General features: G+C 38.8%; 2 protein-coding genes across 7 annotated transcripts; both read right to left on the minus strand.

Moving 5' to 3' along the window:
- Nucleotides 1-1,139: 1,139 nt before the first annotated feature.
- nlgn3b (neuroligin 3b) lies at nucleotides 1,140-13,557 on the minus strand (the record flags this gene model as incomplete). Of its 6 annotated transcripts, XM_081366602.1 has the most annotated exons (7): nucleotides 1,140-2,019; nucleotides 3,211-3,878; nucleotides 4,073-4,197; nucleotides 7,929-8,114; nucleotides 10,608-10,763; nucleotides 11,451-11,504; nucleotides 13,092-13,557. In XM_081366602.1, the coding sequence occupies 7 exons, from the start codon at nucleotides 13,555-13,557 to the stop codon at nucleotides 1,140-1,142; spliced, it is 2,535 nt and encodes an 844-aa protein (XP_081222728.1). The 6 variants fall into 6 exon arrangements, with proteins under 6 accessions (XP_081222728.1, XP_081222733.1, XP_081222732.1 ...); XM_081366607.1 differs by lacking the exon at nucleotides 11,451-11,504 and having other exon boundaries at nucleotides 13,095-13,500; XM_081366606.1 differs by lacking the exon at nucleotides 11,451-11,504 and having other exon boundaries at nucleotides 13,092-13,500.
- Nucleotides 13,558-21,350: 7,793 nt separating this feature from the next.
- gria3a (glutamate receptor, ionotropic, AMPA 3a) lies at nucleotides 21,351-60,692 on the minus strand (the record flags this gene model as incomplete). Its single annotated transcript, XM_081366744.1, has 16 exons — nucleotides 21,351-22,762; nucleotides 24,059-24,306; nucleotides 30,603-30,717; nucleotides 31,560-31,807; nucleotides 38,694-38,892; nucleotides 40,270-40,643; nucleotides 41,919-42,125; nucleotides 44,504-44,611; nucleotides 46,864-46,968; nucleotides 47,246-47,413; nucleotides 47,731-47,892; nucleotides 47,994-48,047; nucleotides 49,339-49,526; nucleotides 53,710-53,949; nucleotides 60,212-60,370; nucleotides 60,605-60,692. The coding sequence occupies 15 exons, from the start codon at nucleotides 60,690-60,692 to the stop codon at nucleotides 24,061-24,063; spliced, it is 2,661 nt and encodes an 886-aa protein (XP_081222870.1). The 3' UTR covers nucleotides 21,351-22,762; nucleotides 24,059-24,060.
- Between the last annotated feature and the right edge of the window lie 256 nt (nucleotides 60,693-60,948).

Raw genomic sequence — 60,948 nt, forward strand, 5'->3', positions numbered from 1 at the left:
AGGAACTCAATGCTTTCAAATTGAGTTCGAACATTTTCACAAAACATATCAAACAAACTCAGATACAATACAGATTTAAGATGATTGAAAAGCATTTTCACAAAATGATAACATTTAGCAAGACACAAATTATCTAAAGATGCTTAACTTGAAAATTACACACCCGCTCTCTCTCACTCACGAATAATCTTCACACACGCCGTGTACCTTAAAATACTCGACGTTATGTGTTCGTGTAACCTACAGCTAAATGAATCGATTACACCAAAAGTAAAATAGCCATCACAATTCACCCGTTCATAGAGAGAGAGAGAGAGAGAGAGAGAGAGAGAGAGAGAGAGAGAGAGAGAGAGGTGGTATAAAATAGTACATTTTTTTGCGATTATAAAGAAAGAAAAAAATGTTTAGGATTTAAAATCATTCTGGGCTTCAAATCTTTGCTATGGATATAATCTGATCTTAAAAACGATTAGAAATAATTTTTTTCTGACACATTCAAAAAAGCTGTCTGTACATTGACGTTAATATATGTTATACTGTACAATAGCCATTAATATGTTTGTTATTACAGGTTATTATTATTACATATCTTAGAATAAGTGCTTGCTTGGTTCATAATGGTGAACCACTGATGGGACTCCAGCGCCCCCTACTGTTCTTGCGGATCAAACCACCTGCGGGGTTTTTAGAGTCTTGCAGCGCCACCTAGAGGCAGCAGCGGTACTACAGCTCACCCTCCAGGTAATCTGCTCGTTCTTTCTTATTCCACATAGAAGTTTCTTAACTGCTCATATAACGTGAATATTGTCTGTATAGACATAGGTCAGACGTGAAGCAGTGCGTTCATACTGAGCCGTACTAGTGTGCTGCAGACAGTGACACTTCCTTCTGGCTTATATTGTTCGTTTCCTTCTGGTTTATATGATTGTTTCTGATGTTTCTGTTTCATTAGTGCCCTAAATCAGAGGTGATTGTGCTCATGTTATTATTAGTTTCACCTGCTATTGTACTTTTGAATACTGCTAAACAGTTTGCACCGGATTGATCTGGTTTTACAGTAATCAGTCGTTATGATTGTGTTGTAAGGATTTGTTGAGATGTGAGTGCTGTGTGTTGCCGTGTGGAGTTTCTGTTGCATGTTATACACGTGTTGTTGAGTGTGGGTGGGGCAGGCTGGTGGAGTTGTATCCATGTGTGAAGGTGTTGTAAGGGTGCATGCTGGGATACCCCATCAAAGAATTAGGTGACATGGTAATGGTGTTGGGCGTCATGGTAACACTATTGGGTGTCAAGCTAACTGTGTTGGGTGTCATAGTGCCGCTATTTGGAGTCATGGCGACAGAACTGGGCGTCATGAGTGGAATGTCATCCGGTGAGCGGCGGAGTGTGAGGGCGTAATCCCGTGGAGATGACGCCGGGGTCAAACGTAGGGGGTCGCACAGTGACCCCTCCTCTGGGTTACCCCCAGAGATGGAGGTGGGTGTGTAGCTGAGGTCATTGGGCGGGGTCTGGCGCTGAGGTGCGGACTGAGGGGGCGTGTCCTGCCGACTGCGTTTGTCCTTGCGGTAGTAGAGCGCAGCAAAGGCCAGGACGTTGAGGAAGAGGAGCGACGCTCCCACAGCGATCGTGACACTCAGCTCCGTGGAGTAATCGCGCGGATTGGCAATGACCAGCGGTCCACTGCGTGCTGTGGACTGGGGGGGCTGTTTACCAGGGGTACGAGCCTTGTTGCCTGGCCGCGGCGTAGCACTGTGAGAGCTGTGTGTGGTCAGAAGAGGTGGAACCCGCGTGGTGGTGGACGTGTAGTGGAACATGTCATGCAGGTTGTACAGGTGAGGTACCAGGTGCTTCCAGAAGGCCACTTTGGTAGCTCGATAATGATCCCGAACACGAGGCTTCAGCCCAATATGCAGATACAGCTGGTCGTGAGGACCGTACTTGGCCCATGTCACTTCTTCAAAACGGTTTGCCTTCGTGTGGATGAACTTCGTGTCCTGAGGAACTGGCTTGTTTGGATCCCTAAACAAACAGATACACAAAAATACAGTTAATTAATTACATCTGAACTATATAAACTATATAAATATTATAAAATTTAATCCTGAATTGTTTTAATTGTTTTAGTACATTTTAAAATTAATTTATATTTTATCATGCCATATTCAGTAATATTCAATCATTTCTGAAAATTTATATCAAACTGTAACAGCAAACTTAGAACAAATGGTGCATTAAATAGAGCAAAAGTGACAGACATAATTTTACAAAAGATTTCTACAAAAATATTAAGCAGCACTACTGTTTTTAACATTGATAATAAGAAATATTTCTTGAGCTGCAAATCAGCATATTAGAATGATTTTTGAAGGATCATGTGACACATGACTGAAGTAATGATGTTGAAAATTCAGCTTTGCCTTCGCAGGAATCAATTATTTTAAAATATATTAAAATATAAAGTTATTTAAAACTGTAATAATATTTCACAATATTACTGTTTTCACTGGTGACAAGACTCAAAATATCTTACTGACCCCAAACTTTTGAACAGTATTTAGTGAATAAATATGTACATGTAGGCTATTATTTGAAACACAGATCAAACATATACAAGATTTATCAACACAAACAAATTGTGAATAACAACATATGAAACTATCCCTGTTGTGAGCTGATGTATGTGTACAGTATGTATCTACAGGTGCACTGTTTTAATGCCACTTTCTTTCCACCAGAAGGCACTGTTTCATCGATTTAAATGCTGATGCCCTGTTTTACATTGTAATTTACTTATAGCATTGCTCCTCCCACAGTTTCTAGCTATGCTCCCTGTGACCTACTTCAAGGTCACAGGGACTGTTTACATGTTTACCAGTCACACTTGTTTTACCATTCCCTGGTGGCTGGGAAAGATGGAAGATGGGGGCCTGTTGTATTGTGGCAATGTGCTATGGTGTAAATACTATTATATAATGCCTTTTCACTGCATGTTTTCACGCACTGGACTGTGAACAATTTTTTTTTTTTTTTTTTTTATGATTGCATAATTGATTACAGAGTGGCATGTATTTGCAAAAAAAAAAAAAAAAAATCTTTGACTCTCTTTGTTGTTGTTGTATTGTCAATGATAATATTTCACTTTGTGTTGCTTAATTGTGCATATTTCTTTGATTGGTTGTTTGTGCTATTTTAGAGAGTGTTCTGTTTTACCCGGTCTTTGCAAAGTTGGTCCAGTAGGTCATAACGACGGCACTCAGCATGATATCATTTCGGGAGAAGTTGCAGGGAAAGAGTTCAGTGGGACCAATAAGCGGAATGCCGAACACATAGGGGAGCTCATCACCGTGTGCCGAGTCCGCCCATGGAGGCTTCATAGGGCTCTGGCAGTGATGGTAGAATGCATAGAAGAAGGTCGGAGAACCGTAACGTGCATGCAGGTCGGCCGTCACCACAGCTGGCTCCACCCACTGGTGATCCGTAAACATGGCCACGAGGGTTTTGCGGCGGGTCTCGGGATTGTCTCGATCGGCCCAGTCAGTGTACATAAACTTTATGGTCTCTCTGAGAGTGTCCTTCCCTTCTGGATAACCGTAGAGACCGTCCACAAAATCAGATACTGTGAAGTCAAAATCCGAGCCAGAAACTCCGCCCTCTTCTGGTTCCACCACACCCTCTACGAAGCGGAAGCCCTCGCCCTGGTTGACGCCCAACATGATGTCATAGTTAAGGAACTCCCCCTGCTCCATGAGCACTTCAGGGTCATCCGGGATGAGGTCACCATCAATGACCGGGCCGAAGGCCACATGGAAGCGCGCTGGCTGAATTTCCTGCTCCACCAGTTCCTTGTAGCTACGCTTCTGCATGCAGAGGACCAGGTCCTGCGTAAAAAACACAACCATTATATCTGCCTCCTCACCTACACAACTGCTAAAAATTGCTAGTCATTAAAATGTAGAAGTTAAAAATAAATGATTACACTGGCAACCAATCAAATTTCACAACTGCATTGTCACCCCCTCCTTAATTACTCAACAATCATCAATCAGCAATCAAATTAAAACAATCATCTTACTTGTGTGTCAAGGACATTACAGCCGACACGCTCTGCGAGGAGACGTGTGTATTTCACAGGCTGATAGTTCACTGACCAACTGGACAGCGCTGAGCCGCTCTGAATGATTGCTCTGTGGAACAAACCTGGAGAGAGAACAGGGAATGTCAGAAGAAAATAAAACCGTAAATGCCATGCCAATATTCCAGATCAGTAATTATATTAGTATCCTCAAAGGGCAGTGTTGCAGTATCTTTCATCTGTCATGAAAGACGGGGTCCATCCACATACTGGGCTTACTCTGTGTATCCTCACATCCTTCAACCACATTACTATATTTTTTTTTTATCCACTCTCAATTATTAAATGAGATGCTTTTATACAGTATCAGTACATGCTGGGCAGGTTATTTCTTCTTACATGTGCCAAATAATCTGTTTGGTCCATTGCTAGAAATGAACTTTTTTATTAAGGGGCAGTTGATCTTCAGGGTCATTTTTGCTTTTATGGTGCCATTTTTTCCAACATTCTGTCTGTTTCTTAAGTTTGATGCTTCATATTCAACTGCACTCACAGTTTTGTAATCAGTTAGATTATATAATATTAGTTGGCTAACTCCCATCTGGTCGGGGGTGGGCTTTTTTTTATCATTTAATATTTCACATTCAACTATCTCCTCTGAGACAGCGATTACAGATATTGGACAGCTAACATGTCTATAGAGACACTAATCCCAAACTTGATAGGCCTAGAATACAATATCATGACAGTCAAATATCATCAGATGTTCACTGCAAAGCACGAGCCATGAGTCATCACTATTGTGGCCTTCAGCAAAACACTTTTAACCCCTGATTCCTCCAGCAGGACTGTTGCTGGGATGAGCTTGTGCCTTGACTCTATGGTTGCACTGTGCGAAAGTCGTGTAAACAAGTTTCACCAACCTTGATCATGTGACTAAAACATTTCTGTTCTAATCAATTCTACCACATCATTTCAACCAAGACAAGCCTTCCATAATTAGCACATGCATTTCTGACTCATGCAAATGACTCTACAAGGAAACAGTGAAGAGAAACTACTTCAACAGCTACATCCTACTGGGATGCTCTGCTTGGTGTAAAACATGCCAATCACCCACCAGATGGGAGCTGAATTTTCCTGAATTTTGGGGATTGAAGCTCAAGTCAGCTATTATCAGAATCAGAAAGAGCTATATTGCCAAGTCTGCTTGCACACACAAGGAATAAACCCTGGTATTGTACACTTAATAACGTATCAAGCAGAATAAAAAAGTCTTAGATCAGGGGTTTTCATTTTCATTTAGCAAATGACTATAAATATGATGTAGAGTATAAAGACCCATTTGTACTGCATTCAAAAAATTAGATGTGATAACATGCTGTTCTTAAAAAGAAATCATTTTAATATATTTTATATTATTATAAATAATATATTTATTATATAGTTTTTTTTATTATTGTTTTTAAAACCTTTATTGTGTCACAGTAAAATCAAAGCTAATTTAAATATTATGTGGAAATATTTACCAGTATTAAGTAAGACAGAATATCTTTTTCTACTCACTATTAGAATAATTTCATGTGCATAAACCTTAAACTGTGTTAAAAAACAAAACAAAAAAACAAAAAAAACATTATAATATCTAATCTTTGGTATCCTAGTTTAAAAAACCCTGTTTTAGATGGTACTGCAACTTATGTTAGCAAGCATAGTACGGGAGTATAAAAAAATATCAAATAAATTAGACTCTTGTTTGATAGAGTGGATGAATGAATAAGTGTCACAAAATGCTCACATCAGATAATAAACCAAAAATGAAATAAATAAATAAAAAGAAGAAGAGTTTTTTTTTCCTGAAATTTCCTCTATCGCTGTCATGTAGAAAATATTATTTGACTCAATCCAACGCTCTGGCATACAAAATGAAACGGAATCTACATGCAGATTTAATCCTTTTTATCCTTTATCCTCTTCTGTAGCAGAGACTTTCTAGTGAACAGTAAAATTGATTTTTGATTGTTTGAAGTCATACTGCATATTTCACTCGGTCTGGAACAGTCAGAATAATTTAAAGAGAGCTTAAGTCTTAATGACTTAGTATCAGTGTATTTCAGAGAAGCAACAAAACCGTAGAAACCACAGTTAAATGTATGGAGGGTAGAGAGAACGGGATGTAGCTTAAGTCCAATCATTTTGAACATCTCCATAAATGATATAGCAACAGTAGCGGTGCAGTCTGCCACCCCTGACCTCACTCTATACACACTGAAAAATAATGTCTGCTCAGCGGGGATGACCTGTTCTGCGGTCCCCACAAAAAAAAAGGACACTTACTTCTGGAGCAGTAACTGCAAAAATTGTTAGTGACAGTTTTTTGGACAAAAACAGAGATGTGGTTTTCCGTAAGAAAGCAGGATTTCTAGGAAACAGATACCAGTTTTGGTGGAGGTGTCCTAAAATACACAACCAGCTAGAAGTGCAGCTGGGTTTTATTCTGGCTGTAAATGCATTCAGTGAGAAAAGAGCTAGGTAACACTTTATTTTACAGTGTCCTTATATGTTACATGTACTTGCCATAGTAATAACAGTTATTGTGCTATTTTATGAATAAATTATTCATAATTACATGCAATTAGCCCTCAACCAACCTCTCATCCTAACGCCTAACCATAGTAAGTACATGTAGTTAATTATTATTACTTAGTACATAAATATATAATTACACTGTAACAATGACACCTTAAAATAAAGTGTAGCCAAATTATACAGTATGTACAAAATCAGGGTTTGCTAAACTATATGTATCAGCAAATTCATATGTAAACTATCATTAGGCTATGAAATAGGGGGATCAAAACTGACAAAAAGAGGGAGGGAGAATACAAAACAGTGAGCGAAAGAGATGAAAAGGAAGAGGAGTTATCAGTACTGTACACTGAAGCAAAACGATGATGTAGGATCAATATCCCTGCAGGTGTGTGCGATTGACTCTGATCTCTGTAAAACACTCTTCGCACACACGCCTTGCAGTGACAGACACACCTACACACACTTGAGGCCCACAACAGAGGGATAAGGCTGATGAGGCAGGAGACAAGTTACCATGGTTACAGCAGAGATTACCGTGGTAACGGAAACTCGAATGTGACAGTGGTCATGGTTGCAGAGGCAGCTGTCTCAGCAGTTACGGACTGCAGAAATACACTATGTACTAGGTAACTGATTACCATAAGGCCTTACAGAGGGTATCATTAAATAAGCATAATTATAGAAAATGACTTTATTACCAGGAATCCAATGAGGAGATTTTAAAAGGACATATTTTTGTCCATTATCTCTGTTTTCCAAACAATTAATTGATTTTTAAATGTAATTTAATAATATTTTGATATTGTTTTTATCAAAGCGTACTCACTGTCAGGTTCCTCTGTTTCAACGTATGTTCATGAATGATGTTGATCTGAATATATAAACATTTGGAACAGTAGCGAGGAGAATTTCATAGCATCTGTGAGTGACATTATATGTTTATATGGTCACACTTTAGTTTAGGATCCAATTCTCACAAATAACTAACTATAAGCTACGACTTTTGCCTCAATAAACTCCTAATTACTGCATATTAATGGTTAGTAAGGTAGTTGTTAAGTTTAGGTGTTGGGTAGGATTAAGGGATGTAGAATATGGTCATGCAGAATAAGGAATTAATATGTGCTTTATAAGTTCTAATATCGTAGTAATATGCATGCTAATAAGCAACTAGTTAATAGTGAGAATTGGACCCTAAACCAAAGTGTTACCATTTATATGTTGCATTAAACATTCATATTATTTGAGGTGTCTGATCTCTGACCTTCAGAATGGTGTGAAAGAGTGAGCAAACTGACACAGGATGCTCCGATTCCTGAGCCAAATACGGTCACGCGGCCTGGATCACCACCGAAATATCCAATATTCTTATTGATCCAGCGGAGAGCCTGAATCTGATCCAAGAGACCATAATTCCCTTTAGCGGCCTGGTCACCCGTGCTTAAAAACCCTGGTACAGAAATAAAGAGAGAGGACAGAAAGATTTGAAAAATAATACTCCTGAGAGTGAAATCTTTTTCTTTTATTTTTGTGTTTTTTGGCAGCTGAAAACAGGACGAATTTACTGAAGCTTAGAGAAACAGAAACAGATGTCTCACTGAGATTATGGGTATAATTTTTTGTAATCATGCATAAAATAAATCCTTAAACCCTGAATATTGCTGCACAACCTGGAAATGGCCAGAAACGTTATGAAAAAACCTGCAGGTCTCCACCAAGGAGGTCTATATCAAATGCCTGCTACCGACTGTGCGATTTCAGCAATCGTATAAGATCACACTGTACGACATGGATCTGATAAACTTGGGTACGACATGAACGTAGACTGTACGATGATGACACCTATTGAATCATAGGCAATGACGCAAGTTAGTATGGAAGAATAAAAGGTCATCAGCATGACCTATTGGTAAACAAATAGAGCAAGATGAACCGCGCTTTGGCAATTGTGGTTTTTATGTGCGCTAAAAAAAAGGAGGAAGCGAAAGAGGAGAATATGGACGGTCATGGCTAGGGAAAAGAGGCCAACTTGCCAATTTTGCAAATGGAGCTTGAGGTAAGTAGTTTGTCGCGTTGATCAATACGCCATTTCATGTTGAATTCTTTGGGCTAGGCAGTAGATGTGGGTCTTAGTAGCAAACACACTCACTGTGAGATGATCATGTTAAATTTTGGACACTGTCATAAAATTATCGCAGGCTATCATTAGTCGCAAGACCGCGACAACAGACACCTTTGATCCTCTCTCACTGTATGACGTAGGACCACCGTTTAGGAGCCACGACCACATAAATCGCCACGATTGGTCATCTTTTGTCTGGGGCAGCCTAAAATTGTACTATGTGTACCGGACATAAAGAAAGCCATCCATAAGATTCTCATTCATTCATTGGCAGTTGTTCAGCTTTACTCTAGCTATACTTTGCTTTAAAAACAATCAGGTTGTGTAGTTATGACATCTACTAGCAGGGGCTAACTGGGTCATGCTAAGCAGCTAAGATTGGTTGTGTTCTTTAGGAGCTGCATACAGCCTTACCAGTGATATTTAGGACATCTTTGTCCAAGATGTACAAAAGAGCTTTGATAAGTTTATCTAACTGGTCACTATCTGTTGTACTGTAACTGTTGTAAAGTCTGGATTTGGATACATGATCTCTGCCTATTAAAGGGTTAGTTCACCCAAAAATGAAAATTCTGTCAGTAATTACTCACCCTCATGTTGTTCCAACCCCGTAAGACCTTCGTTCATCTTCGGAACACAAATTAAGATATTTTTGATTAAATCTGAGAGCTGGATCACTTCTCCATAGGCTTCTAAGGCATTGTAACTTGCTGGCCCAGAAAATGTATTAAAGACATCGTTAATATAGTCCAAGTGACTACAGTGGCTCAATATTAAGTTTACAAAGCAACGAGAATACTTTTTGTGCGCAAAAAACAACAAAAATAACGACTTTATTCCACTATTCATTTGCTTCTCTCTGGGCCTCGAGTTAGTTCACGTAGTATAATTGTGCAGCGCTTCTGTGTTGCACGTCACACACATCACACACGACCAGCGTCGGCCAATAGTGAGCCTACGTGTGACGTATAATACTGTAGTCACTTGGACTATATTAACGATGTCTTTAATACATTTTCTGGGCCAGCAAGTTATAATGCCTTAGAAGCCTATGGAGGAGTGATCCAGCTTTCAGATTTAATCAAAAATATCTTAATTTGTGTTCCGAAGATGAACGAAGGTCGGAACAACATGAGGGTGAGTAATTACTGACAGAATTTTCATTTTTGGGTGAACTATCCCTTTAAAGACAGTCTTTGAGATAGTGACTGAGTACTCTTTTGAGTACATTTCTTTCATTCAGAGGTTTTATTGCAGCCGACAGGTTATCCGTGATGGTAAATGTAAGACGATGATGCCAGTTTGCTTTCAGAGATGACTGCTGTTTTATAGGGTTCAGCTGTGCTGTCTTATCAGAGCATTCTTCAGAGCTTCTTCATTCCTAAAGATGGGAGCATTCTGCACTCTAACTCTCTTCTCTTTCTTTCATTGTAGGTAATATTCTGTCTGATAACATCTGAGTAGGAAATGTGCGTTGTTTTGATGCTTTTCTCGCTGAGATTTAACAAAATCAGAGCTCTTTAGAAAAGAAGCACACTAACAGCACTCTCTCTGAATGAGGCTGTAATGGACAGATCTGCTCCCCAAAGCATTTATAAAACATTACTGAGGTCTTCTAAAGACTTGGATGCTTTTTTAATGGCTGACATGTTTAATTTGGAATTTTATCTTGTGCATGTGGATCTTGCCTTAAAAAAACATGAACATGTTTTTGTTAATATTCGTTATTAGTTATTAATATTAATATTAGTTTGGCCACTTATTAAATACAGATTTTACCAAATTTCAAAGCTTAAAATCCTTTTCCTATATGGTACATACCTAATATTCCCACCCTGTAGTTGAGGGTTATGACGATGACATTGCCGTAGCTGGCCAGCACACTACCGTCCATGATGTTCCCCGTGCCCTCCATGTACGAGCCACCATGTATAAACAACATCACAGGACGGGGGTCATCTCGAGAATCCCTCAGACCTGCACACACACACACACACACACACACACACACACACACACACACACACACACACACACACACACACAGAGAGAGAAGTGTGCACAAAAAAACATGAGGCTCTCTGTGTTCTGAAGTGTTTTTCACAGCTGCTCAAAATTTCCACAGAGATCTTGTGACTAAAGTGACTAAAATAACAATGTAAACAGCCAAGATCTGCCTCAGAGACTTCCTTTAAATTACTCAATTTCTTTTTGAGTTTCATTTATTATAATGATTATAGTCATTTTATGGTGAAGTGTTGACTTCAAATGCAGTGTTCACAAATAACGGTAGGCAAGTGAATAATGTCTATTCATTAGATGCATTTGTAAATGATTGGTTTGAATTACTGTTCAAACGTCATAACGGGAAAGTGGCAAAGTGTAGTAATACGGATTATGGATTTGAAATACTATAGAAACAGTGTAAAATAATTGCACATGTAGAAGTGGTCGAAAATATGATATCTATAACCACCCAAAGCCACAGCAAAACACGGGCCAAACACACTGGACCACCTTATAAAATCATCCTGAAAATGATGCAACATTGTGTAAATATCATCCAGATTATTCTCTCCTGCATTAAGCACGATGGGATAAAAATAAATAGGAAAAAACATTAAAAATTGATTCAACTGAAAGAATGATGAAAACGGGACATACCATCATCCTCTGAACGCTCTGTGTCAGCTGACATGTCGCCTGTTCTCTTTGTACCTAGAGAGAGAGAGAGAAAGAGATGATAAATTGGAAGAGCAGATAGAAACTAGACCGCAGAGAAACGTGTGTTTGTGTGTGTTGCGGTTTCTGTGTACGTGTGTAAGTGGGGAATGTATAAAAGCTCAGTGGACTCCTCTCTAAATTACTGTGTGAAACCAAACAGGGGTTCACTTTCCCGAACCCTGCAATAATAAAGCTTTCAACGTTTTACCAGGAGAAATCTGCTATTTCCTCCAAATGAGGCCAAAACAGTGCTCTAAACGTTCACTCCAGTGGACTTAAAGACGGCAAGGAAAGCACAGAGTGGATTCTGGCCATAGGCACTGAGCTGGATATCAGAGAAGCTTCTGATGTAGCTTAGAAAGGCTGAGGAAGACAGGAACTAAGATGATCCGTGGAGGATTGTAGTGCTTTTAAGCTAACATAACAGAGCTGAAGTGGAATATTTTCTTTTCATTTTTGACATCCAAGATTACAATAAAAATTCTATCTCGGTGCATTATATGCGTCGCAGTGTTGGGGAAGCTTTGAAACTGTAGCTTACAAGGCTTTATCTACAGTAGTTAAACCACAGTCAAGCTATACCGATCAAATATTTTTAAAGGATATTAATACTTTTATTTAGTAAGGATGAATTCAATTGATCATAAGTGACAGTTAAGACAGTTAAGACAGTTAAGTTAAATATTTCAAATAAATGCTGCTCTGCTTTTAAATTTGTTTAAAAAATTCAGAACAAACACACACACAAAAACTATATCACGGTTTTCACAAAAACTGTTTTCAACATTGATAATTATAAGAAATGTTTCTTGAGCAGCAAATCCGCCTATTAGAATGATTTCTTAAGGATCATCATGTGACACTGAACACTGGAGTAATGATGCTGAAAATTCAGCTTTGCTATCACAGGAATAAAATACATTTTAAAATATTATTATTTTAATAATATTTCACAATATTACTAATCTTACTGTATTTTTGATCAGATAAATGCAACATTTATGAGCGTTAGAGCCTTTCAATTTTTTTTTAGTTACCGACCCCATACTTTTGAACAGGGTGTAATTTTTAGTAACAAGTTACAAACAAAAATTAGCTAAACACATTAAAACAGGCAGTATATTATATATATATATATATATATATATATATATATATATATATATATATATATATATATATATATATATATATATATATATACATGTATATATATCATTTTTATTTCATGCAAAAAAACCCCAAAAAAACGTAAACTTAAACAGAAAAATGTACACTGAATACAATAATAAAAATAGAATACATCCTATGTTTGTTTAAATGCAGCTTTTACATAAATAGTCTGCAATAAAAATAAGATCTAAAATGCAGCACAGGAACTTAAAAGGCTGATTATTTTTATTTTTTAAGATCTGTTCAGTTACATGAACCATCTGAATAAACTGATTCTCTTCAAGGGATATAACAATAAAATATAAAAATATTATCAGATAAAATGTAAAAACCAAGAACCAGAACCAGTAATGTTCTGTATATGAAATAAGGAATGTGTGTGTGCATTTTGCGTTTGTAGGTACTCACCACTTTTTGTGGGTACGTATATGTTCAGGTACAGACAGTCCTCACTCTGCTCCTGCAGGTACGTCGCGACCGTGTCAAGGTTGTAGGTGGCCCAGACGGGCATCATGATGTCGGGCACCGCATTGCGAATGTTCTGTGGGCAGACAGGAGGAAAGCGGGTGGCGTTCCGTACAACGGACCAGGCCGATGGAGCATCGGGCGGCATGAAGCGCTTCTCTCCTACAGGCGGGGAAGCGTACGGCACACCCAGATACTGATCCACAGGGCCCAGACCCTCCGTTGCCACAGCAACCCGCATCCCCCTTAGTCTGCCAAGTGCTGTGTTTACTGTGGGCTGGTAGGTCAGTGCTGTTGCCATGGAGACTGACCACATCAACCACACAAGCAGCCAACACAGAGCAAAGTTCAGAGGTCGGCAGAGCAGGTGGGGAAGCGGCAGGTAAGTTGCTGACTGTGTGTGCCACATGGTCCCTCTTAACAGCACACACACACGTTCACACTGAAAAATCTCTGTCTGTAGCTTAATGACACTCTCCGCTTTGACACAATCACACTCTAGCACTCAATAACAAACGCCACACACTCAGGAAGATCCAGTGGGAATCTCCGCAGCCAGGTGTGCGCCACCAAATGCTCCATATTGGTTGATGATTTCAGCAGGTGAAGCTGTTCATTTTTCCAGCACGCAAATCCTTTCAGCACAAACCTGAAATACACACAAACAGGATGTAAGAGACAGAACCTCTCATCACACCGCTCAGAATATGAACCATATTAATAATCCCTCAGAAAATACAGTGGCCTCAAAAAGGGACACTTAATGCCAAACTTAAAATGCATGAATGTCATTGCATTAGATAGCCAAATATCAAACCATATGGCATTTATTTTAAAGAAAGAACACTTTTCAAGCGTAAAAAAGAGTTCAAATGAACTTTGGAATGCAAAAACAATAGTTCTGTCATGGCAGCTCTAGGAGTGAGTGGCATGGTAATGAATGTGACAATGTTAATGTGTTTGGTCTTGGCGGAATACAGTAGATCTGCTACAGTGCTGCCGCTGCAGAGCAAGTACAAGACATGCTACTGCCAATTCATACACGACACACGCTGCTGTGAGCAAGTAAGACAAACTGCTTCTGTAAACTGCTACAGCAGACGCTGACCAAGTATTTGAAGGTTGAGCAGCAAGCACATTGGCTACTGATACTGCAGGAACCAATCAGCTGTGGCCTATAGATAATGGGCCAATATGTTTGCAAGTGGATTGAGTTAAAGACATCAGCATGCGCCATCTAGAGTTTCATGACAGAACTTTGTAGAATACACTGAGTTCAATAGTTTGGAGCCAATACGTTTTTTTTTTTTGTTCAATTCACATTACATTGACATTATTGTTACAAAAGATTTGTATTTCAAATAAATGATATTCTTTTGAAGATTCTATTCAACAAAAAATCTGTCAAAAACTGATCAAAAATATTAAGATAAAATAATAATTCTTCTGATAATTAATGATTTCTGAAGGATCATGTGACACTGAAGACTAATGTAATGCTGCTGAAAATTTAGCTCATGCCATTATAGGAATAAATTACACTTTAAACATATTAAAATAGAAAAGTTATTTTAAATTGGATTGATTGATACTTTAAAATATTAGTGGTTTTTTATGTTTTACATATTTTAAATTTAACTTCTTTCAAAAACATTTTGAAAAAATCGTATCGACCCCAAAACCTTAGATGTAGTGAACGTTATACAAATGGTGTACTTTAAAGAGAGAAAGCCAGCAGAAACACTCAATTGCAGATGCACACACAATCTCTGGTTCATATCACATTTACACATGCACAAAGGGGCAATTATAAACTCTTTAACCCTGGACCCTTGCGCAGCTCCAGCGCTGTAGCTTCAGTCTCATGAGGGATCAGACATGGACGGCAGGTGCCAGGTGGATCTCTTATGTTCTGAGGGGAGGAGCTAAAGTCTCAAAGTGCAGGGCTTGGCTTGTGTTCAGAATGCATGTTGTGCGAGTGGATCGATATGCAACGCTTCAGCCACAAACACGCAGAGCAGCTGCTTTATCTGAAATCAATGTGCGTGCATGACGCTGTGGGATGGCAGCATGTAGAGCCTATAGGCCAAAACCCACAGCATTCATTACCTGCACTGCGGTGATGAGGACTAACCACAAAACAAGAGTTCACATCTACATCCTTCCTTTTAAAAACCTGGCCAAAGATCTATGACTGCGATTCTGGCTGGGTAAAACTGACGCACCAAAGAACCATTGTGTTGTTAAGACGGCTCAATTTCTAGGATCTTATAAACATTCACTGACAACAGAATCAATATGTAACAACAATGCTAAACAAAACAAAAAATGTACATAACTGACCAAGAAAATTAAAATGCATATCCAGCCATGTCTGGTTGAGTGTCATGCTCACTTCTTGTCCAGACACATATCAACAACTACTGACTAAAAAATAAATAATCAAATGCTGTCTATATTGAGGAAAATTAGCTATTTTCTGGCTGAAGACATGTTATATTGGACAGTGGTGTGTTATATCATGTATGAAGATACATGGAGCATTTTATGAGCATTTTTTCATGGGCCACTAATTTAGAAGTTGATGAGAAGAGATAAGAGACGTACTATCTGGGATAAGTAAAACATGGCCACAGGGTCATTAATCATTAACGCACTGACCTTTAATCTGTCACAAGGAACCTTTAAAATTGCACCAACGTTTCAACATTGAATACTTTTTTGTCCAGTTTACCAAGACTTTTCTGTTGATACTAGGTAGGGGTGGGACAAAATATCAATACCGCAATATATTGTTGTCCTTCTTCATGTGATACAATAATTGATAGAGTAGCGGCAAATATCGATATTTTAATTAATAAAATAAAGCGCTCTAAGCCCTGCTCCCAGCATCGCTACTTCATGGTTCAACACATGGATGAGGGAAACGTGAACATAAGTTAACTAGTCTAAGAAAAAGAGGTTTACAAAGGGGATGGCAGACAGCAGCGTGAGTAAAATAATAGATGCCTCAGCCACGCTTTAGTCCAAAGTCTGGAAAACCCGCACTTAACATTTTCACAGGCATTTTGTTTTCATAGTTAGACGATATCGTGATGTATCATTGTCTAGCAATATATTGATTATCGCAGAATTGCTGTCTCGTGATATTATCGGTATCGTGAGGTACCCTGTGATTCCCACCCTAAAACGTGGCTGCCTATGGAGTAGAAAGGAAATCGGTGCAACCTGACTAGAGAAAAAAGGCCGCTGTCTTTCCTTTTGCACAATAGGTAGGAAAACTTCAACACCCATAATGCACTGGGCACGATGCCATCAGGCCACTCCCACCAGTCTGCTATGGATACGCTTGACCAGAGTCAAATACCGCCTTGCTTAAGTAGGAAATACTTCTTAGCAAACTTTTAGTAATAATGGTGTTGACTTGTATTGTTCCCGGGTGCAAGAATTCGAAGAGTAAATGTTTAGCGGGAGTGGGTTACTTTCGGTTTGCAGTAAAGGATCCAGTGCGTTGTTGGCAGTGGCTAAAGGCTGGATGACTACGAATACAGTGTTTAAGGCCAAACGGAGGGGGGAAAACAAAGAAACTGCCGTTTTCATGAAAGCCCTGGAGCTGTCAAAAGTCACCAAAACATTTGCAGACAAATAAACATGAATTTCTCGGTCCAGGTAACACAGAGAACGACTAAATATTGTCAATTTACATATAATACTGACATTGTAACTATAAAAAGTGGGTTGAAAAACGGCAAAGTTACACTTTAAGCAGTTAAAAAAAAAAGAAGTGACATCAGGCTCAATAATCCCCATTTCATAACTCACTGCCCCAGAAGCACTGTTTACAGATCATGCAAATACCAAATCTGTAAGCCTTCCTAAGGCTCTGACAGAAATGCACACTTTCTGGGTAAAAAACTGATTTGCAACCATTTACAGCCAGAGATGTAAACAAAAGTAAATTATCAAAAAATTCTGTATCAGAGCTTTGATCTCATAGACATTACAGAAATAAAAGTGAATATCAAGATATTCCAAATTTATAAAAAAAACGGCTTACAATTTCTATTTCAGGAACATTATATGAGCAAAACACTATAAGCAATGCAAAATAATGAACAACTTCCAGTACAGAACCTAAAATACCTGATTTCTACATGCCTGGCACTCTAGAGGCGTGAAACGACTTTCGTTCACAGTGGTGTAAAACACTGGTGTGTTGAGCAGGTGCTTATATGACCTATTTTATATAATTGCCTTTCCAGTAAATTCAACTTTAGAACTGCAAACAACACAAAATTAAAAAAATCCCATGTACACAGAAACAAACTGATCTCAACCTGACCAAAAGCAACTGCAGTGCAGACTCATCACTAGCATTATTATGCCTTAAAACAGCAACCTACAGGATCAAATAATTACAATTATTCAGTGTGCAATTAACTGGGTCATTCCCATTATGCAGCACCTCTTGAACTCGGAAAAGTATTTCGATTAAAGGTACACTAGACCTTCAGAAATATACGCTGGTCAAGTTCAGGCATCAAAACCATCAATTATAACTTGATGAATTACACAATGGCAAGAGAATTTCCCATCATGCCTGTAAAACTGAACAGTGAAATTAACTTAATGAAATTAGTTAAATTCACTCAAATATTACAGATCAAATATTACTAAGTTCGTTGTACTTAATAGAAAAAAGTCATGTGAACTCAGTAATTGATTATATTAAGCTGAAGAACTGATTTTTAAATCCCATTATTGCATTAGACTGTAAAAGTAGAATACATGTTGGAATTAAGTGTTATTTGATGTGTTGTAGCACAAGATTAATTTAGGGAGAGATGTGTTAGTGTAAGTGATTACATGTAAGATCTCCAAGCTTGTTTCATAACCACTCGCTAGCTAGCAGTTAACATGATGTTTAGTCAATCAAACTGAGCGAGTTAGCTTAGTCAATATTTAAATTATAATTAACTTTTTTGTGCAATACAAAATCAAAATTTAAGTTGTGTTTACTTAGCCTAATCTTCGAGAATATCAACTTAAAATAATGTAACTGATTACCTCAAATTTCTTTCTTTTTTTGTAACCTCTGCTGACTTATAGAAATAAGCCTAAACTAATATTTCCATCTTTTAAAATGTTGAATTTAATAAGCCATCCACTAAAGCCATCCAGCCCTTAAGTGTATACCACACGGGCTCTTTTGTGGATCTTTTACTGTTGTTCACCCCTGTCGCTGTCCATGGTGCTGATGGGATTCGCTACCTGTAGAATATCAGTATAATAAACAAACGTAGCCTACGCGCGTTCCTGTAAATATTTTTTAGCTCTGGGTTCCTCCACCCTTGTAATGTGGGTCAGTTAATCTGAATCGTGGGGGCCCATCGAGAGACTGGGAGTCCGTTTATTCCAGTGCCCATTTTCCAATAGCGAGCGGACAGGGGAGGACGGCGCGCGCCTGAATCAGGTCAGCTGTATAGGGTAGAAGTGTTTCAAAATTGGGGTCCTTGATATTTAACCCACATAACTGTGCGAGAAATGAAATGATAAAGTCTGCTTTCATTGAACTGACGAATTCAGCTCTGTTTACATGAAACTGGTGCTATTGCCTATTCAGGTTTAATGATAGGGTAAACTGCTTCTTTTCTGCATTCATTAGGAATGTGGAATGGGGAGTATGTGTGTGTTCCCCGGACTCACGGCGGGGACGGTGAAAGAGACTACCATACGAGGGATGAATACCAATAGTCTTGTCCCTCCCCCTCCTCCTCCTCCGCCTCCTCCTCCTCCTCTTCCTCCGTTGCTCCGACTGAACGGTGCAGTGGCGGGATGGCGCGCGGATAATAAACTATGCGGGGGCATTCATTATGAAAACTCTAGCGAGGTTCAGTGTTCACTGCACATCTGATAACAAGTAGCTCGTGAAACGAGCTGTGGTGTCACGACCCTTCCCTCGAATCGGCTAATGCCAGCGTTTTGTAACGTAAACATACAACATAACGCCTAGACACACACGCACACACGTGCGCGCGCTGGCAAAGCTTTAAGCAAACCAAGCCAGCAGATGGTAAAATCACTATGACAACTTGGACTCTGTACCGGCCTCGCTTCCTGGATTCATCCACACGGACGGTCGCGACACTGGTTCCTGACTGGCTCTCCCGCGTGCGCTGCCGTTACCTTTCCAACAGGTGACGAACTGCGCTTTAATTCACACGCGCGCAGCGTCACGCGCCGCCCGTGATTAATATACCAGCGGGTATTGAGCATGCACGCGGAGAACAACTCGACCCCCGAGTGTCCCTCGCGCAGACAGGCCTGGAGAACAGCTAAATAACGGTGCTGGCAGAGGTGTTTTCAAACAGATGCGAATAAGTTTATGTAGTCTGACAGCGAGTAGAACTACAAAGCCGACTGTTTACGACCATCTAATGACTATGATTAACGAGACCCCACAGCCCAGATGCAGAAAATCACGGCTTTGAGGTTATTAGAATGATAATTCCCTACCTCTCTCTATCAATTCGTCTCTCTCTCTCTCTCTCTCTCTCTCTCTCTCTCTCTCTCTCTCTCTCCTGCTATTGCAAGCTTTCATGCTGCAGATGAGAATGAAAATGTCGTTAAAATCATATCAAATCAATTGAAATAAAGAAAATGAAAACATTTCCTTTACAAAACCCACATCCTTTTATCGTAGCCATTTCCCAAACACAAGCAATGCGGCGCATTCATTAGACCGTTCATTGTTCAATCAAAACGCGTTCCACATACACTCATACACAATCCAATTCACGCCTTTTTCATAACTACCCATATTTTTTTATTCACCAGCATCGGAAAATTGCTCTTATTACTCGGGATCGTACGTTTTCACCGCTGGCTGATATTGAGAACCGACGGCGCGCATAAGATCAGCCATAAATAAGAACATTTTGGGCTCACCTGCCGAATCGCTCAGCCGGTATCGCATCCGAGTGTGCACTGTAATATTCTCATATCTCATCGTTCCCACCATCCAACATGCCCCCTTTTCCCCCGTCGAGCCGTATGAACGGCGCTCGGCTCTTCTTGCGTTTTTCTTATTTTCAATTAACGTCAATCTCCCCGGGTCTATTTTAAGCGCGCGCGCTGTGCGCGGTCGCGGACGCAAGGTCAGAAGCGCCCACTGCCACGCGCGTTGCCAGGCAACCAAAGGGACACGAGCAATCTTACAAACCGGCAGCGAAACAAACTAAATAAATAAATAAATAAGTAAATAAGGCTGATGTAGGCAGCAAAAGGTCGTCTAATCCAAACCAGACACAAAGCTTATAAATTAAAACAAACACCACTGAGTCATGGGGAAATGAGAGCGTAATGGCATTGGTGGGGTGTGGCGGGTGCATCACCATTTATTATCTGAATAAAACTCGTAAGATCAGTTTGCAGAGCTGCTGCAATGGGAATAAATACAGAACCTTCGATAATATCAGAATAATTGTGTATTTTTAACGTTTACATGTTTTCATGTGTTTTTAGAAACACATTTACTCTAAGGTAAAAAAAAAAAAGCCGAAATTTAGCTGACGCTTTTATCCACACATACAGATACAGTCCTCCTGAATGATGATGTTTCAATGGATCGAACCAACAACGCCTCTGATGATCAGCCCAGGACTTTTGCCGCTACGCCACACCAGCCTTTTTTAAGTGCAATGGTCATAAAGCTCTAAAAACAGTTTCAGTAAAGCACTTTTCCATGAACCTCTTATTACACAAACCTGTATAACTGCCAGCTGCTGCTGTGCAACATGTACTACATTTGCATGCACAGCAGCAGGCGCCTATTTGCTCAGCAGGTGGCATGCATTGCAATAGTGATGAGGCTTATTTGTAAGTGAGTTATTATCAATAAGGTCATCTCTTCATGTTACAGTAATCTAGAATGCAAAGCTTCTGACATGATCCTATGGTCTTCTTGTGGTTTAGTGGAACATGTCAGTCAGCAGTGGGAAGCTGTCAGCCCTGATAAAAGATGACATCAAATTAATATGAGGTGTTATACTTTCTCCTATCAGCCTAATGTGTACAGACAACCATAAGAAAGACAAACTGAAATTCCTTGGAGAATGTAAGCATCAATGACCAAATAATATTACATAGAGTACAAACTCATTGGTTCTGAAGCAAAAATCACACATTAGTCAGTAGAAATTTGTCTTAAATCTGTCTTTATTTACAAAATTAAATGTTTAAGTGGGATGCAGTCATGCAGCGGGACAGACTATTGTTTTCGTCAGGATGTATCTAGATCATTTCATTATTTTCTATTCATTCTTTTATTATTTTTAACCAGGAATGGAGGAGGATATGGGAAGAGGGGCATGTCAAGGGAGGCTTTACTGAGGGGAAAGCAGTTTTCATCCTTACTGTACATGCAAGTTCACTTAGAAATCATACAGAAGTCAGTTTATATAAAATCTTCAAAATAAATATGCATTTTACCATCTAAACAAATGCTAAGAATTTCAACAGAGTGGCTTTATCTGGATCTATAAAATCAAAGATCCATGTGTTTTCTTTTCTTTTTTAAATCGGTTTAACAGATATCATACCTCTGTGACAATCACAGTTCATTAAAGTATTTTTAAAATCAAAGTATACAAACTATTAAACATTTTGCTGTTGTTTCCTAAACTTGACTTGAAGAACTTATCTATGATAGTGACGAATATGATTTTTTTATGTTGTTGTTGTTGCAGATGCTATATGAATGTGTTGTCATTATTTATCTCCTATGTTTAAGAATAAAGTAATATGGCAATAACAGTTCAGCATCTTCCACCCTTGTTGGGTTTTGAGAACAGAAAACGGAAATACTGTATTCACTCTCTCTCTCACACACTCACACAGTATGAATTCAATCTCCCGCTAAAGTAAATGCACTATGAAATAAAAAATCTTAATAAACTGTAAATTGTGAAAGGAAAACAATATTGACATTAGTTCTCTGATGCCATAATGTATCTGAAATTATTATTTACATTATTCATAACGTAAGTTGATGAGGAGAGAATCACAGCACACATTTTTTAAACAAATTAATGAGCAGAATCCTTCAAAAACATTTACTACAGTTTGCATAATATGTTTGTTTGCAGAAACCCTTTTGGTGTGAGTTTTCATGGAGACAAGCTGACTGTCGCTCATTAAACACATCAGTCATCACTGATCAGGAGCTCAAACTTCTCTATGGTGTGTGTCTATCTCTTCCTCCCTCCTTCACCGTCTTTCCCTCTCATAATAAGCATACGTTTTAAATATGGTTTGAGACCCAGCACCCAGCAGGACATCTCCAGGACTTTGGTGGGATGGCCTGCATGTTTTGTTGTTTTGCCACTGGTTCAGTAAGGCACTGAGAGAGGGTGGGCGGGTGTTTGGTCCATCCGATAGTCTGTCGCGTGATTGGTTCAGGTTGTGGTCAGAGGCGAGAAGACAAATGTTCCGGTGAGATGGGTTTTGGTTGGGTGCGTGTCCACTTTCTAAAGGGAAATCACAGTCGCCTCAAAGAGACGGAGAGTCTATCCCATGCCGCATACGACATGATCAGCAAGGGACAGGCTTCCAATCTGAGAATAAGAAAAGACAGCAGCCCAACCCATTTGAGACTTGCAGGAAGACACGTTCTTTTGACAATAACACAGTTCACCGACACCAAAGGCACTGAACTAAATGCAGGAAGATTGAAGAGACGGAGCCTCTGATTCATGGCACCAACTTAAAGCCGCTGTAAGTACCACCAGACTAAAAGTGAGGTCACATTAGTGAAATATCAGCACCATTGTCTATTGTCAATATTGTATGAAGCACAGCTCACAGAGAAGTCACTTTCAATTCAAGCAAATTTGCTTGACCAAATTATGCAAAACATGTGTGGGGAAATATTTCGCTTCCGTGCAACATTCCTGATCGGACAGATTCCTATTGAAAATTCCCTGAACCATGGTAAATGTGACCGCACTTTAAGCACTGAATTAGAGAGCACCTCCTATGTGACAGGTTGAGAGGCAGAGGTTTTATGATTGGCCAAATTCTCTTACTGGCAAAATGCCACTATTTCAAATGACATAAATCACAATTTATTTTGTAGTTATTTATTTTATATATGGTTCCTTTTTAATATAAGTATCTATTTATTTTACATACATTATCGTTCAAAAGTTCAAGGCCAGTGAATTAATGGATGGATTAAAATAATTCAAAGTGACAATAAAGACATTTATTATGTTACAAAAGATTTCCCTTTCAAATAAATGTTGTTCTTTTGAACTTTCTATTCAATAAAGATTAAGTATCACTGTTTTCAATATTGATAATGTAAAGTCTTGAGCACCAAATCAGCATTTTAGAAGGGTTTCTAAAGAATGACTGATGTGACACTGAAGACTGGAGTAATTACAGCTTTGCATCACAGGAATATATTATATTTTAAACATTAAATTAGAAAACGGCTATTGTAATAAGATTTAATATTATTTACAGCATTTTTGAGAAGATAAATGCAGCCTTGGTGTGAATAGTCTTGCTGACTTCTTTAGAGTAGAAGACTTGAAGACCAACCCCAAAATTTTGAGCGGTAGTGTAACTCATTACAAAATGACACGCTCCAACTCTGCTGACTGGGCCACGCTCAGATTTTTTTTTTTTTTAATGTTTACGGAGAGACGAGTGTGATTTCCTCAGAACAACTGCTATTCTAAAAACAAATAGCTAACAGCAGCTTTAACACAGTGGAAAACTTTACTCACCTCAGAATTTAACACCAACTCTGATATCATCACTCATCAGAAGTAGACCTTTTTTAAGAAATGGTATCACTAGTAACAAACATTCAAAACATACACATAAAACATCCTTAGACGAACCATTATATTTTGACGCTCTCTGTTCCGTAGACGTTATAGCCTTCTCTGTATGTGGTGAAACTCTGTGCAGTGGATGGAGGAGCTGGTTTGAAGTTCTGGGCATTTTTGGCAAGTTTGAGTCGTTTGGTCTCCTGGTGCGACTTATAGCAGAACTCCACCAGAGCCACAGTCATAGCCAGACCCAGACCCCCCACCAGGATATAGAACACGCCGGCCACGTTACTGAGACTCAGCGCGCTGGTCTTATCCTGTGGGGGGGAGACACAGTTAGTACAAAAGTAGTATACTTGGATGCACACCAATATAATAACTAATAAAGAACTTTAAACATACGCATGCAAGCTTTCACAACCCAGCATGCACTTATTCGCACACATCAGCGCATCCTCACTTTCGATCTCAGGGGTTGCACGACTAATCGACTCATTGGTTCTGCGCCAATTCTACATACTTTGGACGGCAGGAGGATCATTTTTGTGTGTATGCTCAAATAATCTGGAAATTATTTAAAGGTGCACTATGTAGTTAAAATTCAAATGAGTCAATACACCATCAATCTTGTTTTTGTCTTTCACTATGGTAAGCCTGTTAAAACTGTTTATATTTTAGACCTAGTGAAATGCTTTCAACGCGAAATTGCGTACTTGCGTCACTCTATTCCATGCGTGTTTCGTCATATCCGTAAATAGAGAAAAGTTGCTCTGGCTACTTTGACGCATGTGGAAGTGGCATCGGTTAGTTGTCTCAACAAGCGAGAAAGGTCATCATGGAGCAACTAAATCTCTTTATTCAAAAATGTATTAAAATCAGCACAGAGCAGTTTACTTTCACAAAGCACGTAATATGCGAACGTTACATAAGTGCTCCGGACATCTGAGATGGTTCATTTTCGAGTTCAAATACAAGCCAAATTTATTGCAAAGCATTGTGAAATTAAGTGAACTTAAGTTAAGTGGCACTCAAAGCCAGACAGAAACCGATTAAGAATTAAAAAATAATAATTAATCTGTAAATTGCAACTTCTCACCTTTCTCTGCTCTCGCAAACCCCCTCCATTAATGCAGACTTAGACTTGCCGGAAACAGCAAAGACTGCTGATGTTGAGTCATATAAACAAGGTAAATAGTGATTCGCTGACTACTTTTCGCCTAGTAAAAAAGAGTAGCCGTGCAAGCCCTGTTACACACATACCATACGCAACTTGCTTGGAGGTAAAGAAGATGAACTAAATAAAAAGGGGTACTTGAGGGCTGTATTCAAAAGGGCATCAAATCATTATGAGGTGTGCCCAGAGGTCAAAGGTTAATGGATTAAAAGCTCAGGCAGCTCAAGAGAGGAAGAAGTTATTCCCTCTCTCCTCTCATACCTTCACTCTACTGGCCAGAGAGACAGTGAAACACTGCCTTCGAACAGAATGGAAACAAAACACACACACACACACAGACACACACACACACACACACTAACACACGAAGAGCCAGCTCTGAGCCTGTTGCCCCCTCTAGAGGTGAAGTTGAGTCAGTACAGAAACATGACAAATAAGCTGCCACCAGAGAGCTACAGTCGGATCCTCTGGCTTCTTCGGTCTGCCATCTTAACAGAGGAAGTAAGGAAGAGGAGAAGGAGGGGGGAAGAATATTGATGTTACTATGGCAATTCCCCTCTCTGAACTACTTCTGCAAGCTTCACAGCCTTCAAAACTCATTAACAGACACCTGCATGCGACCATCGCCACACCTCAAAACACAGACAAGCCTCAACAGGACTCGGTTCTGCTGCTGTGACCACCAGCCTGGCTGTCTACGAAACACTCTGACACACACAAACATGGTCTGCCTTCACTAGAAGCCTGTGAAAGGGCACCATAGCAACCGAGGACTGGGAGTGTAGCATTACAGTCTTGAATGCAAAGCTAGAGACCCGTTTTCCCTCGAATACGGTTACCATGGTTACAGGCCCATATAGTCAGTGGTATAGCCTCGTAACGGATCTGCTGTGCTTATGCACATGGGACATGTTTTCAGAGTTAATTAACTTTCTTATCAGACTGGATTACATTGAGAATTGGGATAAAAGAATTGCAACTAGAGTCTCCAGGCAAACACGCTTTCCTGCACGTGGTCTTTATTAAACCGATGCCACTGGCTAATACAGGGGGCGCTGTGCAGTTCCATAAACTCAATCAGGACTGGAAATAAAATGACCAGGATATGTCCCTGGTATGTACAATTCACTTGAACAGAATGTATTCATCTTCACATGCTATATGGCATTCAGTCTCCCTTCATCTGGCCAATTAGAAATACTTCCAGAATGACTGTGCTTCTATTACGTTTTCATTCTGATGATTAATATCTATGAATGTTGCCTGGAGACCATTTATAAACTAATTGGTTAATGAAACACCAACAATATTGAGAATGAGGCCATGTCACAGCAGCAGAAGAGGAAAAATTGAATGAAATACTTAATTGCTAAATCACTGTTATGAATGCTTACTACAAAATACTTATGTAACACTTAATTACTACATCATTAAGATAATGAATCTCAAACACTGGTAAGAGCTTCCTTAATATGCCATTTCTCCTTTTGTGTGTGTGTGTGGGTGGGTGGGTGGATCTGTTGTGTTGTCTCGTTAATGCTAAAGGTTTTGATATTTGCTACATTTGTAAAGAGGCTTTCAAAAGAAGGGGCCATAATGAAGTGAATCCAGCTGGAGCCAAATCCACTAAATCCATTAAAACCAGTAAGGCTTGTTATGATGTTTGTAGAATATGAATATGTTTGTTGGCAAATGAATGAGCAGACTAACCTTACTCCCAGAGTCTTTGGTCCCACATTCACCCTTATCGTACCACCACTTGTTTTTCAGCTTGTCTAAGATGCCTTGTTCACTGAGTTTCAACACTGCAAGGTTTACAGGAGTTCTTCACGAGGGGAAATAACATAAATAACATGGCACCATTATGTTATTTTATGTTATTAGAACTTAAACCTACCGAATATCTGTTAACCAAAGCGATACTGTAGGACACCTGGCCTTGTGCTGTTGATATCGTAGACAGCGAAAGAATAAGAGAGGGAGAGATGGAGAGAGAGAGAGGGAATGCAGGCAGGGCTAGCCTCAGTGTTACCTTCGACCTTTGACCTGGCAGTGCTACCTACTGTTATCGCTTTGAGTAATCGGCACTCACTGTTCCAACAGAGGCAGAGAGAGTAACCATGGTAACACAGCCAAACAGAGCATAATTACAAAGAGCATTGGGCAGATGAGTTTGGTTATTGTAATTGTGGTGTGAATGCAGCTTTTCTAACCCAGTATTCAGCAAGCCGGATCCATCGGGAGAAAAAACCCTTACTTGACTAACAGATAAACAGGACCCAGCAGTCAGAAGGGGAACCGGTCTGTGGTGGGTGAGGGCTGAAGCCAAACATCTTACAAACGAAAACACCAAGCCCTTATGAAAGTCCGCACATAAATAATAAACAGAATATTAATATTCGCGGGGCATTCGTAGATATTTGCATAACGCATCCTATGGCAAATTTTATTGGTAAAAAATCATTAGTTTAAACGAAAGCAGACAAAATAATGGAAACGAAGATGTTACTATTCCTTCTGGACATTTCCGTTTGTAAGATGTTAGTATGTCATCAGCAGGACTGCTGGGAAACTCAGTTTATTTTCCTTCTGCTAAATGATGAGAGTTGTAATCCAGCAAAGCAAATATACCATACTTACCACCGTGACACAAGCCAGCTTCGGACCTCGAATGGTTTGACACCTGACGAATAATACCTTGAAAGAATGAGAACTGTTTATGGAGAGATGGACCTAATGCTCGAGTACATTCAACTCGTACAGCATGTTTACTTATATTATAATTGAAAATCCACACTTTTATTCAATGCAACAGCACTGTACAAAAATGGTTTCTCCAATTTTATTCCAAATTTTAAATAAATTACTAAATATTGTTCCTACTGTACTTCAACAGGGTGCTCTCGTCAGAATGAAGTGGCCATGGTTGAATTCTGTTTTCAGCATACACAGGTTCGAGAGCACATGACTCTATGATGAGATTCAAAGAACTCAGAAGTGTGTCAAATCGCCAACAGCAAAAAAAAAAAAAAAAAAAAGGGTTTTCAGTAATCCATATGTGAAAAAACGGGCCCCTGATTCCTACATTCATCAATACATCCTACTGTATTGGGGTGGATTTTCACCACTGTTTTTGTACTGCACTGTACTGTATGTTTGCTCTGTAAAGCTATATGCTGTATGTGTTGGAGTTTTCTCTATATTTGCAGTGAATCAGCTGTTTTTAATTTTGCTATGTGTGCTAATAATAGTATAATATACTTGCTAGGTTTGCTGAATTACTCCATTCATGCATTTTGGATCAGACTCAGGTCAATAAATGAGAAACATGCAGTTGTGATGTCATAACAGACTAGACACCCTCCACCCAGCATGCTCAACTTATCAATGCACGGACTAGGCGGCCATCTTCCTCTGAGTTTTTAGAGCTCAGACGCCACTCATGAGAGAGAGCCAATTACTGCAGTGAACCCGCTTTTGAAGACCAATCAGGACAGAGTGGGGCTACCTTGCCCTCATGATAGGCTGAACACAGGGTGACCATTCTGCAGGCACAGGGGCTAAAGAAAAGTGGCCATAAATTAATTTAGAAGTGTGCGTGTGTGAGTATAATGAATTTGTGCTTGTTTGTGGTTTTCTGTGCATTCGTATGCAGATGAAAATGTGCGTTTAGTGAGTCTACAATACGGCACCAGATCTTTCTCCACCTTTGATTTCTAGGAGTGTTTAATTAGAATTCTCACGTTTTCCTGTGATGTTTTAGTCCCTTCAGGACTGTCTGTCCCAGTAGTATTTTTTCTTTAATCCCACCAACAAGGGAGCTACGGCTTTTCCATGGATTACACGCCAATTCAGGGAATAATCTGAGAGAGCTAGCAGCTCCAAAAGGATTTGCATACTTGTAGCAGGGAGTTGGCCAAAGGCCAAAGATCAAAGATGGCGTCTTTAAAAAAAATCTGTCATCTGACTATTTGATTGGAGATGTGAAGATACCAAAAGTCTTCACACTTCTATTTTGCCACTACCAGAAATATGACACTAACAAACAGACACTCGACATATAGTGCCCTCCAGATGTTTGGAAACACCATAGGCATAGTGATGTGGACAATATCAGCATAAATATTTGTCATTTGTGAAGACTTTGCATTGACAAGGGACAACACAAACTGGAAGGAAAAAAACATGATTTGAGAACACAGAAAAATACTACAGCTATTTTTAAATATCTAAACTGTGTTCTAATTGGTCTGTTGTGTACTAACCTTAATAGGCAATCAATTGGTAAAGCTATGAAGGCATGGTGACCCAATAATCTGCAAAAAAGAAACTCGAGTTAAGTTTATCCAGTATTTAGGCCTTACAGCTGACTGTGGCGTGCATATATTGCCATTAATATGTAATTAAGAACAAATTCATTATTTCTGGTCTTCAATGATAACTGCAAGTTACGTGCATGCATTTACACCCAAACATGTTACATTCATGTTGATATTGTCCAAAAATGCCACTTTACCTAGGACATTTCCAAATTTTTAGAGGGTATTGTAAACTACAACCTAAACACGTAATCCCAACTACGCTAAACTACAGCTCCAAAACTAGGGATCATTTACCTAGAAATGAAAATTCTGTCATCCCTTACTCTCCCTCATGTCATTCCAAACCTGCATGACTTACTTTCTTCTGCAGAACACAAAAGAAACACTTTTTATGTTCCACAGAAGAAAGAAAGTCACATGTTTGGAGCACACTAGTACAGTAAATGATGACAGAATTAAAATTTTTGGGTGAACTATCCCTTAAACATAATAATAAACATCAGATAGGCTCATCCAATTCTCTGTGCTACAGACATCCATTTTCCAGAGCAGTTTTGGTCTTGTTTGCACTGTCTATCAGATCCCCATTCTTCTCTATTTTTTCTTTCTGTTGATAGCCATTAAATCCTGGAGCCTTGGTATAGACAAACAACACTACATTTTGTGATGGTCTGATGTTATAGATCAGAGGAGAGCCTAGTCTATTCTACCTAGAACAAGCTGCTTGTTTTACCACACAAACAAACCCGGCGAAGCAGGTTATTAAGAAACTAACCATCCTAATAAGCTCCGCTCTCGGTGACCCTGACCTCGCTCTACACATCCACCCACTGAGTCTTTATTCCTCTCCTACTCTGCTTCCTTTCCTCCATTAGCCAAGTAAAGGTTCACATCTGATCACAGTTTGCCTTATTACGTAATCTCCAAAAAACATTACATTAGCAGCGCTGACAGTAACTGTGGCCGTCGCAGTGGTGTTAATGTCCTCGGATCATTAAGCTCAGTTTGCTCGTGTCCACCCCTGAGGGTCACGGTACTGTTGCCGGAGGTCATAGGTCACAGCCTTGCCGATTACTCGTAGCTAGGAAATGGTTGTTTGGGTGAGATTGAGGCTGACCTTCGAGTCCCCTCCCCCGCTGCCGCACTCTCCCTTGTCGTACCACCATTTATTTTTCAGCTTGTCCAGCAGGCCCTGCTCATTCAGCTTTAACACCGCCAGGTTTACAGCGCTTCTTCAAACGAATAAACACATAGCTCGTAAGAAAAGGGACAGGTTCGTGAGAAATCTAATGAGACTGCAGCAACTGGCAGTTGCTCTTTTGTTAGGGGTCAATACAAAGGAGAGACCAGTTAACTGGTGAAGTGGTTGGACCGTTTGATTGGTTAATTGCGTCGGCTACTGGGTACAGACAGAAGCGTGTATGCAAGTGAGGTGTGTGTAGTGCCGAGTGGAGAGAGAAAAACAGAAAGAAGTGAGAGAAAGAAAAAAAGGTTGAGTGCTTGTGAGTGATGGGAAGGATGCAAGGACAGTCCGTTGCCAGGAGGACAAGAAACAGTATATGGCATGACATGCATGGAAGCAGGCAGAAAAGTGCCAGTGCAGAGAAAAAAAAAAACAATCCAACCACACAAATATTACAGAACTGCAATCACAGCACAAAGCGAAGGACAGAGAAGATTTAAAAGGAGGAGGACAGGAGAAAAGGGTGTAGGAAATCAACAGCAACAGGCATCACACTGTAAAAATGGACTGTAAATTAACAAGTTAAATTACATTTCTGTAGAGAGAAACACGGTAAAACATTAACATGACAGACATAACTAAAAAAAAAAAAAAAAAAATTGACACACAAGACACGGTTACCTTGTCATTTAGCACAAGAGAGAGACAAGTAGAGTGATAAACAAAAAGGAATGAAAAAGAGTTTGAGGTAGAGAGATTGAGAAAAGGTAGAAGGGTGAGAGAATAAGAATGAAAAACAAAACATGAAGACAGAGAAAAGAGAGAGATGGTGGAATCAGGGTAGGTGGAATACTATAACAACAGAGGGAATTGTTATATTATTCCACCCACCTTAATGCCGACCCTTTGGGCGTGGCCACACCGTAGCCCTTGGAGTCCAGGTTCCCTCCCACCTTCATAGTGTCGCAAGGCTTTCTCTGCTCGATGTATTCGTTCATCGTGGACTCGAGCAGGAACGCAAACTTCCCCTTTGACTTGCGCACGCGAGCAACTCCATCGGGGGTGGTCTTAACGAACACGGAAGGCTCGGCGGACTTCATGTAGGACCACATCTTCTCGTAGACGGCAATCTTTGAACGCTGAAAGAGAAAAAAGAAAGGAAATTAATGGAAAGGTTAGGAAAGATAGAAATGTGTTCTATGGAGGTTCAGAGAGATATAAATGGGTTTTATGACAGGCTAAAATGTCTTCTCAGCAAGGGATGGACAGGGACTGGGACCTACACCAGCCCATCATTAGCCACCACTGATAATCCTCCACTATATTATTAGAAAATAGCTCATTTTTGTTTCATATATATCCTGTATTCCAGGAGCATTTCTAGCTTTTCATCAGTACACATGCAGAACCCTCCCATATACTATGGTCTGCCATTTAAATGCTCTTTAGATTTAAAACCAAAAAACATAATTTAAATCAAGAAACATTGATTTAAACTTGACCTACAAACATCTGGTGTATAAATGAATGTGTGAATGTGTTTTTCTTGAGTTTCAGTTGTCTTACAACATGTACATCCCACCCCAGACACATTGCCAACTAAAGACCTCAAACTCTCCTCTCAATGAGTCTTTTGTACAAGATCCTTCAGGGACTTTTGATCTTGGAGCCTCCTTCAATAATGAGACTAAACCTGACAAGAGCAAAGTATAAAATAATAGAAGAAAAGACAGAAAATTAAGAGCTCTTGAAATAATCACTGCAAAGTTCCCTCACATTCTCTAGAGGAAGAAACATCTGCCATGCTTGCCTGTCCAAAGCTTTTCCTTTCGGTGACATTAAAACAAGCCCTGTCTCTGGAGTTAAAGTACATGAATATATTAAGAAAAAAACTCAGTATTTCAACGCACAGTTATCCAACAAAATATCCTCACACTCAGAATGCACAGAATGAATGAATGAATGAATGAATGAATGAAAGAACAGATAAATTATGGTTGTACTAATACTTGTAATTCTTCTGTCCTTCTGCAAACTTAAGTTTCATAAACCAAAATATTCTGTGTCCATCTCTTGTGAGACTAGATATAAATGGCAATGTAGCGGACAGGATATCTCTGGGGTAAACACACACACACACCTAAGTTTATTAGGACAGATACACACACTCCTGCTTTTATAGGACACAGTTTTACACACATACACTCCCAAATATTGTACATGCAAGTAGGTTAACTTGACCTACACACAGTATGAGCGAATGTGCGTTTTCAGGCACAAACTGTAGAATTCAAAGGGGGAAGAGTGCAATTTCTGTGCCAATGGTGACACAAAACAAATGCAAAAATAATGACTCTTTTCAGACCTCTGACATGATAAACATATAGTCCCAATTTACACTATTAGATGAGTGATTATTCCCAAAAATGCTTCTTTAAATGATGTATTGAGAGCTAACTAGATGCAATGACTATCAGTCATTTAAAATGTACACAACCTTTCAAAAGTTTGGGGTCGGTACAATTTTTTATATAAGTCTTCCCTTATTTGATAAAAAATACAGTAAAAGTAATGTTTAAATTTTTTTTAAATAACTTACTATTTTTAAATAATTAAAATTACTGTTTTCTTTAATACATTTTTTCCTGTGATGGCAAAGCTGAATTTTCAGCATCATTACTCTTTTAGTGTCACATGATCCTTCAGATATCATTCTAATATGCTGATTCCGTGATCAAGAAACATTTCTTATTGATATTAATGTTCTTATTATCAATTGTTAATGTTGTGATGCTTAACATTTTTGTGTGGAAACTGATACTTGATTTTTTTTGTCAAGTCAAGTCTAGGGATGCAGTGATATGAACATTTTGGCCGATACCGATAGTTCTTTATATTTGAAAGCCGATGACCGATATATTGGCCGATAAATCTAAATCCAAATTTGTATAAAATTTTGAGAGCCTGATTACAAAAATAAAAGTCTCACAATTAAAAGCCATGTCCCAAGCACAATATTATGATATTCTCATTATAATTTTATGTAGCCTATATGACAGATTTTCCACTGCGCATGTTGCACTTAACTGTATTTTCTTTTTTGAAGGGATTCCAATCATATTTCAGCCAATTCAAAAGCATAATGGCGAACAGTACGCATCAGAAGTGTCTCAGCTAAAGGAAATGACACATTATTTAACAGCTTAAATATATCGGCCAAAATTTTCTTTTTGGGCCGATAACGATAACAGTAAAAATTAACATACAGTGAGGAAAATAAGTATTTGAACACCCTGCTATTTTGCAAGTTCTCCCACTTAGAAATCATGGAGGGGTCTGAAATTGTCATTGTAGGTGCATGTCCACTGTGAGAGACATAATCTAAAAAAAAAATCCAGAAATCACAATGTATGATTTTTTAACTATTTATTTGTATGATACAGCTGCAAATAAGTATTTCAAATCAAGTTTGTTTCATCTGTACAGCAGATCTAAAAGAAAATAGTAAAAGAAAATTTGTAACAATGTAAATGTCTTCAACATCACTTTTGATAAATTTAATGCATCCTAGCTAAATAAAATAGTCATATGGGCGATAATTACGATAATTTTATGGCGTTTTTGCATCCTTTTTGAAGTTTGAAAGGGTCAGACCTCACTCATTTGAATTCCATGGAAAAGAGAACCAGCACAACAAATTCTCCTTTTGTATTCCATGGAAGAAATAAAGGAATAAATGAATACATTTTGGAATGACATGAGGGTGATTATTCCTTTAAATCACTTTACTTGTGGGGTCCGTTTGGCTGCCACAATATATACACATTGTTTTTTTCTACGTAAAAGCCAAAACTCAAACCAGCATCACCATCTAATAAGTTGAATTGTCTTCATTACTTGCTAGTACAGACAGGAAACAGAATTCACTTCTATTGACATGATGTTTTTTATATTTCTGAAATAATAAGTTATGAACACAAGGTGGAGACTGTCTCCACATCACATTCAGTCCAACTCCATGTCAGCTGCTCTCCTGTCATCTCTGCTCTGATCCAGTGTGTTAGCAGATGACAACTCATGAAAGAGAGAAGAGCAGAAGGCATCTCACTTCATGTGTTCTCTCTCTAAAACTCTGACTCAAACCACTCTATAGGGGGTCTGCGACGTGACAGTGACTGTGAGTGACTGATTAAGTGAATGCATGAGTGTGTGCACATGTATATCTGCTTTCATACACACGCATTAGCGAGTAATAGTGACATTAAGGTGAAATGACAGGATGAGCTCATCAGCAGTGTTGTATCTGGGTCATCTTAAAACTGCCCTGTTCACTGTCATCTCAAAACACATGGACAGACACGAACACACACTCTGCCCCCTGGCTAACTCACTTGAAAACGGTTTATGGCAAAGATTCAGTAAAACATGTTTTCAGTCAAAGATGGTTTGTCCACATGTCTGTGGTGACATGTCTTTGTCAGATTGCCAGTAGTCTGTCATCATATTTTATTGTCAGAATTTCTTGCAGGTAAATGCACAAAAATATGTGCTTTCCTTGATATCACCTAGTTTAGTATTAAAGTTACTTAAAGGGGGGGTGAAATGCTCATTTTCACTGAATCTCCTGTTAATCTTGAGTACCTATAGAGTAGTATTGCATCCTTCATATCTCCAAAAAGTCTTTAGTTTTATTATATTTATAAAAGAAAGATAGGCTGTACCGAGTCTTTCCGGAAAAAAAACGAGCGTCTGGAGGCGGGCCGTGTGGGCGAAGCTAAAGCTGTGTAACCGAGCTAACAACACAGAGAGACATGTGAAGCAGTTACTCACCGCCTGCGACCGTGAACCTTTATCATTGTGACTGCTCGATCCTTAAGCATTAGACGATCTGCAAATCCGTCGATCTGGGCTTTGTTTATAAAACAATCATCGTCAAAATGCAGGGAACAAACAGTCTTGCACAAAAACAAACAGTCTCTGAAAAAACAAACTCCATCCACTCCCTTAGCGCTGGGTTCTTTAGGAATCTGTGCAGGGTTGTCTTGCCCTGGCAACCAAAAACACACTTCTTTGGTGATATTGACTTCCAAAAGCTGAGCAGAGCTCTTTGATGAGGTAACGTACTGCTTTCGCTCTCTTCTCTCTCTGTCTGGTCTACGAGTGCGCCCGCGCCCGCGGAGAAGTGCCCTTCGGACCCATATAAAGAAGACCCATACTCGAAAAAAACTTTCCGAAACTTGTGACAAACCGGAAGGACAATTTTTGGCACAGAAATACTCCTTCAAACGTACAATTTAATTTTTGAAACTTTGTCCATGTTTAGCATGGGAATCCAACTCTTTAACAGTGTAAAAAACTCAGTATGCATGAAATAGCATTTCACCCCCCCTTTAACACCGTGTCTACACCAGACGTGAGCGACCCGATGCAACGCGACCAAAGCAAATAGAATACGCAATAAGAACCCATAATAATCAGTGATGCTGTCTACACTGGATCCAGCGCGACACAAAAAATCCCGACAGTGAACTGATGTCCCGTTTTATTTCTGATGTACTCCATGCACTCGTGCTACTTCTGACACAAAGAACAAATAGATTTGCAACAGTCACTTTGTTGCGTCTAGAGTAGACATGCTTCAAGCTGTTGCGGTGTGGTGCGACAACTTCGCTAACTAATCGTTTTTTCCACCCTGTTTTTTTTTTGTGAACTGGCTGAACCAGCTCACCGAATCGGACTGAACTGTCTGAAACAGTGTTTGGCTCAAGTCAGCAAGTTAATCAAAACTCACTTACAGACTCTCCATCTTGAAATGAGCCAATATCCAGGAGTATATGATATTATCATATGATACCGGTTTTTGTCAACTCATACACCACTCCAGTTAGTCCAACAGTACACTGAACTGAGAACAGTCTTTCGAACATGTCCAACATGTTTCTGACTATTGGGTGCTTTAATAATAGAGTTGTGTATACGTGACATCATTGTGTGGTTATGTAAACAAACTGGTGAATCGTTTTTTTAACCAGTTTATTTAAATGAAATGTCAGAAAAAAACAGTTTGCGGAAAAGAATCGGACTTCCCATCTCTAGGTGTTAGGCAACAATCATTTATATTCTTGCTCCTCTAATGTGTAAAGTAAGCCAATAAAGTATGACATTTATAAATCGTCATCAAAGCAATATCACATACTCCCTCAATCCTACAGTATATATCAGTGTTTTTCAATCCTGTAACAAAGTCCCTTCCAATACTGCCCATTTTAAATGTCTCCTTTAATTGACAAATTCAGTTCAGCTACTATGGCTAATGAGTTGAATAATGTACATTAGGCTTTGTTTTTTTTTGGCACATCCATTTAGTTATTTAGCAAGGATCCATTGAAGGCACAGTATGTAAGTTTCACCGCTAGAGGTCGCTTATTCAAAACAATAACAAAGGTATGAATTAGCGCTTTGGGTTTAAGAAAAGAGCATTACAATTAAAATGTATTATTATTATAAAGTCATAGATTGATGCCGTGAATGAGCGTGGAATCATGGGATTTGTCATCTTCACCTCCACAGCAGAAGGAAAATAATCCGAAGGGTCTCAGGAAAAAATCCTTTTCATAGACAAGCTAATTTATTAAAGTTTTATTAACATTACTGTGGTGTGAAGCAGCGCGGGGCCGAGAGCTGTGGGAGTGGAACGAGGCCAGGGGAGCAAATGCTAATGAGAGGTACCTGTGCGAGTCACGACACACCGTTCTCGAGTCCCATGGAGGAGCTCCGGAACAGTCGCTTTTACAGTCACTTAAAATCATGTTATTTTAATTAATTCTAATGAAACAGCCGCAAGTGCTGAATTACTACACAAACAGGTCACTTTATTTGACAAACTAAAATTGTGAGGTAGCCCAACTCTATTTTACTTGGTCAAAACAATCATACTAAAAATACATTTGAGTGTGTTGAAAGTTATGTTAATGTTACTGGCTGGTATAAGACACTGCACACTGCAGTCAGCTAGATCGATATTAGAATATCACATTCATAAAAGCTGGGTTACTTACATGGCATGCAATTCATTTTAAAACATTGTATGGTGGAGAAAATGCTGTATTATTGTTACAAATAAAGCTGTTTCTGATTATGCTATGTTAGCAACTTGACAAAATAGTGTTGTCGGATTTACTTTTTGGGTACAAATATGTTACTATATGAACTATATAACAATGATTAGTTTTCTGTCTATAAAAGTATCCAAACTGTTGCTCACCTGTCTAATTTAACATAATATATTAAAGCGTCTTTTGGTGTTTCCACGGTTTCTATGGAAATCGAGGGTAACATGTCGCGGATATGACATCATTGACAGGCTACGCAATGACACAGGTCGTTACACTGGTTAAAATAGCTGATTCTCCAGATTTAAACATTGTTGGAAACATTTGGGATAGTGAAAGTACACAAGTCAACTAAATATATAATATTGTTTTAGTGTTTTTTGGATATTTTAGTCAAGGAATCTTACATTTTGTTAAGTAAGTGAAGTAAAGTGAAGTAAAAACCTTTACATTCGGACAAAAAATGTCTATTTCAAACTTTCTTTGATGAACTTTCTATTCTTCAAAGAATCCTGAATTTTTTTAAATCATGGTTTCCATAAAAATATTAAACGGCACAACTGTTTTTGACATTAATAAGAAATGTTTCTTGAGCACCAAATCAGCATATTAGAATGATTTCTGAAGAGTGAAGCTTGTGAAGCTTTGCCATTACAGGAATAAATAGCATTTTACTGTATTTTTGATCAACTAAATGCAGCCTTAGGGAGCATCAGAGACTTCTTTCGAAAACATAAAAAAAATCATACCAACCCCAAACTTTTGAATGGTAGTGTAGATGTAAATAAGATCAAGATATGGTTGGGAAATAATGGCACTGAAAACTATTTTTAATATCATCAATAACCACACCAGCTTGGCTAAAAATGGTGGTAATATTGCATTTGATAGAACATTTCTTTTGCTGTCTTACCCTGAAGAACTCTTTAGTGGAACCGGAGTCGAGCGTTCCGTAGGCGATCTCAGTCTGCTTGGCCAGGTCTTCTGCGCCCTCTATAGGCGAGACCATCCTTTCCACAGTCAGGAAAGCAGCCAGATTGGCAGTGTAGGATGAAATGATGATCAGAGTGAAGAACCACCACACACCTCCAACAATACGGCCAGACAGAGACCTGAGAGAGAGAGGGAGTGAGGGAAAGAGACAGAGAGACAATAGGAGAGCAAACAAATCCCCTGTGAAAGGTTAACAAATCATACACACATATTAAAGCTATTACTGCTGATAAACGATGCAAAGCTACGGACAAAACAATCACTCAAAGTACAATTGAAGCTTCTGTTTGGGCAGGTCTCCCTAATGAAGGGCCGGAAGAAAGATGAGGATGAGAACAGGGTCACAAAGATCACCTCAAGAATGAAAGACAAATCCAAGAGCAATTTGGTGAGTAAGATGGACAGGAAAATCAAATGACTGAATAGAAGAACGATGGAATGAGTGAAGAGGGCTGACAATCCTCCACTGAAACAGTTTATAAACACCAAACTGCTGACAGTAAAATAGAGACATGCAGCAAGAACACGGTAGCCCTCCAAGAAAGAGAGAAAGACAGTGAAAGAGAGAAAATCTGTACATTTTACAGTCAACACATGGTGAATATAAATTATTTTAGCTGTTGTCAAGCATCACTTAAAGCAATGGTTCTCAAAGCGCAAGACAGTTCTCAAATATTGTTTACTTACAGTATATGTTTGAAACATGACAATGAGTAAATAACTGAATTTTCATTTTTTGGTGAACTAACCTTTTATCATTGCACCTGTAAAGCAGTATCATTTGTTTATTATTTCATTTATTTCTGGATATCATAAAAGACATTTCCTGTTTTATTGAATATATTTTTTCCAACTTTTTTCAGTGAAGACTGTAACTTTTCATAATTCAGCAAACATGCTGGATCATTATCCAAAACATGCAGTTTTCATTGCGTTTTTAAAAATAATTTAATATTTTATTATTAAACAGCAAGCATTTGAATAAAAACTTCATAAAGTAACTGCACATGACATTGGTTCATGTGCATTAAATTGTTTATTGTTTTTCCTCATTTTTAAGTTGATTCGTACAAAAGCATCTGTTAAATGAATATATGTCATTATAAGTGCCAAAACTTGGCAGCAATACTGATAGATTATTATATTATTGGCTGAATGTGGAGCGAAAGTTTCTTTAGTTCCAAAGAGGAGTGAAAAAAGAGAGAACCACTGATTTAACACAAGCTGTATTTCAAAAGAGGAGAAGTGGAGAAAGACAGGAACAGTTGTAGTGACAATATTGTGACTGATGAGTGTTTGAGTGAATGAATGAAGTGACACAATGATAGAATGAGTTAAGGGTTAGGAGATAAGCTTTAGCTTATTGACAAGTGAAACACCCCAAGTAAAATAACATATATGCACCATGAAATACGAGACAACCATAAAATGCAAAGATGAGGGGAGAGAGAAAGATGAGGATGGAGAGACAAGAACGGGCTAAATAATACACCAACCTTGGTGAGATATCGCATCCTTGCTGCATGAAAGCTCCAAGAGAGAACCAGAGACTGTTAAAGATGCCAAAGTCGTTGGGCGGGTCAGGTGGCGTCTGCGGATCCTTCGCCTCTTCATTCTCGTCCAGGTGCCATTCGTATGGACTGAAACGACTCACCAGGAAGAGAACCACGCTCACACCGATATATGCAAACACGATACACATCCAGATCTCATAGGCCAATGGGTCTAGGAAGGAGAAGACTCCTGGTTTGGACTTCTGTGGTTTCTTGATCATGATGGAAATGCCCAGACTCATGAAGGGCTTGGAGAAATCTATCACCTCCTCCCGGACAAGGGTTATAGTGAGAGGAGCCACAGCTATATCTGCCCTCTGGAAACATGGAACACAGTAACTCTCAGTTCATAACATGAGAAAAACAATGTCATGGTGTGATCATGGAAATGTGATTAGATAATTTAACATTTTCAAAGTCTAATGACAATAAAAATGCAGAATTGAGGAGTGAACCAGTTGTTTCAGTACCAACAACACTTTTACAAGGTTCATAACAGCAAGTAATGGAGAACCTTTGGTTCAATCTTTACATTTAACTGTATGTTGTAACTGTATGTAGCAGAATGTTACCATGTACTTCTGTCCCATAATGCCTTCTTGTCTCCATCTGCTTATGAATGCAACTCAGAACTCGATTTAAAATTCAACAATAGAACTAAATAAAAATTCATAAAAACATTGTGTGTAAGGATGCGCTCAATTCTGGCCAATACAGAGAAGCGAGGAATTATTTTCATGACATGACATTTTGTTATCGTAAACAAAAAAATTGTTTACGATAAATGCCTGAAAAATATAAATTTATATTAAATTAAATATTATATTATATATCTGCTGAAAAATATCAAATATTGTCAATATGTACATAAAAATTCCAACATTAACTGATAACCGATATGATGAAGATACACAGTGTATTATAGTATTGTGTATAAGATTATTTCAGTAAAAAAAAGACTGAAAATCCAGTTAAACACTCTTCACCTGAGATTATTAAATGATATGCATCTCATATAGTCAGGATATGTTGAATATCACACAGAAACAAAACAAAAGCATAGAGACACACACTCTTCTCATTCTTAGAGAACATATTGTGTTGTTTAACTTTAACAGCAACCAGGAACAAATTGGGCGAAGCTGTTTTTGGGGGTTTTTTTGTAAATAAATTTAAATGGATTTAGTCAAGGTGCCTCAACAACATGCCGGGAGACACTACTTTGGAGCTTTATTGTGTAAAAACACTGACCATGACCAAAGACTTGGGTGATGTCAGCAACACCAGGAGACTGTAAATAATGTAAAAATCACATTACAGTGTCAAAATAAATCATGTGACACAGGAAATAAATGTTGAGAACAACTCTGACAAGCACCAAACTCATAAAGCAAACAGCTCAGTTATATGAAAAGATTCTGCATGACACATTTTGAAACCTGCAAAGAAAAATAAACAGTGATTCTGTGACTTTTATTTTGACAGAGTGGTCAGTGATTATATATGAGGCCTCCTAAGTGTTGCTGGCTTCACACAGCCACTATCCCACCACCAAAACCTTCCCATTGCAGGATCATTTTCCCAGCACTCACCCCATATACCAACTCCCCCACCATGCCGTTCCAGGTCTTGGTCTCAGGGTCGCGTGCTCCGTATTTCCCATCAGCTACAATGGACAGTTTGTACCTAATGCCGACGTGCTTCGCGATTTCTGATGCCAAGTCTACACAGTAGCCCTCATAGCGATCATTTCCATCCATCTGCATATAATTCCTCTTGTACATTACATATGGAGCTTCCTGTTAACCAAATCAGAGGAGGTTGAGCTGGCTTACAGGCTGACAGCCCAGAAAACACAAAAAAATCATTAGTCTGCCATCATGCCGATACATCTCTCTCACACACACATTCACATTCATTCTTACTCATTCGCACAAACACATACTGAAATATAAACATGCATTTTGAGTCTTGTAACAGCAATGTGACCAACAGCCAAGCTACCAAACAAACAGCAGCTGTGAGGAAGGCTAGTTTGAATTTAAAGTGGGTTTTGGGTTTGTGGACAGTGCTATTCAGTGGAATCTAATTTCTCAAAGTGGAGAGAGAAAGACAGAGCTGACAGAAGTGAAGTTGCAGGTCCTCTCATTAGTAAACTGGAGTCATTCGTCAGTCTAAAGCAAGCAAATTTAAGGGGGTTTCACTTAAACTTACACATATGTACGTCTAAAGTGCATGCAGATGGGTGGGTTAAAGAGGGTGGCAGAGGTTTTCTCACATGTGTGCATGCTTTTACCTATTTTAATCAGGCCGGACGTTAACATGAATGATGATGAAACTCTAACATTGAAAGCAATCAAAATACTGCTTTAATAGCATCAGATCAAACTCTATTTAAAAAAATAATATTTTTTTACAAACTGGCCCATCTAAACTCATTAATATTTTCAGTCAGTTTATATGAGATTTCAATACATAGGCACATCTGTCCAATCTATGCAGAATAAAACTCTTATTAACCTAATCATCTAATTAACCTAAGATTTAGTTCTTCTTTCACTTTCTGTATCTACTTATGAGATCATCATAGGCAGAGTCAGAAAGAGGTCATTATCACTTTTAAATGTAACATAAGGCGAACCTTGTGGTACATTTAAATATGACTGCTTCTGTGACTAACTAAAATGAGTGAAATATGTTTATTTATGTAATTCTGACTGGTCTTATAAATGCTCACTTTTCTAATGAACTTAACATACCTGTATTAAAATAACTGGATTCCTCATTGACACAGTTCTGAAGTTCATTTGATGTTTTCCTCACTAGGATTTGGTTTCTGTGACCTTCAGGTTATGCATTATTCAAAAGATTAATTACCATATTCACTCTTTAATTAATATTCTTTCAGTTTCATCTCAGTCCTTGCCTCTATCCCCCCCCTGCCCTCAAGTTCTCAGAGTTCTTCATTAAGGACGTAATTATGAAACTCGTTTAAGCCCAGCTGTAATCACTCTACAGCCCCAACCGATTCACTTCCAGCATTTGGTTCAATTAACACATGTTTCTTTAAACACAATGAGTCGTCCAACGTAACATGTCCAGTAGGCAAAACATTATGACGTGCATAACCTGGCACGTGTCCTGTTTGAAATGCTCTAGATTAAGAAGTTCTGCATTTCTTGTTAACTGTTAATATATGGGATGGACAGTAAAATTCTAATTACATTTTGCTATTTTAAAATTGTATAAAACCACAGTTCACTTGAATATATTCATCATTTTGCTTTGGTTGGGAGTTACAACATTAGGGCTGCTTGGTCAGATTTTTTATTTTTAGTCAAACAAAATTGCAGCTGTATTTCATAGGATGTATCTAAACAGTGGCAGTTCATTTGTATGCATTTAATTTTGTAATATTACTGGAACGTAACATTGAATGAAAAGGCACTGAGCTGTTTCCCAACCACAACTCGTCTTCATGTGGCACTTAAATAGCCCCTAATAAATTAGAGAAATACGTAAAAGCCAATCTAAGCAAAAACTTTAATTGTATTGATTTGCTATTGAGTGGACACTGCTCACTCTCGCTCACAGTCATGTCCCTGCTCACATTCATCGTTTCTGCTGGGACGATTATGTCATTTTAGGGAGCTAAATGAATAACTGTCTGCACCTAATGGGCACTTCTGATTTGACAGCTGGAAATTCAAAACAGCTCAGCTAGAAAATGCAGAGAACATCTGAACTCTGAGGGGATGTAAAATAAAACACTTTACTTAATATTGCACATGTGTGAGAAAACCCTAAGCCAATTTTTGTTTGCATGTGTCTATGTACACTGTCATTTGCATCCAGCCCGACATCTCAGTTGTTCAGTACTTACGTTTGGTGAAGTGAAAGAAGCAGAGATAACCTATTTCTTACCAAAGCCAGTATTGTGATGTCACTGCTACAACAGGCCACTGGAATGGAACTGAAAATGCTTTGGCACTCACACGGATACAGTTGAAACACTCTATTGTGATCGACTGTTTCAACATGTAGTGAGTGAGTGCAAAGCAAAGCAAAACATAAAAACGTTCTGACCCCCCAGGATGCAATGCAACTGTGACACTAAACCTGAGAGGGCAGAAGGGTCATGGTTCGGCATATTTAAAAGCAGCTTTAGATAGTGTACCATGATAGTAGTGACCACAATGGTTCTGTTTTCCACAGATGAGGATTCGTTGGTAACCTGCTGCTCCACTATATAAACAAATTTCTCTAATTCATTCCAGTAGCCAATCTGCAAGGGACAGAAACAGAAACAGCAAAAGCATAAATAGAATCAATCAATCACTGTCAACCAATAAAAGAAATGAGTAATACAGAAAGAGAATGACTCAGTAGAAACATGATCTCATGAATGATGGAGGAGGAAAGCAAGTATGATGGTAGCTTGAGCATTCAAGTGCACGTTAAAGGGGTTGTATAGTGAGAAATACAATTTTCCTTGATCTTTTAAGATAAAATGTTTATTTGTACTATAAAAAACAGTTAAGAAAAAAAAGGAAAAAAAGAAAAGAAATGGGAAACAAATTAAACATTTCATGATGAGGGTCTAAAAGAGATGGCAATAAAAAAAAACTCTTGCTTAACTCTTTCCCTGCCAGCGTTTTTTTTTTTTTTTGCCAGCCACTGCCAGCATTTTTGATAATTTCCACAAATATTCATGCCCCCAAGAATATTTTGTTGCTTGAATATTTGAACATGCAATATCAAAAGAAAGAACAAAGCCTCTGCTTTTAAACCATTCTTTTTTATTCTAGCTTCATGTATTCTATTTTTTTTTTAAATGTGGGTAAGCAACATTTTGAACAAAAAGCTGAAAAAAATCACATTTTTGTCAAAGACTTCATGTGCATAAGCAGAGCTTCTATCATTTGTTTCTGCTTCTTTTTCGCATGTGTTTTGATCCTGAGATTTTGTACTCTTTCAGAAGATGCTTAACAGCACCCCCTACTATAAAACAGTGAAAACACGGATTGCCGGAAAGTTCAATCAATGCTGGGAATCGTCCTGTCAAATATGACGGAAAATTCCATCGATGGCGGGGAAAGATTTTGGGGAAACAAAATCAAAATGGCGGGGAAACATTAATAATGACTGTTTTTCTGTTTTTGGAGCAGAATTGTTTTTTTTACAGTATTCATTCTCATCGTCCACCCTTTCAACTTCTAGTTAACACAAGTATCTAATTAGCCAATTACATGACAGCAACTGGCATGGCAGACATGGTCAATACGATCTGCTGAAGTTCGAACTGAGCATCAGATGGGGGGAAGAAAGATGATTTAAGTGACTTTGAACGTGGCATGGTTGTTGGTGTCAGACAGGCTATTCTGAGTATTTCAGAAACTGCAGATCTATTGGGATTTTCGCACACATCCATATCTAGGGATTACAGAGAATGGTCCAAAAAAGAGAAACTATCCAGTGAGCGGCAGTTCTGTGGGAGAAAATGCCTTGTTGATGCCAGAGGTCATACATTAATATATGGCTTTTCTCGTCACTCAAAACGCTTTACATATGGAAGGGAGGAATCTCCTCAACCAACACCAATGTGCAGCATCCACCTGGATGATGCAACGGAAGCCATATTGTGCCAGAATGCCCACCACACACCAGCGTATTGGTGGAGAGGAGACAGAGTGATGAAGCCAATCAGTATATATGGGCCGGGGATGATTAGGAGGCCATGATGATGGACAGAGGCCAATGGTGCTTTTTTACAGTATAGTGTCCCCAATCCCCATCACTATACTGGGGCATTAGGACCCACACAGACCACAGGTTGAGCACCCCCTGCTGGCCTCACTAACACCTCTTCCAACAGCATCCTAGTTTTTTCCAGGTACTGACCACGCTCAACCCTGCTTAGCTACAGTGGGCAACCAGTCTTGGGTTACAGGGTGATATGGCTGCAGACAACCGAGGTAAGCAGAAGAGCATCACTGAATGGACAACACGTCGAACCTTGAAGCTGATGCTGACCATGTCCATCCCTTTATGACCATAATGTACCCATCTTCTGACAGCTATTTCCAGCAGGATAACACATCATGTAACAAAGCTCATCTCAAACTGGTTTCTTGAACATGACAATGAGTTCACTATTCTCAAATGGCCTCCACAGTCACCAGATCTCAATCCATTAGAGCACCTTTGTGATGTGGTGGAACGAGAGATTTGCATAATGGATGTGCAGCTGACAAATCTCCAGCAAATGCGTGATGCTTTCATGTTAACATGAACCAAAATCTCTGAGGAATCCCAACACCTTGTTGAATCTATGCCACGATAAAATAAGGCAGTTCTGAAGGCATAAAGGGGTCCAACTCGGTACTAGCAAGGTGTACCTAATATAGTGGCTGGTAAGTGTATAAATACATATAATCTCATTTTCAGCACTGCTAAATGTTCTAAAGTGACTTGTGGCTTCACTGTGACATTAATATTGTGTGAATTTATAGAAACTGCCCTTCCAGAGCCACTAACCTTTTTGGCTCCTCCCGGTTTCATTTCATAAACATCAATGGTGTAATTTGATCGCCGTCCAAAGGAGTCGAACTGAATATTTCCCGTCATACCCTGAACCTGAACCTGCAGAAGGAAAGCACACAGGAACAGTAACACCCACAAAATAACAAGCAAAAGAAAAAGACAAGAAAAGCATGAAACAACATTATTAAAGGTAATATAGGTATCATTTAACCATACAGGTGAAAATAAACACAAACTATTTCAACAAATGTAAATGCATATCTAAACAGTAGTGAACATTCATTTAAAGTAAAAAAATGTGAATGTTGCTGTTTTTCTAACTCTTAGAAGAAGTCTCTCAGCTCTCTGTCTGAGGCCCTTTGTGGACCACTCCTACCATTTTGAGAGCTCTTTCAATGTCGATTCCCTGGCTCCATGGTACGGCCGGGTTGGCAAGGCAGTCGCCTGCACTCCCTCGACGGGAAATATCAACGCGCTGACGTCTCAAATACCGAAATGCCTCAGCGATCACCAGGATGGCATCGTGTGTCAGTGCAGATGTATACTAAACATGACAACAAACAGACAAACGGTTTGCATCCATGGAAACATCAGTATAGAAAGAGAAAAGACTAGCAGTTTTTTTGACCAAATGAGTGCTCATATTCTATTAAATAAAGGTGCAGTATGGGAGAATTTCAGCAACATAGGCAAGAAACAACAAAAAAGAGATGATTAATAAAACTACTGCATGACTGCTACATTAAACTCATCAAAATATGTTATCATAAATTACACATAAAAGCATATTCACAAGTGGCACACTCCCAAATAAACACATCACAAATGCACATAAATAAGCATAGAAATATAGAGAGAGACCTTTAGGGGAGTGTTTCTAGACTCAGGGAACTCTCTCTCATCGAGCCGCTCCCAGCGCTGGAGAAACTGCTGCACAATCGGGCTATCAGAATTTATGATTTGGAATCCGGTGATATTTGCTCCGCCTGAAAACACCTTATCCAAACTCATGTTAGAAAACCCCTGCAGAGAGCAATGGCCAATAGTCATAAGTGAAAGGTCACTCACAGAAGGTTAGGAAATAAGAGCTCTTTGCATGTGTGTGTGTGTGTGTGTTTTCTCACAAGATTAGCCAGGATGTAATGATATCCTCGACCGTTCTTTCCTGAGATCACAACCTGGAAATAAAAGAATGGAAGAGTGTCATCTAGCATTATGTCTGATAGTTTATGTGGACATGATATCAAAACCAACGAATGACAGGCGAAATTGGAAACAAAATGCAAAAGCCTTAACTGCAGAAGGGTGATTCTGTAACTATGGGCAGTCTGCAGTCCCAGCGGAGGAAGGAAAAAGTTTGCTTGCGTTTTTCTTTTTATTATTAGTAAATAATTGGGGGGGGGGGTGTACTGGGGAAAAATAATGGCGTCTTTCTTTTTATTATTAGTATAGCTGAATACTAGGGAAAAGTCACAGGCCATGAGTGACAAGGTCTTTTATTGTCATTTTGTGGGTAATAGTTTCTGCCACGTCATGGAATATTTGAAATCACAAATAAAGCCAAATATAAAAAAATACTTTATTTTAAATGAAAAATGTCAAGTGTCACAACCACAACACTTATGTTAGGGAAAATGTATATACACAGATAGATGGATAGATAGATTTAAAATGTTTTTTCACTAAACCAATCAGGTCAGTAGTGCCCATTGTTACGTAATCAGATATGAATGAACTGTCTCCATTGTCCTGCTTGAACCTGTTGGGAACTGTGGAGCTGTTACAATGCATAATCCCACACATCACAGGACTTGTGTTATTATTTATTGTTCTACAAAGTTGCAGTGCTTGAATACATTGGCAATATTGAAATTTTTAGTGCTGTGCCAGCACAACATAAAGGTATGACCCAACCACAACCACACACACACACACACAGCTATTGATTTACAAATAACAACAGACAGCCAGTCTGCTGAAAGCGCAGAGCTCTGAGCACTGATTGATCTACTTGTGGATTTCATTATCTCTGTGACCTCCTAGTGACACACGCACACACATTCTTTTCTACTCTGTTTCAATGCATATGAGTGTGTGGGGGGGAAAAAACAGGAAAATATAGACAGAGGGTAAAAAAACCGATAGAGAAAGAATACGTGAAAGAGACAAACAGAATCGGAGAATGTAACAGTACCTTTGAGAGCTGTATTTTTGGATGAGAGGAAAGGGAGTATTTTTAGTTTTCTCACTGTTCCCTTGTTATAGGACGCTGTGCCCTACTTAGACAAACACACGCACGCTTTCACACACACTATTTTTATCACCTTATTCGCTAACGACAGTTGAATTTTGGAAAGGTATTGATCGATACCACAAGACTGATAACTTTTCCTGATCTACCACTATGACAGACAGACAGTCACTGTAAACAGACTCACAGGCCGACAGATGAAATGTGTTTTTATTTACCTGCTCTAGAATACTGTTAATGCGTTCAACCTCACAGTCGATAAGGAAGCGTTTCTCCTGCCGACGATCCATTTCTTCAACAATGCGTCGGTATTCCAGCGGATCCACTATGTTCCCCACTGAACGCGCCGTCACCTGCCAATTATTCATCACTGCGGATTCCATGATGGCCTGTAGGATGGAAAACCCTGGAAGAAAAAGAGAGAATAATACATGGTGTGAAAAACACTGCTACACCGGGCCTGTGCAGATGTAGTAACAGGGCAGAATTGGGCCAGAATGATGGAGCAAGTACTGCTTCATTTCTCTTCCTGGTTTGAGAACACTCAGGAACTGCTGATGCAGTGCAAATCTGAAGGGATGAAAGGAGGGAAGGCTGAGAAAGAGAAATGGTGAATGTAATTACTGCAACTCTGCACCAATGATACTAATGCAATGGCAGAACGCACATATTTTATGCATATGCATATGTTTGTGCAGGTGTGTTTTTGGCCTTCATTCATGTATTTCTCTGATACGTTACACTATAGATCAGATCCAATGCAGATCATATATTTTACGCAACTGATCAGGTCTTCTGTAATACATCAGATCCACTGCAGCACATATTAGACCCCTGGACAGGCACCCCGCCTCAGCGAGTGAGTGTTTTGTTTGCTCTGAAATAAGCTCTGATTACCGTAAAAAAAACATTTGGGGAAAAAGTCTTTCCATCCTATATGTCTTCAAGAGAAGAAAAAAACATCACTAAGGAAAGTGGTGCAAAAAATACAGATAGATACATAGATAGATGATAGATTATTTTCTGTATTAATAGACAACATACAGTACCACAGGTATACTTAACCTGTTAAAGGATTCAAAGCAAACACAAAAGCAATAACACCCTTTATCACCTCCAACTCAAGGCCATACACACACACAGGACACAAATCAGCCCTGTTCTATTTGATCTCGTTTTTAGCCCCGCGACCACATTTATTATAGGACAACACGCGCACACATACACTCAATCACTATTTTAATTAGCATACGTCCTAGAGTGCCAGACCGCAAGGCTGTTTAGCAGTGACCAATTAATCCAGACTGACAGCTTGCAGAGAGGTGAGAATTCAAATGACATACATACACACAAGCACTTCGAATCTTTAAGTCATACATGTTATTAAGAGGAAGGGCACGTGCCATGTGATAGCAGTGCTCAGACCTACAAAGGTTTACGAGTTAATTAAACATTGCTCCTCATTAGCAATTAAGAGGGTCTTGCTAACCACTGTATGGACAAAATCTTTTACAGTCCTTCATTAAATATCTCTTAACCTCTGACAGATTCATTTTCCAAATTATATACTTGGCCTTTTGAATTATTTATTGAGCATCTCTGCCAAATATTGCGCCACCCATCTGAACATCACAACTCCATGTCTCTGAATGTTTATGTGAACCATCAAGCCAAGGCTCCAATCTCACACAGATTTTTTTTAATCGTCACTGTTTAGCATATTTAACAGATCCAAGAGCCCTGTGGTGATGTAAAGCCATTTAAAGTTTGGCACTACCAGCACAACTCCTGCTGAGTGTAGTGGATGGTTTCAAGGGTGGTAACAGATTGAGACTGTCTTCACTGTATCATGATTGAGAATGATCTGATTCCAAAGAGCATGATCTTGTGCTTCAATAGAAGAAAATCTGACCTTTTGTACAAATGAGTTCAGATGATCAATGAGGTCTCTGAATTTTGCTAGTTACTCCAAATATTCTGTGCATTAGTATGATGGGTTTAATCCATTAAGGAGGATCCCTGGAGTAAACATAACAAAGTCTCTCTCGTTATCTTAAACTGTCCCTGTAAGCACTCTCTTCAGAGTAAACAAGCTAGGAAAAAAAATGTGTGATTGTTGGCTGTAAGCCCATCAGGTGATTTGGAACACAAACAGAGAGGAAAACGGTCCTAAATTATACCAGTGATTGACTCTGCTGTCACAATACCTGATATGAGGAGTGATGTCTACTGCTCTAGCTGTAATTTGCAAGCCAAAATCTGATTTCTAATATTTGTGTGAACAAAAGCAGACATTAGACCTATACAACACATCAGGCACGTGCACAGATAGACCCTAAGTGGTGCTCAAGCACCTGCCATTTTGGCCTCTAACTAGACACTTTATATTTTATTTTATATTTTACTTTTTGTTTCAATTTGGCCCGTGGCATCAATACACAGCATGTGTACCCGACAACATTTTCTTAATAATTCTGTAAGACCACACAAGCGCCTCCCCCTCTCCAACATCCCTCGTCACAGTCACCACAGCGCTCTGCAGAACAGGCGAGCAGCATCCACGTCTCCCGGATCTGCTTCATTGGTGACAGCCAGGTAACGATCGTGTCTGCGCTATTTGTTTGTCACCACTATTTAAACATCTCAATACAGCCAGCCTAACTTAGCCATTAGCCCTCCATTAAAGGGGTCATGACATGAGAAATCAAATATGCCTTGATCTTTTGACATATAAGAGGTCTTTGTACCAATAAAGCATCCTCCAAGTTTCACAGCATTTATTTATTCAAGATAAAAAAATGGCTTGTTTTGATTTGGGCAAATATGGGCAAATATATTTTGCCCCTTTAAGCTTAAGCACAAGCTAGTCTGCCGTTGACGTGAAATAGCGTCATACAAGATCAGAAATACCACTAGAATAAATCAAAATGCACCCAAAATTCAAGATATGAATTGCCCTTGTATGAGTTCTTGTATTTTGTGTTTATAACATAATATTGTTAAGCAATATCACACTAGCAAGAGTGCTCTTTTCTTGAATATCAGCATGATTGCAAAATGTGATATTTATTTTATACAACAGTTCAATAAAGAATAAGTTGATTATTTTCTCATTTATAGACACAAGTTTGTCAATTTTGACTGTTTTTGCTCTATTTTACAAACAAAATGAGTATTTGTTTTTTCATAAGTGAGTGTTTTTTGCCAAACTAAGCAGAAAAGTTTCCCAGTAACACACAGTGGTGTTTCGTTCTTGAATGATTCACTGTTATTGAATGAATCGGCTGAGTCAAATATTCAATGACTCATTCATAAAGTGAACACTTGCTTCTTTCATGAAAGAATCAGCCGGTTTGAACGAGTTGGTTGAATGAATCATTCTATGATTCACTCATAACTTGCCGCCATTTAATTTTTTTTCCCCATCATTTCATATTTCTATATTCAAAATGTTATATTTAGAGCATTAATATCATGACATTATTTGGGCAATTGTAATTGCAGTGTATATAGTTGATAAATGGTAAAATGGATTTTGTTGATACTGATTTCAATTAATTGGTATAACAGCCCTATAGTGTATAGTGATAAATAGTGTAACTAATCAACAATTTGACACTTTACATTTTATAAGTAATTATACAAGTGGTGCCTTTTTTTCACTTGAGCACTTGCCCCCCAAAATGTCAGTGCACGTCCCTGACAGACTTGGTATTCTATAGGCCCAGTTTCCACCTGGTATTAAGATGCTTTTTCAGTCATCCAATCACACGAATTACCGTTTACACCTGATATTAAAATGCGTTTCAAATGCATCTCCTGTGACTACTTGTGTTCGGATTTCATTGAGACACTCACCTCTTATTTTGTCACATTCTACACCACTTATGTGGTGCACGAATACTACTGACTGAACCCATATTACGCGGATTACCAGCAATCTAGAAAGGAAGTGAATGAAAAGCTAAAGGAAGATATCTGCGATTTCGACTGTAATCCAAGTGTTTTGGTGCAACACAGCAAAGTTTGAATTGCTTGTTTTGGTGCAACACTCACAACACTTCTCACTACCCTTCATACAATGATTACGTATTAGGTTAATAGGCAAACTTTTGTATCAGTTTGAACACATTTAACCACATGAGCATCTACACTACAAAAGAAAGTCAGTTGAATGTGTTTGTTTTTGACTACCGATGTAGAGATCCCCACCATGGATTTTTTTTTCAGTATGCTGTTACATTCAATAAGCTATTTAAAGATGCTGACTTGGCGTCACAATATGGAAGAAAAGATCTGTCGCTACCTCCATTTCATTACAACTTTAAAGGTATAGTTCACCCAAAAAATGTCATCCCACCATCTGTATGACTTTCTTTCTTCTGCAGAGCACAAAAGAAGACATGTTGAAGAACATTGGTAGTCAAACAGTTTTGGTGAGCACTGACTTCCATTGAATAAAAAACAACAACACATTTCTCAAAATATCTTCTTTTGTGTTATTGCGTTTTCATTTTTGGGTGAACTATTCCTAGTGTTCGAATACTTGTTTGAATAGTGTTCGCGTGAGTGTGTGTGTGTTTACTCACCTCTATCAGTGTCATACAGGTAGACAAATTTCTCCCATTTGTAATGGGCTAGCAAGCTGAGCAGCGCCCCCCGGAGGCTCGGCCTCATCTGCATGACAAACTGCACATCTGTGTCCGTGGGAAAAGATGGAGTGATGAAGGAGGTGTGCAGAGCGCCGCAGAACGATGTCAATGTGTTCATTGACCTCCTGTCATAGAATCCAAATATTGCATACACACCCCTGGAGAACTGAGAACAGACTGCCAGACCAAGAGAGAGATGGAAGCATCAGTCAGTACATTTTAAAATAAACAAACATTAGGCATACAAACTTACAAGCATTTTGATTTGTATTATGACACTCCCTACTGAGTACATGTACTTGTGTATGTGTGTGTCTGAGTATGTCTTTAAAAAAAAACCTGAAGAGACAATGGCCTGTTTAAATGACAATGGCCTGTTAAAATGGAGAGATTTTGACATCATATTTGATTTCACAGACTGCATTTATTGCAATATGGCGTACATTCTTCTAAAATCCAAATCAAATGTCTTGTTATTTATTTATTTTAAAATACCCTAAATGCAGTTGTCATCTAAATTATTTAAAGATAAACTGCAAATGTTTCTAAATCTAGCAACCATGTAGCTAAGCTGACAGTAGACAGATTGAGTTCACTGACGTATCTACGACCCAAACCATGAATAAATCCTTAGAAAAGTCAGTGTTAAGCATTAATTCAGCTTTTGCTGTCTAATTAACTGAATATTTACAACCATATGTTATCCAGAAAGAGTACATTTTTACTATTTGGCCAAAGCAAATTATTTTTTGCCTTACACAAATACCTGCCTCTTGAAAAGAAGAGAATATGAGAGAAAAAGGGACTGTGGAAGGATTAGAGGTTAGTTGTTTCTAGGAAAAGGACCAAACGGGGCAAATGTTCCCAAATGTGTCCAGAAGACATACAAACAAAAAAGCAAGGCAAAAAAAAAATTATGTGGCATGTAAGCATGAGGGAGAAAATGAAGAAAATACAAGCAAATGTCAAATTAGTCAGAGAGCCCAGAGGTTAAAAATCCTCACACACAGATAAACACACACATACACAGCCTACGCTTGAAAAAAATAATGCTCAACTGATCATGCAGCACAGAAAATATATTCATACACAATTGAGAGCTTTGGTACAGCAAAAAAACAACAGCAACAACGACAAAGAAAACCTTTGCAAACAGTCAAACACACACACACATGTAGGCCTTTACATAGAGCCATACCAACCAAAGACACTGAAGGGGAAACATCCTCAATATTTAAATTAGCAGTCAATCAAAATGTGTTTTTTTAATGAGCAGAATTTCAATCCACTAAAATTGTGGTGGCTGCCATTGCTTTCCTGTGCACCACCCCTCACTTCACACTCCAGTCCAGTAGGTGGCGGAGGCTGTATGGTGCACAGGAGCACAATGGTGCCCGTCATGATTTGACTTTTAATACTGATTAACTATTGGGATCTTTTCACAAAAAACTCTGAGCACTTGGACAATGATCAGTGAGACACATAGCCTATATTTTTTGCTGACACTATTGGATGTTTTAACAATTGTTCAAGCGAGTCCTGAATGGACTCTACACATGAACGTTTCACATTTAGCCTCAGTGGCCACTGCAACTTCTACTGAAGCACAATGTAAGCACAAACAACTGTGAGAAAATGAAGCACAAAATTAAATCTTGAGGAAGTGTTACATGACAGAATAAAGCAATATTGATATAATCCACCTTCACACTAAATGTATTTAAAGCTGGTGTTTAGTTTGGTTAATAATCTATATGATACACAGTAGCCTGCTGTATTATAATATAATGTAATTATTTGTGATTGACAAAATTTGCTATGGGAGAATACTATAGCAGAAGGCATTCACCAACTGGATATTCATTAAATGAGTCCAAAGAAGAAAGATAACCATACACATCATATCTACACACAAATTGAGTGCTGTTTTTGTGTGGATATATGTTTTAGTGTGTATTTGTGTGTGGGGGTATATGTTTTAGTCAGTGTGTGTGTGAGTGTGGTCCTGTCCTGTCCTGTCCTTTTTCTATATTGATTGCGCCTTGGTGGAAAGCTGCTCTCACCATGATAGAACAAACCAAACGATCACTGCACTTCAGAAAGACACATTCAGTTCTTACTCACTCTCTCATTTTAGTCCTTAAAGCTGAAGAGTGTACTTTTTTGTTACAATATTTTCTTTTACTCAGCTTAATATAGTGTCATCTATAACTAAGTGTAGGTTGATTTTCCAGAAAAGTGTAAACACTGTGGCTCTGTGGTGCAATCAAAACATTGCTCAGCTTGTTTGCTCAGGCCAATGATGTGGCGGGACTTTGTTTGTCTGACCAATTACAGATGAGGCTTTGAGTGTTTGAAAAACCTGTTTGATAACAACTATAGGTGCACAATATATCTGTGGCCATTTGCATTGTGTTCTCCCCCCAAAAAATATAAGCAATGGGGGTTATTTGAGGGGGGAGGGGTAATTGTTTAGACATTTTTCAAAATGATAATTATCTCACCTACAAATTTGAACATGCAGTGCATTTTTGTTTTTACAATGGGACAATTTTGTTGCACATATAGCTTACACACAGCACAAGCCTGATTTCAAACGCTGAATTGAATATACAAAAAAAAAACAAAAAAAAAAAACATGGGATAGTAATGGTCCGGACCTGTGGGCTGCTGTACGTGAACGTTAAATTTTTCTGCATATATATATATATATATATATATATATATATATATATATATATACAGTGAGGAAAATAAGTATTTGAACACCCTGCTATTTTGCAAGTTCTCCCACTTAGAAATCATGGAGGGGTCTGAAATTGTCATCGTAGGTGCATGTCCACTGTGAGAGACATAATCTAAAAAAAAAAATCCAGAAATCACAATGTATGATTTTTTAACTATTTATTTGTATGATACAGCTGCAAATAAGTATTTGAACACCTGAGAAAATCAATGTTACTATTTGGTACAGTAGCCATGTACCATGACTCCTCTGGATCATCCAAATGGTCATTGGCAAACTTAAGACGGGCCTTGACATGTGCTGGTTTAAGCAGGGGAACCTTTCGTGCCATGCATGATTTCAAACCATGACGTCTTAGTGTATTACCAACAGTAACCTTGGAAACGGTGGTCCCAGCTCTTTTCAGGCCATTGACCAGCTCCTCCCATGTAGCTCTGGGCTGATTTCTCACCTTTCTTAGGATCATTGAGACCCCACGAGGTGAGATCTTGCATGGAGCCCCAGTCCGAGGGAGACTGACAGTCATGTTTAGCTTCTTCCATTTTCTAATGATTGCTCCAACAGTGGACCTTTTTTCACCAAGCTGCTTGGCAATTTCCCCGTAGCCCTTTCCAGCCTTGTGGAGGTGTACAATTTTGTCTCTAGTGTCTTTGGACAGCTCTTTGGTCTTGGCCATGTTAGTAGTTGGATTCTTACTGATTGTATGGGGTGGACAGGTGTCTTTATGCAGCTAACGACCTCAAACAGGTGCATCTAATTTAGGATAATAAATGGAGTGGAGGTGGACATTTTAAAGGCAGACTAACAGGTCTTTGAGGGTCAGAATTCTAGCTGATAGACAGGTGTTCAAATACTTATTTGCAGCTGTATCATACAAATAAATAGTTAAAAAATCATATATTGTGATTTCTGGATTTTTTTTTTAGATTATGTCTCTCACAGTGGACATGCACCTACGATGACAATTTCAGACCCCTCCATGATTTCCAAGTGGGAGAACTTGCAAAATAGCAGGGTGTTCAAATACTTATTTTCCTCACTGTATATATATATATATATATATATATATATATATATATATATATATATATATATATATAAACTTATAGGAGTACAAGGCTTCAGGCTTCCATATATATATATATATATATATATATATATATACACACACACATTTACTGATTGCACTTCTGGTTAGATGTTTCATTGGTTCTACTCTGCACAATGACAATAAAGTTGAATCTAATCTAATATTATTTTACCCGCGCTGGACAGAGATTGAGACGGTGCCACTGCATGTCATGCCATACCTCTGACGGCAGGAGCGAGTCGGCATGAGATCGGTTTACGAGATCGGCAAATTGAGAGATTTACGATTATCGGGCGATAGCGATTGGTCGCAGATCAATCAGAGCACCCTAAATATTTTCTTACGTATTGTGATGTACTACATATTAGCAAAAACTGATTGTAAGAAAGTGGGCCGTTTATGAGGACGATTTTATAGAAGTCAGACACTGGAAATCCGACCAGAGAGAAGTTGTGACACTGCACCAGAAGATCAAGCCATTTTGATAAAAAAAAATTATTTTATTTTTTTAAATGAAATGCATTTCATTCAGTAAGATTAATAACATGCATTTAGAAAATAGATAGGGTGAATTTCAATTTCATGCCGTCGTTATTTTTGCAATTCTCTTTGGTGACACTAGTGGTGCAGAAATTATACAGAAACAAGGTAATGATTACATGTCTCTCTCTCCTTCATTTGTTTTTCTGAGCAAGCAGGTTACATCTGCTTACTACCTTTCTGCCCTTCTTTTCATCTGTCTCTCGAACGCTTCAGGGAGCAATAAGGAAAAAAATGATGAGAAGACGGAAAGTAGAAAGGGAGGGAGAGAGAGAGAGCAAAAGAGTGAAAAATAACATGTTTACAAACCCTCTGACCCCTACCGTTTTCTCTTCACTACACAGATTGCCTCAATTAAAACAGCAGGGTCACTGCATACGTATGCTGTCAAAACCTTTTCTCACAGGATCCGTTTGACGCACAAATCGCACACACAACACCGAGCGACTGGTCTGAGCTAAAACCGGCTCACCTGACTAATAAAAGCACTGCATACAAAAGTTTGTGTGCTCTGATTCAAACACCACCCCAGAGAGAAAAATAAGTGTCTGTCTCTATTTATGAACCATTCTTGCATCACTGTTAAAGCACTTTGTCATTCCTGTCATGTTATTCCTGGATGATGTGTACTTTAAGCTTTAAGAGCATCTCCACAGTTTATTCATTAAACTTTAAAATCACCTTCAGAGTATGAGAGGTATGTGTATATGTCTCGCCTTGGAAAATCTTTTTATTTATGTTTTTAAAAGCCCGGCCATTTTTTTGTCCAATGGGCCAACCTGATGCCTGGAGCAGTGTGTGTGTGTGTTAATGCAGTGAAGAAAGATCAATGACTGCAGCAATAACACCATAAGAGAGGAAACCAAAAGCTCACAAACACTGTCTCTCACATAGACACGCTCAGATGAGCAGCCAGGCCAGTCAGAGACACAAAATGGTAATGACAGCAGCTGTAAACAGGCATTTTATAATGATGGTAAAGCTCTCTCACTCTCACACACGCACACACACACACACGCACACTGCAGGGCACTAACCCTTGCACTGGTTTGGGCACGTGTGCAAATGTCAGCCTGCACTCATCATCATCGCTCTTTCTCTCACAGTCCTTCTCCCTTTTTCTTTATCTCTCCATTATAAAGACCTGAGGCTTGTGCCACAGAAGAGTTTTTCACATTTTATTCTCTCCACTCCTCTTCTTTGCCAACTTCTCACACTATCAGTCTTTATTTATTCTTTTTTCACTCGCTTTATTTTCTTTTTCTTGATATCAAAATAATAATAACTACAAATAAATAACTTTAAACATTAGCTTTTTGTCACCTCCAACAAAATCATACATTTTCACTACACATGCTCCATTTTTCTCATTTGAACATTTTCTCTGTGTTTAAGGACTAAATATGACACTTTATATTTGGTTGTGTTTTATTTTTATGAATTCACTGGAGAAAATGTTAAAATGAGAAAAATGGAGCACGTGTCTTTATAGCAGTTGTGTGGGGGCAGCGCTTCATAACGAACGCTGACGCTTTTTGACGTCTAGTCCCTTAGCTAGACTAGAAAGAAGAAGAACACTTGATAAAAAAAAATGCATACTTAATGCATGCAATGAACTTTAAAGTTTGTAACAACAGGTAAAACGGTATAGGATTCAGTGACATACTCTTAGATATCAGAAACAGGACAGATCAACAGTCTTATTTTATATGAGAAATTATGGAAACATGCATGTACTATGAGACATCCACGCAATTTAATTTTCTCAACACCTACATTGTGAAAATGATCAAGGTCCTGTGACTCATTGCTCGAATTGTTTCTGTTTGTTTTAGAAATTAGAATCTGAGGGTTGTCTCCTGCCTCCTCACAATATGTCCTTGCAAACCAAGCCTACATCTTTGGTGAGAATTAGGAGCTTTTATTCTCAAAGAGCGCAAGAACAAGTCTTTTCTAAGTCTTCCTATAATGTCTATGATGATATATATGAAGTGTATCGTTATGAACACTTAAAGGAGAACAGGTGCAGAATTGCATGTAGGAAAAAAAGAGCACAGACTCACACGCGTGCGTGACTGAGAAGCTATTGGACGACTCCAGATTGTCCACGTTATAATTCAGGTGAAAGGGTTTCTCAGTGACGTTCTGATTGGTGTTGTAGAGCTGAACGGCGAAGCGGAACGCGCTGTGTTCCTGAACCGTGGAGCGCATAAAGAGACCACCTGTATGTGAGATCAGAATCAGATGAGTTAAGAACATCTACCTGAATTTACACTTGTTCGAGTGAGGGATAGTAGCAGTGCCATTCATATAATTCACACTCTGTTTGGCGCTAGAGGTGCAAACTTCTCGAATTAAGAATATGTGGGTGATGCAGCAGGTAGATACCGGAGGATCAGCACTCGTACAAGGGGAAATGTTTTATGTTTTGAGCAATAAATAATCAAATCACTTACCGATATTGATCTGGTTTGGAAAGCCTGCCTGTGTTTGCAGCACAAGCCACGGCAGGAGCAGGACGCTTGCGTGCGCTCGGCGCCGCATTTTGTCTCCGACCTCTAGAATTCTTCAGCTCGCGCGCAACATCCAGACCGGGCGCGAGGGCGACAACAAAATCCTCCAGATGTGCACCGACTCCCTCACGCGATGCCGGATAGGTGCATTCGGGCTACAGGACGAGAGCCGAACACGAGCAAACAAGCACAAGAGCTCCTCAATTCAGGACAGCGCTGTAGATCATCCAATCGGACCGCTGATCAAACTTGATGTGACGTGAAATTACAACAGCAGCACCCGCGTA

This window comes from Scardinius erythrophthalmus (genome assembly GCF_964197995.2).
Source record: "Scardinius erythrophthalmus genome assembly, chromosome: 5".
NCBI lineage: Eukaryota > Metazoa > Chordata > Actinopteri > Cypriniformes > Leuciscidae > Scardinius > Scardinius erythrophthalmus.